Source organism: Otolemur garnettii, unplaced genomic scaffold (assembly GCF_000181295.1).
Source record: "Otolemur garnettii isolate 467f Iridium unplaced genomic scaffold, OtoGar3 scaffold00017, whole genome shotgun sequence".
In the NCBI taxonomy this organism is placed as follows: domain Eukaryota; kingdom Metazoa; phylum Chordata; class Mammalia; order Primates; family Galagidae; genus Otolemur; species Otolemur garnettii.
Genome location: NW_003852412.1, coordinates 19,789,893 through 19,861,981, shown reverse-complemented (window position 1 = coordinate 19,861,981; position 72,089 = coordinate 19,789,893).

The following is a 72,089-nucleotide window of genomic DNA, read 5'->3' as shown; positions in this document are numbered from 1 at the left end:
TTTTGTTAAATCATAGCTGTGCACATTAATGCAGTCATGGGCTGCAATGTGCTGGTTTTATATATAATTTGAAATGTTTTAATAAAACTGGTTAACATAGCCTTCACGGCATTTCTTAGTTATTGTGTTAAGATATTTACATTCCACACCTAGTAAATTTCACATGTACCCTTGTAAATTGTACCGTAGGTGTGGTCCCACCAATTACTCTCCCTCCACCCATCCTCCCCCCACCCCTCCTCTCCCTTTCCCATTCTTGGGCTATAATTGGTTTCATAGTAAGACTGAGTACATTGGATACTTTTTCTTCCATTTTTGAGATACTTTGCTAAGAGGAACATGTTCCAGCTCCATCCATGTAAACATAAAAGAGGTAAAGTCTCCATCTTTCTTTAAGGCTGAATAATATTCCACGGTGTACTTATACCACAATTTATTGATCCATTCTTGGGTTGATGGGTTCTTGGGCTTCTTCCATGACTTAGCAATTATGATTTGGGCTGCAATAAATATTCTGGTACATATATCTTTGTTATAATGTGATTTTGGGTCTTCTGGATATATACCTAGTAGAGGAATTATAAGATCAAATGGTGGGTCTATTTTTAGGTGTCTAAGTGTTCTCCAAACATCTTTCCAAAAGGAACATATTAATTTGCATTCCCACCAGCAATGTAGAAGTGTTCCCTTTCCTCCACATCCATGCCAGCATATCTGGTTTTGGGATTTTGTGATATGGGCTAATCTTACTGGAGTTAGATGATATCTCAAAGCAGTTTTGATTTGCATTTCTCTGATGATTAAGGATGATGAGCATTTTTTCATGTGTCTGTAGGCCGTGTGTCTTCTTCAGAGAAGTTTCTCTTCAAGTCCCTTGCCCACCCTGAGATGGGATCACTTGTTCTTTTCTTGCTAATATACTTGAGTTCTCTGTGGATTCTGGTTATTAAACCTTTGTTGGAGACATAACCTGCAAATATCTTCTCCCATTCTGAGGGCTGTCTGCTTGCTTTACTTATTGTGTTCTTGGCTGTGCAGAAGCTTTTTAGTTTGATCAGGCCCCAGTAGTGTATTTTTGATGTTGCTTCAATTGCCCCGGGGGTCTTCCTCATAAAATATCTGCTCATTTCTCTTTTTATGAACCAATGTTTTAGTTTGGAGAAAAAAAGACAAAATGAGATGGGGCTTTCTTTGCCTTCTATTTTAACTTAAGGAGTGGGATTTATAGTAATATCGATCTTGTCCGTAGTAAAAAAATTAAATATTTTGAAAGTATCCTAAATAAAAGCTTAGGTTAATACACAATTCAACTTCTGAGGTTGAAATTTCAACTTTGAATTTACAGTGTATGGAATGAAACCGACTATAAAATGCATGTACTATATCCGAGAAAAAAGAAAAATGTTATAAAGTTCACACTCAGAGCAAGTAAGTAAAGTTCTGTTGGTTACAAATGTGACAGGAAAGAGGATATACTGCCAGCCAGAATTTAGTTTTCCGACCCCACAGTTCTCCATCTTGCAGACTGAGAAATACATTTTGCCATTTCTGATTTAACCATAGTTGATGGAACTGAGGAACAGCTCCTTTCCCCACAGTGAAAGTAATGATTTGTTTAATGTATTTTTCCTCTGGTTGACCGAGTGGGTTTGAGAAATGAATGGTAATGTGTATAATGCATTCTTTAAAAAATATAGTTCCTGACACCAGAAAGGAACAGGAGAAATGATATTTGCAAATGTTTCAGAAATGCATAAAACAGTCAAGCAATAATTTGTAATGTTTCTTCTTGATTTTATAAAGACAACACATTTCTCAAAATTTTTAATTTGTTGAAAAATTGTTAGGCTTAAATAATGGAAGAAAAGACTCTATGCAGTAAATATGAGAGAGAAGACAAAACCTTTACAATCTTTACAAACCCAAAGAGTGAACTAAACAGAAAACAGTATCACCCGTATGATTTTTTATAGGTAACATTAAATACGAGGGGGTAGCTTATTTTTCCCGTTTAATATTTTTATGAAAATTTATGGTATATTCTAAAAGATCAGGATACATTCATGTTACATTTTAAATGTTCTCATGATATATGTAAAGTTACCCTTGACAGATTTAATATGGTTTATTTTTAAGGAGGTATAATGCATCATATTTGCAAAAAATATAGAAAATATATATGAGGGACAATATTGGCATCTAGATAGAACTAGTGTTACCAATTTAGTCTTTTATATGTTCATATGCATAAAGGATGTGTGTAACAAAATGTAATGTTAGTTATTTTATTTCTTAAAATTTTGGTATTGTCAAATTAAAAATGTATAGATTTATCATGCAAAATGTGATTATTGAAATAGGTATACATTATAGAATGGCTTCACTGGTCAGATTACCATGCTTCACCTCACAGTTGTCATTTCTTGTGTTGAGAAGACTTAAAATATACCCTTAGCAATTTTCAAGAACACAGTGCCTGATAAACAATAGTCACCATGTTGTACAATAGACTTTTTTGATTTGCTCCTATCTAACTGAAATTTTATATCTGTGATCTAACATCTCCCCAACATCACCCGATAACGCCATGTCCCAGCCTCTGGTAACCATCATTCTACTCTCTGCTTTTGTGAATATAACACATAAGATTCCACATGAGTGAGAATCTAAAAAAAGAGTATGTCATTTCTGTCTTTCTGTGTCTGCTTGCTTCCCTTAATATGGTATCTTCTAAGTTCCTTTATCTTGTTTCAAATGATAGGATGTCCTTTTTTTATAAAGGCTAAGTAGCATTTCATTATATGTATATTTGTACCATATTCTATTTCATCTATTCATTTGTTAATGGACAATTAAGTTGTCAGATCCTCACTTATCTTGAGGCTCATGAATAATGCTACAGTGAACGCGTGAGTACAGATATCTCCTTGACATTCTAATTTCACTTCCTTTGGATACATACCTAGTAACAGGCTTACTGGATCATAAGGTAATGCTACTTTCAATTTTTGAGGAATTCCCATACTGATTTTCATAATGACTGCACTAATTTACATTTCCATCAATATTCTCCACATTTTCTCCAGTACTTATTATCCATGCTCTTTTTGATACTAGCCATTCTTTTTTATATTTTTAGGGCAAGCACATAACAAAGTTTATTGAGGAAGACAAGGGTAGGTTTACAGAGCAAGAGTAAGATGCAGGCTTAGAGAGCAAGATGCCCTTGCCGTAGACATTGAGGGGGCCTCTACGGCCAGGGCAAGTCGACAAAGAGGCAAGGGGATGATAATAGACATTCTAACAGATGTGAGGTGGTACCTCATGTGATTTTCATTTTCATTTTTCTAATGGTTGATATTTAGCTTTTTTATATATTATACCTATTGGGCAATTTATGTCTTCTTTTGAGAAATGTTTGTTCAGGTTATTTGCCCATTTTTTAATTGGGGTTTATTTTCTTGGTAATGAGCTCTTTGAGTTTCTTAATTATTTTGGCTATTGAGCCCTTATTTGATACAGGGATTGCAAACACATTCTTCCATTCTGTCGGTTCTCTCTTCATGTTGTTGAATGTTTTCTTTGCTGTTCAGAAGCTGTGTAGTTTGCTATAATTTCATTTGTCTATTTTAGCTGTTGTTGACTGTTTTTAGTATCACAACCAAAAAAAAATCATCACACAGGTCAATGTCATGGAGGTTTGCTCCTCTTTCTTCTAGTAGTTTTACAGTTTCAGGTCTTACAGTCTTCAGTCCATTTAGGATGATTTTTATGTAAGGCACAATGTTATTCTTCTGCCTGTAAAATTTGTTTTCCCAACATCACTTATTGATAGTCTCTCCTTTCCCCTCTCTGTGGTCTTGGCACTTTTTTCAAAGATTTGACTGTGTATGCTTGAGTTTATTCTTGGTTCCCTATTTTGTTACGTTGGTCTCTGTGTTCATTTTCATACCAGTACTATACTGTCTTAATTGCTATAGTTTTGTAATTTAACTTGAAATCAGGAAGTGTAATATTGTTGCCGATGTAGTTCTCATTTAATATCACTTTGCCTCTCTGGGGCAGTTTGTGGCTTCATGAACATTTTAGTATTTTTTCTTATTATTATTGGAAAGAATGTTATTAGAGGGGCTAGGCATGGTGGCTCACAGCTGTAATCCCAGCACTTGGGAAGCTGAAGGGGGTGGATTGCCTGAGCTCACAGGTTAGAAACCAACCTAAGAATGTGTGAGACCTCATCTCCAAAAAATACCCTGGCGTTGTGGTGGGCGCCTGTAGTCCCAGCTACTTGCAAGGCTGAGGCAAGAGGATCACTTAAACCCAAGAGTTTGAGGTTACTGTTAACTAAGATGTCACGACAGTCTACCAAGTGAGACTCTGTCTCAAAAAGAAAAAAAAAAAGGTTTAGATTTAAAGATTAGAATAAAAAGATTTTATTTACATTTGAAACACTCTACGATTTTAATTCTTTCAAACCATCAATGTCTTTTCATTTGTCTGTGTCTTTAACGTCCATCATGAGTTTCTTATATTTCTCAGTGTGCTAGTCTTTTATCTCTTTGGCTTTCCAAGTATAGTATTTTATTGTTTCAGTTGCTGCTGTGAATTGGATTGTTTTCTTAATTTCCTTTTTGGAGATTTTTTTGTTTATGATAGAAACAGTACTGTGTTGATTTTATATGTTGCAATTTTACCAAATTTTATTTCTAATATTTTTTGAGTCCTTATTATTTTCTCTGTATATCATCATTTTGTTTTCAAACAGAGACACTTTTATATCTTCCTTTCTATTTCTGGTTTTTTTTTTTTTTTTGCAGTTTTTGGCAGGGGCCAGGTTTGAACCTGTCACTTCTGGTATATGGGGCTGGCGCCTTACTCCTTTGAGCCACAGGCGCTGCCCCCTTTCTATTTCTTTTTATTCACTAATTGCTTTGATTAGGTTTTCCAATACTGTGTTAAAGGAAATGATGAAAATGGGCATCACTGCCTTGTACCAGTATTAGAGAGAAAGGTTCTGGTTTTCCCCTGTTGATTATAACATCAGCTATGGGCTTTTCATGTGTGGCCTTTATTGTGTTGAGGTAAGATCCTTTTACAATCATTTTGTCATGAATGAGTGCCAAAGCTTGTCAAATACTTTTCTCTGCATCTGTTGAGATGATCGTGGGACTTTAACTTCAGTTGGTTTTACTGTGCTATATATTATGTTAATTGATTTGCATATGTTGAACCATTCATAATCATCAGGACATATCTCACTTGATCATGGTGTGTCATTCTTCAATGTGCTGAATCTTACTTAATAAATTTTGCAGCCATGTTCATTCTGAATATCAGCCTGTAGTGTTCTTTTCTTGTAGTTTCTTTACTTAATTTTGCTATTCAGATATAAATGTTGGCTTAATTAAATGAACTTGGAAGTATTACCTCTTATTCTATTTCATGGAAACATTTAGGAAAGATTGATATTAATTCTTCTTCAAATGTTTGCTGTGAAGCCATTATATCTTAGGATTTTTTTTGATTGGAATAGTTTTGAATACTGATTTGTTATCCTTATTTCTTAGTTTTTCTGTTCAGTCTTTGTTTTTCACCCTGATTCAGTTTTGATGTTTTTTACTTTCATAAAAATGTATCCATTTCTTCGAAGGTATCGAATTTGTTGACATAAAATTGTTCGGAATAGTCTCTTATAATACTTTTTTTATTTCTGAGATTTCTACTGTAACATCTTCTTTCATTTCTGATTCAATTTATTTTAGTCTTGTCTCTCTTTTCCTTAGTGTAGCTAAGTAAGGCTTTGTTGATTATGCTTACCTTGTCAGAAAAGTGACTCTAAGTTTTATTGATGTTTTCTAGTTTTTTCTGTATTTGATCTATTTTTACTCTGATCTTTATTATTTATTTTCTTCTCCTAACTTTGGACTTAGTTGTCTTCTTCTTTCTCTAGTTTCTTAAAGTTACTTCAAAGTTAGATTGTTTAATGGCATCTTTCTTTCCTTTAAATGAAGGCATCTATTGTTTTATAAAACTCTTATTACTGCTTTTTCTTCATCCAATAGATTTTAGTGTGTTGCTTTTATCATTGTTTTGTCTTGAGTTAATTTTCAAATTTCTTTTGACTTATTCTTTTATTTAATGATTAGTCAAGAGTGAGTTGCTAAATTTCCATGTATTTGTGGATTTCCCCATTTTTCTGCTGTTATTGATTTCCAATTTCTTTCTATTATGATAAGAAAAGATACTCAGAGTAAATACTTATTTTCATATATTTGTTAAGGATTTTTTTGTGATCTAACATGTGATATACCCTGGAAGATGTTCGATGTGTGCTTGAGAAGAACATGTACTCTTTTCATATTGGATACAAAGTACTGAGTTTGCCAGTTGGTTCATTAAGTTGTAGCATTTAATTCCATTATTTTCCTTTGGATTTCTTGTTAGGACACTCTATTCATTGTTGAAAATGAGATATTGAATTCTTCTTATTTTATTGCTGGCAATTTCTGCATTCATATATCTCAAATTAATCCTTGAATTTTTGAATGTTCTAATGTTCAGTGTGTACACACTAATAATTGCTGTATCTTTCTTTGAATTGATCTATCATTATATAATGGCCTTCATTGTCTCTAGAAAAAGCTTTAGTCTTAAAGTCTATTTTGTGCAATATAAGTAACTCCACCTCTGCTTTCTTTTGGCTAAAATTTGGATGAAACAAATTTTTTCATCTCTTTATTTGTAGTCTGTGTGTGTCTTTAACTCGAAAGTGAATCTCCTGTTCACAGTGTATCATCGGATCTTGTGTTTTTATTTTATTTTTTATCCACTTAGATATCTCTGCCTTTGTCAGGGAAGTTTAATCCGTTTATCCATTTATACCTGCCCCTGGTGCCAAAAGGCTTTGGGACTGCTGATAGCGCTTCTTTGAACATTTTATCAAATCTCTGTGTAGGTTTGTATTTTTATTTCTCTTGGTAAATACCTAAAGGGCAGATGACTGGGGTATACATAGATGTAGGTTTAAGTTTTCAAGAGACTGTCAAGCTGCTTTTTAAAATGCCTATATCTACTGTCTTCATTTACTAATCGATACTTGGCATGATCGTTCCTTTTTTTTTTTTAATTTTTGGCCATTCTAGGGGATGTGCAGTAAATTTATACTTCCTTACTAACTAATGATACTGAGCTACTTTTCATGTGCTATTAGGTATTTGCATATTTTTTACTTTTGCAAGTATTTTGTCCATTTTAAATATTGGCTAACTATATTCTTAGCTGTGAGTTTTAAGCGTTATCTATTCTGGATGAAAGACCTTTACCAGATAAGTATTGCATTCTCTTCCAGTATGTTGGTGAACTTCTCACTTTCTTAATGCTATCATTTTAGAAGAAAACTTTACCTAAGATCATTCAGAGGGACTGTGGGAGTATGAGGTGGATACATGGGCTAACAATGAATACTAAAACTAAACATTTTTATAATTTTAAAAATAAACCAAATATATTAGCTCAGCAGATATTTTGATATTTTTATAGCTATAATTATAAAATACTGGCAAGGAAATGTTTGAATATCCTAATTGTTAGTATTTATAAGAGAATGGACGTTGATGTTTTCTTCCATAGCTAGTTGCCTGATAATTCTTCAAAAGTTAAGGGAATATACAAAGCATAGATAGAATTTAAAAAGTTCTGAAAGTTATGAATACTTCAATGCCATTCCTCTGAAAATATCTCTAACATGTTGAATGACTGAAGTGAAAAGAATATCCTAAAATGTTTTATTTTTAAAATACTGAAATGCCAATCCCCTGGTTATTGGTCTTACCCTTACCTTTCTTGAATGAATAGAACAAGTTTGAAAGGACGTATAAGTAGATGAATGAATGATGATCATTTAAAGAAATACGCAAAAACCCTTAAATGTGATAGGAATGGAAATAAAATCACTATATAATTGTGTCTTATTTTTCGTATTTTCTGTAGCCATTCAATGGATTTTTCTTTTTAAATATCTTCTCTATTCATGATCTTGTATATGATTAGTTCTGGCATTACTCAGTTGCAATTGCTTTTCAGGAGTTAAAAGAGCTACCAGAAAACTGAAAAAGCAGATGAGGCTGGTCCTACAAGAAGGTGGGAAAGGTACCAAGTGATGCGATTATATTTTGCAAGTCAGAATTTATCTGCAAAACAATATTATAGAAATATTATTATGCTCTCTAAGTGGGCAAACAGCCAGTAATTTGAATTCAGATACATAAAACTCTTTAATAATATTGATTTTTTCTTCAGCCAATGCTGTGAAAAATAAAAGTCACTAACTATATACTAACGTTTAATTATTAGAGTTAGAATAAACCACTGATACTGATAACTCATGTAATTACATCAAGATTGATTCTTTAAAGGAATTTCCTGTAGAACTAGGTGAATAAATAAAGTTGAAAGATATCATAAATTCATAATGTCTCAAAGACTGACAGTCCTTAATATGAACTGGACTTGTGCATTAAATTGCTCCTCTTTCTAATTATTCTCCAAAGAGCTAGTCGCTTTGGCCTCATTCATTTACCTGGAGGGTGAAGCTCTCAAATGAGGGGATTTTTCTTTTCTTTCTATAAGAAGAAATTGTCTATCTTCATTAATAACCATCACAGGAATTGAAATGGTCACAGATGTTTATCTTTTTAACTCATTACTACCATTTATCTAGGTACTGAGACTGTCTCATGTTTGGTGAAACTGTAAATTAATAGTGTTCATTAACTCGTTCCACTATTAAGTAGTTTTTTTGTATTCTGTATTTAAAAAGTATTGAATTCAAAATTATCTACATAACTCATTTTTAGAGGTGGTCATTTATACACAGACTCAAGCAAGTAGATAAAATATAGTCCATTTCATTCTTTTAATTCAGGCCTTTGACAGAAATGCTGAAAATCCAGGTTCTGTTCAGTACCTTTTATAGAACTATTGTTCAGTAATTATTGATGGTCATCTCTTGAAACACCTCTTTAAGTGAAAAAGGTTTCTTTTTTTCAAAGTAAAAAAGTATAAATACAGTATAGACAAGACTGATTTGATATTTAATAAGCAAAGCAGAAATAGATGATGACATATTCTTATTTCTTGCTAAATTCCACTTTGGAAGTATCACCAAGTATAATTTGATAGTCTCTAATGGTTTCTTTAGATGAAAAATGATCCCTGACATGCAGTGAGTTGGTAGTATTGTGTACTTTTTATCATTTAATAGGTTATGGAAAAATATTTTTGTTTCATCTTGGGTCCTAATACCTCTTATTTATATGCAAATAAAAAGCAATCCTTCTTGCTTTGGCTGATATCAGGAACAATATTAAATGGTTAGGCTATAATAGTTTTAAGACATTGAATGCTGACCATGCCTTTTAAAAAGCTTTTCCCAATCCTTTCTTTGTACGCATTTCCAAAGGTAAATTTAAAATTCCAGAAATAATACAATAGGCGTATAAAAACAGGCGTTCCCTTCCTTCTCGTGCCCTTGTGAGACATCACAAAGCTAATGGATTTGGGTTTTGCTCCAGAGCCTGGAAGGAAAGGAATAATTAAATACAGTGCCTGTCATGTGTTTCTTTCCTGGAATATAAAATTGAGTGGAGTCTTGGCAAATAGTCCAAATAGGAGAATTAACCTTTAAATATAGATAATTTTCCCAATGTGTTCTAGTCATATCATACATAAAATACAATGAGGACTAAACTTTGAATCATACCTCCTGGTGAAACATACTTTGAACATACATTTAAATTTTTTAAGAATAATTTTAGTTCTCTTTAATGTAGAGATTAATGTTAATTTTGATTAGGTTATACGTAGTTAAGATTAGTTGTGCTGAATTTCTTATCCATTGTTTCAGTTTTCTCAGTTTCGATATATCATGCTGCTGTACATTGTTTTGGGAGTGAGAGAAGGATTAACGGTGAAGGGTCAAGGAGGAAACTGAACAGGTACTGCCCTTGGCTGGAGCTCATTCCCCTGGATGCCCATCACTGCCCGTTATGACTGTTGTGGATCATAATGTCATTGAATGCCTGTGTATTCATGAAAACCATGGTTATAGAATAAGACATAACTGAAAAACTGAAAAACAAGGTAAATATTTTGATAATAAATGTGTTTCTGTTTAAATCTTGAGAAGACAAATTTTTTGGCATGAATTTTAAAGAAATTTGTTTAAGTCATCTTTTTAAACTTCTTTTGGGTCAGGTTTTCCATTGAAATCTCTTGGAAAGTACCAGTTTTCCAGAATTGATGTTTTATAATCCTGTCTTACAACGTACTATCAGGGGAAAGAGTGAGAACAAAGAAGTATTATAAAAGAAAGCAAGGAAGTCACAATCTCAAGTATCCCCCTTTATTAAGATAACATAGTATTTGTGTCCATAAAAAAGTCTCAAGTTTTTTTCAAAGCATCTAGATATTTAACTTGCTAATACTAATTATTATTATTTTATTAATTTTACTGCACATGCTGGCACAATGTTCAGAATTTAATACTAGGAGCTACTTAATTGTGGATCTGTTTTCAAACTTTTCTGGCAATTTTTTCATATTTTATTATTATGAGTACATGATAGTTGTATATACTTATAGAGTATATACATGGTTTTGATATAGCCATGCAATGTGAATTAATCAAATCAGGATAATTGAGATATGCATCACATTATGCATTTAATATTTCTATATGTTAGGAAGATTTCAATTCCACTGTTTTAGTTACTTCAAAGTGTACCTTAACTGATCATTGATTTCAGTCACTTTGTTGTTCTATCAAACATTGTTCATTCTGTCTAATTAAGTATAATTTTTGCACCCAATAAGCAACCCCACTTTACCCATACCACACAAAACGTTCTAGCCTCTGGTAATGTTTATTCTGTCTTCTGTCTCCATGAGATCAATTCTTTTTAGTACTTAGTTCCTCACATGAGTAAGAACATGTGAGATTTGTCTTATTTCATTTAAGAAAATGTTCTTTGGTTCCACCCATGTTGCTGCAAATGGCAAGATTTCATTATTTTTTATAAGGATATCAGATTCCATTGTGTATATGTACCATACTTTCTTTGTCCATTCATTCATTCGTTGATGAACAGTTAGGCTGATTCTAAATGTTGGCTACTGTGAAGAGTCTGCAGTGAACACGGGAGTGCAGATGTCTTTCTCATACACTGGATTTCCTTCTTTTGGATAAAAACATAACAGTGGGTTTGCTGGGTCATAGACATTTATCAGAAGAAGGCACACAAATGGCCAACAGGTATATTAAAAAAAATGCTAAGTATCAGTACTCATCAGAGAAATGCAAATCAAAACTATAATGAGATATCATCAACCCCTTCTAGTTAAAGTGCTTTTTATCAAAGGACGGTCAATAGCAAATGCTGGTGAGAATGTGGAGAAGAGTGGAACCCATCTTCTCTATTGGTAGAAATTTAAGTTAGTGCAACCACAATGGAGAAGTCCTCCCCAAAAATTACAAGACAAAAAAACTGTTTTTTTTTTTTTTTTTTTGAAGTAGCCCCATCCAGGGTTCAAGGTGTTAGGTAGTAGAAAATTTATCTGTGCTTACTTTGGCTTTGATCTCATTATCTTTACACCATTTAATGGCTGTACCTCTTAAAGACTGATCACTTTCAGAAGTCTGATCTTGTAAAATCTTTACGCCTATTTGCAACAGATGGAGATAAAAGACTGCTGGTGTCAAGTGGACAGATGCCCCTCGTTCCAATCCAATTGACCTTCTCCTCGACTGTCACTTTGCTACTGGAGTTTTTTATGAGCTCTTTGGCTAACAATTCTTTAGGCCACATAAACTGCATCTTTAAGAAGAGCTGGGTCAAAAATATGTCTGTAAGTTTAGTCAAATAACACATTTTCTTAGACAACTGATAATAGAGAATTAATTTGTATACTAAAAACAGTATCAATCTGTCCTCCAACTTGTACATGTCATATTTTTAAGCTCTGTTGACTTTCCGAAAAAAGTTCCAGCAGGACATCGATACAGTCCTCCATAGAGGGAACTAAAAACATTTTGAAAATCAACTTGAGGAAAAGAGTTTTTTACTAAGTAATTTATGGAAAATATAAAGTAAATTTAAATCTCAAAGCTGTATTTTAAAGTTTATTTTCCAGAAAAAAAGGTGAAAATTTATATTTGCACATCCCGTTCCACAAATAAAATTAATTATACTTTTTTGGGTAATGATGTCTGTAATTTATAAGAGACTGAATAAATTGTGGAAATACCTATCAGACATTGTGAATAGTCTAAAGGCAAATTTTCAACTTGTTCACTTAAAAGAGCTATAATAAAACAAAAACAAAAAATCCCTAACTATGCCCAGAAAAGTTATTGGTCGCTATGTAAGACAGAACCTCAAGTATCCTATTAAGCACATGGATATAACTTGCATTATTTAAAGTAAAATAAAAAAAGTTACCTTGAATTATAAATTGTTAAGAGTTAGGTGAAATGTCTTCTCAGCATTAAGAATTATCACTCCTACATTAATTTTAAATAATAATTTTTCTTCTCAAAACATAAGATCTATTATAACCTATACTTTTGGATTTGATTAAACATCTTCTCTGTCGAGGGAAATATTCCTTTTCTTTATGTAGCTGTAACCACAGAGAAGTCTAAAAAAATCAGGGTGATTCCTCACTGGTGTAATAGAAACCTTCCTCACTCACCAGAGTGAAGGCTATGAGGATCATCAGCCTTCCTCTGGGTATACACTGAATAATCACAGAGAAATCACTGGAAGCTGGGTCTGACCATTAAGTTCGTGAACTTTCCACTCTGTGCTCACATTGGCTCTGTGCACCAAGGCCATGAGGTTTCATAACCTCGGTATGTCAGTGCCTCACAGCTGCGCTCATGTCATGGCGTCTTGCTGTGTGAGGTCCATTACTGTTGCATGCAAGAATATCAGAGTTTAGGCTCGGTGTCTGTGGCTCAAGTGGCTAAGGCGCCAGCCACATACACCTAAGGTGGCGGGTTCGAATCCCCAGCCTGGGCCCGCCAAACAACAATAATGGCTGCAACCAAAAAATAGCCGGGCGTTGTGGCGGGCACCTGTGGTCCCAGCTACTTGGGAGGCTGAGGCAGGAAACTTGCTTGAGCCCAGGAGTTGGAGATTGCTGTGAGCAGTGAAGCCCTTGCACTCTACCCAGGGGGACAGCTTGAGGCTCTGTCTCAAAAAAAAAAAAAGGAATATCAGAGTTTCATTTAGAGCAATAAACAAACATTAAATTTCTTGTAAAACTTAGTAAGAGTGCAAGTGAAAGCAGGGATGTGTTAGTCCAAGTCTATGGCAGTGTACAAATGGATTCAATGTTTTCTTGAGTGGAGATAAAGCATCACTGATGAGGAGAGATCAGGGAGGCCAGTAACCAGCAGAACTGGCAAAGTGTTGCAAAATTTGTCAGATTGGGCACCAAAATCATTGGATGAGTGTGAGAAACATAGCAGACCAAGTAAACATTGATAGAGAAACAATTAGGAAAATCTCAACTGAAAATCTTGGCACCAGAAGGATTTGTGCAAAAATGATCCCAGGAGCAATCAACAATGAGCAAAAGCAAAGGTTGGTCAAAATTTGCCAAGACCTTTTACAAGGCAAGACAATGTTTTGGGCCATGTTGTCCCCAGCCCTTACATGAGTGTGTCAGGAGAACCTGAAACAGAGCATCACAGTGCATAACGGGAGACACCCTGTTCTCCAAGACCAAAAAAGTCCTGTCAGTCCAAAGTAAGTAACAAAGCAATGTTGCCGTCCTTTCGATACCAGAGGGGTTATTCATTATGAATTCATACCAACTGGACAAACAGTAAACCAAGTTTACTATTTGGAAGTGCTGAAAAGGCTGCGTGAAAAAGTTAGACAAAAACAACCTGAACTGTTCGCCAAAAACTTGTGGTTCTTGGATGACAATGATGCACCAGCTTTCATGACATGACGTTGTCTCTGAGGGAGTTTTCAGTCAGTAAATAAGTAACAGCTTTGGAACACCTTCCCTACTCACCTGATCCGGCCTCCAGTGACTTTTTTTCCTTCATCCAAAGGTGATGGGAATATTGAAAGGAAGACATTTTGATAATACTCAGGACTTCAACAGCTCTGATGGCCAAGCCACAGAAAGAGTTTTAGAATTGCTGATTGGTGGACCAGGCCCGGCTGTGTTAATTTGGGGGGAGGGAACCCATGTTTTCTTGGGGAAATAAGTCAATTCTTCAATCTTACTAGTGCCAAATCATTATAAACGTACTGTGTGTGGATGAAGTCTTCAGAGACGGCTATGCAGTTGTCACTGCTCTTCATCAGAACCAGGGAAGACAGGTTTCAATTTTTCTTTTCTTGTGGTCCATTCATTGCCTCTTCATGTGATAATTGTAGCATTTAATATACTAGCAACTTTCAAAACAAAATGACTAAATGGTTTACTGATAATAATCTTTAAGTCTTTAACAATTAATTATATGTAATCTAATTGAAAATGTCTTGAAGAAAATACCATGTTAACTGAAAATGAGTCAATGGCGGTCACAGATGAGGAAGATGAAGCCAATAATAATCATAGAGCATTTGTACAGATATAAAATAAATGTGTTATTGTATCACATAATATAATTTATTCATAAAATACATGTGACAGTATATTATGTAACATGTTTTTGTTACACAGTCTTGTCAGTTAAAAAGTCCACATTTACATTACTGCTAATGTTTTGAACTGGCATTTGTCTTTATCAGACACTTATAATTCTGTGCCTTAGTCACTAGAGATCTGGGCTCTTCAAGCCACATTTTTTGCCACCTTTATTTACTATCCCATCTTTATTTACTAATGTTGATAGACACTAACCATTAGTAACTCAAAACCCCTTGGCAGCTGACAGGTGCCAACATTTTATTATTAGAGTGAAACTACCAAGAAATGTGATACAGAGTTGTCCTGAAAAGGTGTAACAAAATGTTTCCTATTTATAATTTTAACAGCAGAAGAGCAGTGGCAGAGCAGTAGCAAAAGAGCTTGTGTAGTGCATTCAAATTGAGACTGAGTTGTTAACAAAAACCAAGTAAGGGGTAGAAATTCATTACATTAAATTTCCTATCTCATTTTTCAGGTTGGGAAACTGACAAATAGCATGCATTATACTCTGGCTACTATTTGAAAGTTTGTGCCCTTCCCAAATTCCTATGCTAATCTCCAACCCAAGGGTTAGAAGGAGGTGGATCATGAGGGTGCAGTCCCCCTGATTGGGATAAACACCCTAGCCCATTGCATCACGTGAAAATACAGCAAAAAGGCCCCGTCTACCTACTGGAACTACCTACCTACAGACCCTCAACAGACTCTGAATATCCCGGCGCCTTAATCTTGAGGTTCCAGAACTGTGAGAAATAAATTTCTGTTGTTTACACGTTTCTGAGTCTATGATATTTTGTTATAGCAACCCTAACAGACTACATCAAATATGGACTAGACTTGGGTTGCGTACTATCATATGGAATGTGCAGAACAAAATGCCTGAGCACAGAAACATTAAATGTGAATACAAAAGTATAATGGATGTATTTGAACTGTTTGAATAATTGAACTAGTGTATCCAATTTTCTCTGTATAATTGGAGATAGCTTTAATGAGACATGACGGATTTCATTGGTAACCTACATTAAGAGCTCTTGGATAGCCATCGTGCTTAGTTACGTGAGCGTCCTTACAGAGAGCTAAAGTTGGCTAAGTAGGACAGTAATCTCTTAGGATATACATTTGGGAAAATTAAAGTCTGGATTTAAAAATATTATTTTAGATTTATATTTTAAACATTTTCCTTGAGAATTGGGTGAAATAATCAAAATATATAATGGCAAATGTTATAATTTTCTTGTGGCAATATTTTAAATATTAAAATGAGTTAAAAATCATTTTATCATAAGGACATTTGCCCTAGACCATTTATTGCAGTTCAGCTTACAGTCACCACAGTGTGAAAGTAGTCTAAATGCCCACCAACCCCAGAAGGGATTAACAAGGGGTGGCATATGGATACCATGGAATACTATTCAACCATTAAAAAAGATGGAGACTTTACATCTTTTGTATTAGCCTGGAAGGAGTGGGAACACATTCTTCTTAGTGAGGTATCACAAGAATGGAGAAGCAAGAATCCAATGTAGTCAATTCTAATATGAAGCCAGTAGACAACTATTACACATCCACATAAGAGAAAAACTCAAATCAATTCAAGGTGCAGGACAGGGGAATGAAGAAGCAGAGAGGGGGGAAGAGGGAGGCGGATGGGACACCTCTAGGGGATGGGACACGATAATAAGAGGGACTTTACCTAATAAATGCAAACATTGTAACCTAATTCTTTGTATCTTCAATAAAAAATTAAATTAAATTAAATTTTTAAAATGAGTTAAGTACAAGTTTTATCAGAGGACCATTTTAATTTCTTAATGTAGAAGAATATAATTGTGCATGGATATCATATCATCTACTTACAGTTTTCGAGTTTACTCCATGATAAATGCCCACTGTTAACCAATAAAATTGTGAATTTGCACGTTACAAACGTTAGGCCGTTTTTGTCTTTGAGCATGCAAATTTTTATAACATTACCCACCATTTCATGATTTAGTCTGTCATCGAGGTATCAGTTCATTTCTCATAACATGAAGGACTGCTATTTTATAACTTTATAGTTAAATTTACACATATATTCATATAAAATCATGGTAATATGATCCCTTGATATAGTCACCATAAAGAGAAGTCTTGAAGCATTTTTTCAAGATGAAAGAACATTCCAGTTTATGTCCAGAAAGTCTAAATATGCCTTATCTCTTCTAGCAAAGGTCACTAGAGAATGCTTCCCATGAGGAGTGATGAATACCCAGGCATCTAATTATGCCGAAAACAAAGCAAAATTGGAATGATTCTACTAGCTGTGATCATTGTTCTCCCTCTTCCCTGATTAAAATTTGACATTTTACAGAATAGCTTATTTTTTAATCGATGCAATTGTTGAAGCAATTCCTTTGAACATGTTATAATTGAATTTCCATCTTTAGTTTTTTGCTTAAAGGTGAAAAAACCCCTTAAATTGTTTTAAAACACAAATTATTAGTTAGAAATTACATCATTTAAAATTTAATATAAATAAGGGTTTGTACATTTAGAAACATTTTTCCTTTTAGTTAGAATGGAATCAATAGAGTTTTCTTGTCATAAGTACTTTTGATTCTTTAAATTATGATGCTACATAACATCATAAGAATAGTCCGTTTTTGAACATAAATTCATTGTTTTTCAATTAAAACAAAATTGACGTTTGGAATTAGAACCTTATTGAATAATGATACAGAAAAATAACTGGCGGCTTCAAGAAAGGAAGACTGAAACAAATTTGATTTTTTGAGTTTCTCAGTTTTTCATATTAAACTAGTTGTACTATTTTAATTTCATAGCATGCAAATGTTTCGATAAAAGTTACTCACCCTCTTTGCAAAGTCATTAACTGATTTTTCGTTGAAAATGAAACAAAAACTCTTGTACGCTTAATTAAACAAATATGTCTCTATAACATCCCTTTTCAGGGAAAGCAGAGTTCTTACTGATGATTAGACTTAATTAAAGAATGACTTTTTCCACTCACGAGTACCTCTTTAAGGATATTTCACATTCTGGAATTTATTTTGTCTTTCAAAGCTTATCACGCCAGGCAAATGCATAGGCAATAAACAATTATTCTTCTATGATTTTAATGAATATTTTCTTAAGTAATATTATTTTCTTGATAAAATGTCAATGGCTTCTAAATCATATGTTATCTAGAAGACCAAGTTGAATGGTCTTGAAGCCCCGCATCAGTGCATATGTGTGTGCTATTGTTGTTACAATACTTTGGATAAGTGAGGCCTGAATATTTTTCAGGACACGTTCCTTTTACTTTATCCACTTGTTCATTTTCTCATCCCTTCCCTCCTTTTTTCCCTTATGTCTTTTACTTTCTATTCCCTCCTTTGTCTTCCCCTTCTCCCCTTCAGTCTCCACAGTTATGAAGCATATCACAGGGCTAGATATAAAACAGAACACAATGATGTCCTTTTTAAAAAGTCTTATATAAGATGTAGATATTTCTGACAACGTTTTTTATATGTGTATGTACAGATACATATAGATGTACACACACACATGCGTACACAGAAAGAGACAGAGAAGGCAGAGAGTGAGGGAGAGAGAGCACATTATCTTTTTTTTTTAATTAAATTATAGCAGTGTACATTAATACTATCATGGGGTACAGTGTACTGTTGCTATATACAATTTGAAATACTCTCATCCAACTGGTTAACATAGCCTCCATGTCTTTATCTTAGTTATTGTGTTACGACATTTATATTCTACATTTAGAGAGATTCACATGTACCCTTATAGGATGAACCATGGGCATGGTCCCACCAATCACCCTCCCTCCACCCGCCCTCCCCTTCCTCTCTTCTCTCTGTACTCAGCCCTACCTTAAAACTAATTTATAACTTTCATAGGAAAGCTACAACCCAATTTTAGCCCAGGAATATGGGGAGAGGGGAGAACACATTATCTTTTATTGGTGTTTTTTCTCCCTACAATTTTTTGTGGTTTTTAATTTTGAAATCGAAAACATTAAAAGTATTTAGACTTTTTTTGAGGCATTATCAAAATCTCAAGTCCCAAGAGCCTCATTTGTTTTATGATTTTTAATGCACTGTGAGTAAAGAGATTCTATAGCCATAGCTTATAATAGGTATTCAAATGAAGACAGAACCAACAGAAGTTGATAGTTGTTGCTGAAAGGTCCACCTTGAAAGGACAGTGCCTGATGAAAACAATGGGCATTCTGCAACTGGGGAAGGGTGAGGATGAATGCTGACTCTTCAGTCCGAGGAATAGGAAGCCTGCTTTCCAGATGTCTGATTAGTGGCAGATTTTCACAGTTTAAGAGAAGTTAACATTGCCAGTTAAGGCAATAAGGTAAAGAATCATTTTGTTGAGTCTATGGGAGACTCCCACAGTGGAATGACATCAGGAAAATGCTGCAGACTGCAGAATATCAAGTAAATTTTCCATTAAAATCAATACATAAAATATTTTTTTCCTACCGTTTGGTAGCTATTTATTTCAATTATTCTGATTCAAATGAATTCTTTTTTTTTTCCTGAGATTTTGTAGGCATAGCGAAAATCTTAATCTTAGAAAAACTGAAATGGGCAATTCTTTACGCAAAGCTTTAACAACAATAGATTGAATCATATGGTGCTGCTCTATCTAGAGCATTTTCCCCTGGATGATGATTGTATTCTGCTGCAGGTATTAACAAATCAATTGCTATGATTTTATATCATATACAGGTAAATGGACTCAGAGAGGCTATTGATTGGTACTTGTATATATTTTTATTCCATTTCTGTTATTTTACTCTCTCTATACACACACACACACACACACATATCCTTGAGATCAATCACTATTCTGCATGGAGATGGTTGAAAATGCACACGAATTTCTTTTATAAGGGATCAGGACTCCAAGGTAATAGTCACTCCACATTCAGCATCTCTGTCAAGCTGTTGATTGGCACAAGGTTGGCTTATGTTTAGCTCTCGATTTAGCAAAGCTATGTTATAATGAGGCTCACATGTTACTTAATACAGCTAATTCTTCCTATGGATAAAGCATTCTTTATGCATATTATGTGTATTCAAAGACACGTTAGTGAGCAACTAGATTAATCACAAAAGATAATTTAAGCAATACATTAAGTAAATACAGAAAAAGAAGAAGTGTCCATCATCATTTGGCTTAATTAGTTTTTTGCAGCTGTTTATAACATTAGGAATATCACTTTGTTAAAATTTGTGATTTTATGCAATGTTGTAGGATATTTAAATCATTTTTAAACTTTACATAGTGCACATTTATGCATATGTAATGATTTCATAAAATGTAGGGCAAACAAGAAATATGGATAATACATAGGCACTTAAAATTGCACATATAATAAGAAAACCAGTCAGGTACAGACTTTCATCACTACCATGCTATTTTAAGAATTTTTCTAGCTGTTCCTCAATTTTAATAACCTTTTCAAGGGACCAGCAGCGTGGTAAGTCCCTGATATGTTTTCTGAAGAGTTTACTCATGCAGACATGTATAATTCAATGGCACTGTTTCTGTGGATCTCCTGGTTGTGGTTCTTTATTTTTTCCTTAGCTGAATGTTCCTTAGCAACAATCCAATGACTAAATACATGATTGTCTCTGATTTAAGTAAACCACAATTTTCTATGCTATCTACTTATTTTAAAATGTTCTACTTTTATCATATAGTAATACACTGTATGAGTTCTCTTATCACTATTTAATATATTTTTGAGCAGGTAATATTTAATATATGATATATAACATGCAAATATGTATATTTTATCATATAACATATGCTGCATTTATCTGTAATAGAAAAATTAATATACTGATAGCCACAGAGTATTTTACATGTTATCAGTATAATTTGAATAATTATTTTGAAAATATTAGTAAATACAACTTAAGATCTCTCAAAAAATATTTGTACCCCTTCTCTGAGCTTAAAGCTTTCATATATATGACAAGGTCCAATCTGTAAACAAGAAAATGCAACAAAAAAAAAATCTATTTTCCCTAAATAATATTAGTGGCAGAAAATCAAATTACAGCAGAAAAATATTTTTGTTAATACAAATTATGGCAGTCTTACATTAACTGAAAAATGGCAAGAGCTGTAATGCCATGGGGCTGTTATTTTAATTTAGAATTAAAAACATTCAATCTTATTCTGTTGGGAGAAACACTATGAAGTAAATTGAAATGGTCTTACCTGGTTAAATATGTCTATGGAATATGTAAAAACAAAACTATGTGCAGTGCAGCTCAGAATAGCACCATTCACGTCAGATGAAACTTCCAGTTTGTATAGACAAGATGAGTCTGTGGCAGGCTAGTTTCTTAAAGGTTATTATACTATACTCCTTTTGAGGCCTTCTCAGTGTCATCCAGTGAAATAGTCATTAAATTGACTAATTTTATGTATACATGTATGCAAATGTCTTACTTGCAAAGGAATCAAATAAAGATTATCAACATAATATATACTGAACCTAAAGGCTGATTAATCAAAAGGTTCCCTACCAAACCATTTGCTGGGTATTCTGTAGACACAACTACTTTAAAAGAAAAATAGATGATTGCAGCAATTTTGCTAGTCTACTGAAATTATCCAAACTGTAGTTCAGTGAAGCAAAATTTATGAGGTAGAAAGTTTTTTTGAAATTTTAAAGGGTCTAATTTTTTTTCTAAATCCTTCTCTAATTAGACAAAGAAATGATTATGCATTTTCTGGGTAGAAAAGAAAGTTTAGCTGCGCTTGTGTTTGTGCTTGTGTGTCTGTGTGCATGCACGTGCGTGCATAAGTGTTTAATTTTACTGTTTGTGTAGCATGTAAGCTTCCTGACAGTTGGGGCTTGCTTCTGAATATGATTATTATATTGATGGCTCTTGGAATAATGCCTACCATATAGATGACAATCAAGACAGTATATTTGGGCAGTGCCCATAGCTCAGTGGGCAAGGCGCCAGCCACATACACCCATGCTGGCAGGTTCAAACCCGGCCCAGGCCAGCTGAACAACAACAGCAACTGCAACAAAAAAATAGCTGGGTGTTGTGGTGGGCATCTGTAGTCCCAGCTACTTGGGAGGCTGAGGCAAGGCAAGAGAATCACTTAAGCCCAAGAGTTTGAGGTTGCTGTGAGCTGTGCCACAGCACTCTACTGAAGGCAACTTAGTGAGACTGCCTCAGAAAAAAAAAAAAAAAGACAATATATTTGGATGAATGAATGGAATTAAGTGCTCCACTGGGTTGTCATCTCATGTTCTGTTGATGAAAATCATCATAACAATGCAACAATTGCATTTTTATTGCTGGTGTCTACTTTTTCTTTCTCTCATGATTTCGTGAAAATTTCTCTAAGAAAATTTATGCATTTCACTGGCATGTATTCAAATGTGTGCCTTTTTAATTCTTTTTTATTGTTATCATTATTATTATTATTTTTTGCAGATTTTGGCCAAGGCTGGGTTTGAACCCGCCACCTCTGGCATATGAGGCCAGCACCCTATTCCTTTGAGCCACAGGTGCCACCCGTCTTTTTAATTCTTAATTGCATATGTCACTGAATGGATCTTTTCAAAGTTTCTTATGTACTAGGAAATTTTCCTTTATTATGCTATTGTTTTATTTCTTCTTCTTTTTTATTAAATCATAGCTGTGTACATTAATGCAATCATGGGGTACAATGTGCTGGTTTTATATACAATTTGAAATGTTTTCATCTAACTGGTTAACATAGCCTTCACGGTATTTTTTAGTTATTGCGTTAAGACATTTATATTCTACGCCTAGTAAATTTCACATGTACCCTTGTAAGATGCAACATAGGTGTGGTCCCACCAATTACCCTCCCTCCAGCCATCCTCCCCCCTCCCCTCCCTCCCTCTCCCCTTTCCCTTTCTGGGCTACAGTTGGGTCATAGCTTTCATAAGAAAGCTATACATTGGTTTCATACTAAGACTGAGTACATTGGATACTTTTTCTTCCATTCTTGGGATAGTTTGCTAAGAAGAATATGTTCCAGCTCCATCCACATGCTGCTGTTTTAAAATAATTTTTGTGTTTTATTTATATTTTCTACTTTTAAACTTTCTGTTGGATAGATATTAAGCTTTTGGATGTATCTGTCCACGTGTTGTAGCATTTGTTGTAACATTGTGCTTTTAATACTTGTTAACATCACTTTAAGACTTTAACCACAGAATCAGAGCTTTAAAGCATGCACATTAGAATGACATTTAAGTATTTCAGATAGCTGAATAAATGTGTAAACTACCTGAAGCAATAAAAAGATTAGCTACAATTTTAGTGAAGGTTGCAAATGTCTGTTAGTACAGATGTATTAATTAAGGTAATAAGGTACCTAATGTACCTTATTCAAGTCTAATATATAAGTTAAATAACTTGCATTTTAAGTTACAGATTTTTGGCTATAATCACTTAAAATGCCTTTCATTGTGCCTTATTAATATTTGAGGCTAGAGTTCTGCACACCACTATTCTATCACTACAAATTCCCAACCTTAAGAAAAAGGAAATTCCCATAGTTTGCATAGAAATTCATTTGAGATGATATAATTGAACTCTAGAATACTTAATATTAGTTAAAAATGATGAAATGAATATTGCTATTCTTTCTCTGCATTTTTAAATTTAAAAAATGCTTTATACTTTGCATTTGCATGCCTGTAGTGTTTATGAGATTTGACTCAGTGCATTAAAAAAATAAGAATTATTTTAATTTTAAATATGTGGTTTAATAATTGATTAAATTTACAATTTTGAATAAAATGTTACTATTATTTTTAAAAACTTCTAAGAATCACAGAATTTAAGTGTACTCATAAGAAATGATTTTTTACAAGGTTTTATATTCCTATTGAGTATTCTTTATCCTAATACTTCAGACCAGAGTATATTGGAATTCATTTTTTTTCAGATTTTGTAAATTTGCATGTACACAATGAGATAGCTTGGTGTGGGGACTCACAATTCATTTATGCTTCATATGCACCTTGTATACATAGGCTTCAGGTTATTTTATACAATATTTTTAATAATTTTGTATCTCAAAGTTTATGTATACTGAACTATCAAAAGCAAAGTTGTCATTATCTAAGTCACCGATGTAGATAGATCTGCTAGTTTGGCAAAATCGTCATTTTTGATTCTGAAGACATATACTACTGATAAAAAAAATCATTTCTTATACTTATTCACACTTCAGTACTCAACAGGAAAAAAATACAATATACCATTAATGTGAATTATTAATAAAATAATGCGTTCAGAGTAATTATCACAGTAGCACCACCAGAAAGCCTATATTAGCTGTTCAATAACAGCAGCCTCAAACAATGGCAGGCTGCCGGTCCCACCTGCAATGCTGTTTGATTAAAAGGTTACCACACGTTGTATTTTATTTTTTTGGTAAGAAGAAATAACAGAAGCAGTTAAGGGACCAAGGATGAAGAGGCATTCTGCTGGATGTCCTTGGAAATATTTACACTGGAATCATCTAGGTCTACAGCAATGGCTTTTGTCTTAGATGTCTCTCTTTATCTTATAAACTGGCAAGATTACTTGTTCTTTTATGAAGATACATTACCTTAGTCCCTCACTGAGCCCATCACACATTGTCACCATTTTGTCTATAGGTACTTTTTCTGCAGTGTTAACAGTAACATCTTCATTGTCATTATTATCACAATCATCTAGAGTCAGAACCATTTTCCCTATTCCGTCATCTGTCAATGAATGAACAACTGGGGTCTCTTTACCCATGTTAAAATCTTATTCAATGTCCACTTCTTCCAGCTTCCTAATAGACTCTAAAGATACATATATATGTGTGTATATATATATATACACATTTGCATATGCAAGAAGATCAGACATCATTTTTTCCACCCTTAATATACTGAATCCTTTGTGTTCAATATGTTACCATCACGTTCATCATCATCACCAACCAAAGTTGTGCCAGGCACATACCACTGGGTCTTTGGTCGTTGTGTTCCAAGCATCAGTAACAGCATGTATGACATCCACACCTCTGTTCACTGGTGCTACTTTGCTGTCTAGGAAAATTTTTTGCACTTACTCTTCATTGATCTAAGGATACCCTGGTCACATAGCTGAATTAATGAAATTACAGTTGCAGAAAAATGCATGAAATACACATTACTTTTACGAGAGTTTCAGCTGAAGGATGAATAGAAGAATTGTTAAGCAATGACAAAATACATAGTCATCATCCACTCCAGCTTCCCATGGAGAGCACCACCTACTAGCACACACTGCTTGTGAAGCCAATCAGAAAGGATATGTCTGGTAATCCATACATTTTTTTAGCATAATAATGGACTTATAAGAAATTCACTTATTGAAAACAGCAAAGTCTCAAGATTTTGCCTATCACAGTAAATTTATACGTGTGCATGCCTGCTGCGTTAGCACATTCCAACACAATTATTCTGCCCTTAATTCCCACAGTGGCTGTATCATGTACTCCAGTGTCTTTTCTGGAACAGTAACGTTTAAACAGTAATGTTTTATTAACTTTACAGACTTGTTCTGGGGTCATGTTTTCATCGGTGGTTATCTTAGCAAACTTGTCAAAGAATTTCTCCACTGATTGATGATCAGCAGATGATTTACCCTCACAATTCTTTAAAAATGTAGGCAGTGGTTTTTTTTTTATCATTTTTCTTTCAAAATATTAGAAGGTACAATTGTTCTTGTTGCAGGAATGAACTGTATGATGCTGAAGTCAGGGCTTTTAATGGACCCATCACCACAATAGTGTACATTGTACTTTGTTGGAACTAAAATGATCCTGTTCAACAAAAACCAGCTTTCCTCCCTGACCTTCCTGCAAACCTTCCCCTTTCTTGGTTTCCAAAGAACTTTACACCATTGTATTACTATGTGTACCCATAACGTAGCTCTCACTTATTAACAATAATATATGGTGTTTGGTTTTTCATTCCTGAGATATTTCCCTTAGGTTAATGATCTTCAGTTCCATCCAAGGTACTGCAAATGATATTATTTCATTCCTTTTTATGGTTGAGCAGTACTCCATGATATATCCATATGGCATGTTGATGGGCCCTTAGATGTATTCCAAATCATGTTAATTGTGAATGGTGCTGTGATAAACATTTGGATTCAGGAGTGTTTTTGATATAATGACTTATTTTCCTTTCAGTCAATCCCAGTAGTGGGATTCCTGGATTGAATGACAAGAATCTCCATCCTGTCTTCCTTAGAGCTTGTTTTAGTTTATACTCCCTTCAACAGTGTGTAAATGTTCTTTTTTCACCACATACACACCAACATCTATTGTTCTTTTTATTTTTTAGTAAGAGTCACTATGATAGGGATAAGGTAGTATCTCATTAAAGTTTTAATTGGCATTTCCCTGGTGGTTATTAATGCTGAGCGTTTTTTCATATGTTAATTGGTCATTCCTATATTCTTTTTTGAAAATAAATCTGTTCATTTATCTTTCCCAATTTTTGATGAAGTATTTGTATTTTTGAATTTTTCTGGCTGATTTATTTGAATTCTTTGTACATTCTAGATGTTAATCCTTTGTCAAATGCATAGTTTCTAAATATTTTTTCCCATTCAGTAGTTTGTCTGTTTGTTCATTATTTCACTTACTATGTAGAAATTTCATAAGTTAATAGTCTCATTTATTTCTGTTGTTTCTGTATTTCCTTTCTAGATCTTAGTCATAGACTTTGTTTACACTGAAGTCTAAAAAAGTTTTTGCTATGTTTTTTCCCAGATTTTCAGGGGTGGGGGGCTTCAGGCTGCATATTGAGGTCTTAGATCCATCTGAGTTAATTTTTGTATATGGCAATAGATAGAGATACTATTTTAATCTTATATATGTGGAAATTCAATTTTCCCAGCACCATTCATTGAATCAGTTATCTTCTTTGCCAGTACTTTTTTTTCTGCTCTGTTGAAAATTAATCTTTTTATATCTGGGTTCTCTGTTCTGTTCCTTAGTTCTGTTTTTCTACCTTTATACCAGTACTATGTTGTTTTGTTTACTGTAGCCTTATAGTATAATTTGAACTCAAGTAATGTCATGTCTCTTACATTTGTTTTTTGGTTAAGATTATTAATTAGGATATTTTCTAGTTCCATGTGAAGTTTAGGATGGTTTTTACTAGATTTGTAAAAAAATGACATTGGTATTTTGATGGGAATTGCACTGAATCTGTAAATAATTTTGGGAGATATGGACATTTCAATAATGTTGATCATTCCAATTCATAAGTATGGGGTGTTCTTCATTTGTTTATATTATCTATGATATCTTTTATCAGGTTTTTGTACTCTCTTTAAAGATTTCTTTTCCCTTCTTGGTTAAGTACATTACTAAGTATTTTATTTTCTTTGCATCCATTTTAAATAGTATTGCATTCTTGACTGGAGTCTCAACTTGACTCTTATGTGTATAGAAAAATGGTACTGATTTGTGTACATTGATTTTGTAACCTGAAACTTTGATGACTTTATTTATCAAATCTAGGAGTCTTTTGCTGGAATATGCCACGTTTTTTAGATATGAGATGATATGATCTGCAAATTTGAATAATTTGACCTCCATTTTTCTGACCTGAGTGCCCTTTATTTCTTTCTTATATCCGACTTTTCTGGCTGGGACTTCTAGGATTATACTGATTAGAAATGATGATGGTAGACACTTTAATCTCGTTCCATTTCTAAGAAGGAGTAGTACTTTCTACTTTCCCCCATTCAGTATTATGTTTGCTGTGAGCTTGTCATAAACAGCTTTTATAATTTTGAGGTATATTCTTTTTATGTCTTCCTTGTTGAGGGATTTTATTGTGATGGGATGCTGGATTTTATTGAATGTGTCCTGTATCTATTGAGATGATTGTATGGTCTTTGTTTTTTACTTCTATTCATGGGTTGAATCATATTTATTGATGTGCACGTGTTGAGCCACACTTATGTCTCTGGGATGAAACTTACTTGATCATGGTGGATTATCTTTGTGATATGTTACTGAATTGGTTGGTTAGTATTTGTTGAGGATTTGTATACATAGATATAACAGAATTGTTTATCTATGTTCATAAGGGCTACTGGTCAACAGTTGTTTTGGTGTTGCTGTTGTTTCCCTTCCTGTCATTGGTATCAGGTGATACTGCCATCATAGAATGAAACAGGGATAGTTCCCCATTTCTCAATGTTATGCAATAATTTTAGTAGAATGAGTGCTAGTTTTTTGAAGGTACACTAGAATTCAATTATGAATCTGTCTGGGCTGGAACGTTTATCTTTTTTTATTTTTTTTATTGTTTTTATTGTTTTTTTATTGTTTTAATTTTGCTACTCTTTATTGATTTATTCAGGATGTCTGATTTATACTGGCTCAGGCTTGGAAGGGTTTTTGGTTTCTAAGACTATCCATTTCTTGTTGGTTTTCTAGTTTGCGTGCATAGAGGTGTTCACAATAGTCACAGATGATGCCCTGTATTTCAGTCATAATGTCCTAGAAGGTGGGTGAAATCTGGAGCTCCCAGGTCATTTTTTCTTGTGCTGTACCACAGCCATGGTAATTGGAGGAGTGAGCTGGGTGAGGCAGACTCAGATGAACCCACATCCAGGCTTCACAAAAGTGAGCACAAGAGCTGTCTAAGTAGTGATGGAAGGTCAAATCCCAGGTCACGGGGAAAGCCACCTAGAAGGGGCTGAAGGGGCCTCACAAGCCAAATAGTCTACTCATGGGGGAGGGGCTATACTGGATTTCCAGTCTGGCAGGCAGAAGTGGGTTTCTGTCTTCTGCCTCTTCCTTTGCCCCATAGATCTACTTCTGATATCTGGGTTAAGCAGCACCTCAAACTAGCTAAGCTCATCAGCAATAGTACCATAAGCTGGAAGCCTCACTGCCCAGGAATCTGCCCTGTACTGAACGCACTTGGACTCACACCATACTCTCCTTTTAGAGAACTATAATGATTCTACATACACTCACTCACCTTTCAACATTAGTTCACAGATTGCCCTTGACCAATACAATGGCGTCCCTGGGGTTATAGGATCCCAATCCCTGTGGAAGCCTGAGTGTGGTGGGCACATCAACAGGGGGTAACAGCTACTCCTGAGGGCTTTGACTCAATCATCCCATGGAGCCCTGTGCTGACTCATGTGGGAACTGCCATAGCTGCATCAGCAGCTGTGGGTGGGGAGGAAGAAGTGAAGAAGACTCTGAATGGAGGACAGCTGGCACTCAGGCCTTCTTTGTCCCAAGACACTGCTTTGCTGTACTCTCTTCTCTCCTGAAGGCTGTCCTTTCTGAATGTCTAAGTTCTAGGATCACACAATTTCTCTAGCACTCACTAACCTCTAGAGTTTTCGTGGTCTTAGCAATAGTTGAGAAATGTTTGTGCAGGAACCATTGACAAGAAAATTGAAGCACTAAAGCTCCCTGGGGAGGATAAAGGCACACAATTGTGGTGGAAAGCCATTTTGGATTAGGTCTGTGGTGAAGAGCAGTGACATTGGGGTTCTCAAGAAGCTCCCTGACAGCACCAGCTTTGGGGCTTATGAAGATAGAGAAAATTGTTCCACAGTTTGGGAGCCTCATATCTTTCAAAGATATGAGAGAAGGAAAGAGGGATACTTCCATCTACCCTTTCCAGAGGACACCAAGTTCCTCAGAGGGTGATCTCTCCTGAAATCCTCCTTCTTTACATTCTCCTTCCCAATTTCTTCCTATGGAAACTTGAGTAGGTTTTGCTTTTCCTCATAATTATACCTTGGCTAATTTTTTTTTCCTCTAAAACCTTCCCTTTTGAGATGATCTGGTGACTGACATCTCTATTCATCCATCTTGCCTCTCTCTGTGGTATTATGTATTTTTTTTAATTTCTGAAAATAGCATGATGATTCACCATTCCTTTCATTTTTTTAAGTTCATCATGATAGATCTTTGTTTAATAATGACCATTAAGTGGCATATGTTCACTATAATCCTAAAGTATGCATTTTCCCATACACAATCAAGTTCTTCATTTTTAGCTTTATATAGTGTTTTTACTATTTTGTGTTAACTTCTATTCATCACTTTCATCATAGAACTTCAACAGTTTATCCTCCGTTTTTCCAGGTCATATATGGTGGTCATTCTAGCATCATACACTTCTGTAAGATGTTTAACATTTACACTCATGTCCAGTTTCTCAACTTTTCTTATCACTATTATCCAATGGAGTATCAACAGCTGCTTTTAACATTTTCAACAATATTCTTGCACCATAGAGTATAAAATACTCAAAAAACAAAACAAAGCAAAATGTAGAATATACATAGTTCTTGACCTCATGTGGGGCTACGGGGGACTCTGACATTGGTGTGTGCAGCCTAAACATATGTCATTTTCTTACTCTTTGTGAGCATGCTTGTGTGAGGGTATGTGGGCACATATGGATATGATATATTACAGATGAGATGACCTGGGAGGGTCTTTTTACCCTTGTGTTATGAGCTGGTATTTTGACTGTGACTTATCACATAAGGCCAAATGTTGAATTTTAACAGTGGTAGTATCATGGATTAGAGATAGTCAGCCTGTATAAATCAGGAAAATGAAGTGATTAAAGAAGAAATATACAGCTTAAAATTGAAAAGAGAAATTTGATTAATAAATTTATAAAATAATCAAATATATTAGCTATTTATATAGAGTAAATTTTATATCTATTTTATAGCTAATATATTAGCTATTTTTATAGAGTAAATTTTATAAGTTTAATCTTGAAATAATCAGGGTTTTGAATTGGCAATCGTAATAATTATTATTTTAAAAACGAGCTACTTCTGTATATTCTTTCCTATGCCCAAAGCCACCTTTGAGAACAACAGAAAAGGCAACCTCATAATAGTAACATTTACCTTTTTGTCTTTTGAGCCTGCATTTCTGTGAGAATCACTTGTCTTGGTGTTTGAACTTCCATTTTTTTTTTTTATTTAGTGATATCTATTTAGCGAGTCAGCTCTGTAGTTGTTTATTGTACAAATTGTTATTAATCACATTTATAACTATGCATGTAGACTGTTCTTCTTTTGCTAAAAAATGCCCTTGAATACTTTAGATGATATAAATTTTAACTAAACTTTTCTTCTAGTTCTATTAATTCTATTTCTATATTTGCTCCTTGATTGCAAAAATGCTAGATGGTTCATACTTGTACCCCAGGGCTCAGAATGATGACTTCCCAGCACAGAGCAGTAGTCAATAAATGTTTGTTACATAAATTGATATTTGTGTATTCCAAATTTATTCTGTACTAGATTGTCTGCATTTTTTGGTAAATATTGTTTGTCTATACATGTTTATATATAAATGCCTGAATCCATTAACACTGTTACTCCAGGATGTTTCCTCAGTTCTTTCCTTGTCAAAGAATACAGATTCTGGCTTGGCGCCTGTGGCTCAAGTGGCTAAGGCGCCAGCCACATACACCTAAGGTGGCAGGTTCAAATCCAGCCCAGGCCCTCCAAACAACAATGATGGCTGCAACTGAAAAAACAATAGCCAGGCATTGTGGTGGGTGCCTATGGTCCCAGCAACTTGGGAGGCAGAGGCAGGAGACTCACTTGAACCCAGGAGTTGAAGGTTGCTGTGAGCAGGAGACTCACTTGAGCCCGGGAGTTGGAGGTTGCTATGAGCTATGATGCCATGGCACTCTACCTAAGGGGACAGCTTGAGGCTCTGTCTCAAAAAAAAAAATTACAGATTCTAAGAATTAAATCTCTCTTTGCAGTAAGTGGGAGTGAAGTCAGTAAATGTGCTGTGTGTTAGTTTTATTTTAGTTAGACAGGAAACTGCTCCCCTTGTCCAGTGTGGTGACCTAAACTTTTTTCCAGTGTTGCTTCACTCCCTTGTTCCCCTAATTTCCATACTGAGGAATACTTCCTATGGTTATCAACCATATTTAGGCAAATATTCTTAGTTATTATGATATTTAAAAATATAAAAGTAGGGAGGTGCCTGTGGCTCAAAGGAGTAGGGTACTGGCTCCATATATAAAAGCAAATTAATATAAACTATGTTGGATTTTAGAATTACACATTAGAGATGCCATGTTAGGCTAGAGGAAAAATGACAGTTTTTAAGATTAAATTCGAAACTATGCTTTTATTTAAAAAATTTACCCATTCAAGGGAAAAACTTGAAAAAGTTCATGTGAAATAGCTCTAGGCTGTGCTCCTATTAACATCTCTTGCCTAACTAACAAAATGATAATAACATAATATTTAGTTTAAGAGAACTGTATCTAGAATGTGGTATACACATTGGTATAACATGTTTTTAATATAATGCTGAAAAGCAAAATCACAGAATCCATCTGTGGGATGGATGGGAATGGGATGAGCAGGGTGACCAGAAGTCTGTTCTGGAAATTCCTTTATTTATTGCCAGTTATGGTTGTTATTGTCAATATTTGACATAATGAAAGAAACAGATATTCTGTATTAGCCTAGTGGGCAATAATGTGATCAAAAATAAAATAAGAGTTCCTCCATTTTCTCTCCATACAGTAAACAATTTTTAACAGGAATAAATTCTCTGAAAATACAATTGGTATGTCAGTGATTGTCCCCACTGGATAGTTAGTAAATTTTCAAGGTTTCTGTATCTTAATTTATATCATTGTCATCATCATTATTATTACCACTTATAAGTTCATTTCAAAAATATTTCCTGAAAGTGAATTCTTGAATTTGAAATTTAATTTATTATCATTTCATAATATCTCAGTGAATCCAGGTTTTGAATGTGTCAAATAGCTGAAGATAGATATGACCTGTTCCTGTCAATCAAAATAGCTCAGGTGCACATGTGCCTAAAGCCAGTAGCTGCATGTTTATTAGTTTACCATCTAGGATTTATACTTCCCCATTCTGTCTCTGTAATCTGTCCTTTCCTCTCAATACCTGTATTACTTCACATCTCTTTTTCTTGGTTCTCTGTTCTCCTTCACACTCACGACAAATAAACCCATCTAATCGTAACTTTGCTTTATCCCAACTACTTGTCCAGCTATCTATCTACATCTAGCCCGTTGCCTATCCGTCACTCACTTTCCACTCAATATGTCCTAATTCTTCACCCTCATTATTCACATAATTCAATCAATTTGTTTACAAAACCAATTATTTGACAGGACAATTTTCACATCTTGATGAAATGAGTATGATTTATTTGTTCAGATATTAGTGAGAATCGATGCATTCCACAATTCCCCTTAAAATATTCCATTCATGAATTCATACGGATTTATTCAGAACACTCTACTATTAATCCACAGATCAATATATTGAAGACATAGCTCGGTCTGAGACAGAAATTCATTCTGTTGGTAGGGATGGAACAGAAAATGTTGTAAATGTGAATAAGATGAACTCAGATGATGCTCATTGCCATTAGGGAGATAAATTCGTGAGATTATATGTGAGAGTAACCCCACAGGCTACTCTGGATCCGTATGAGAGAGGTCTCCTTTGCAGAGAGGAGGTGTGCGCTAAGAGGAAAATTCCATGAAGGGGTCAGAAATGGGAAGATCCAACAGCAAAACTTTCCAGGAGAAGGGACTTTTAAATTTTCTTTTTATTATTGTGGCAAAAAACAGTATAAAATTTATCATCTTAGCCATTCATAACTATTCAATTCTGGAGTATTAAGTATATGTATATATATCCATATATATATATTGGTACAACAGATATCTAGAACATTTTCTTCTTGCAAAACTAAAAACCTATCCCTATTATACAACTCCCCTTTGTCCCCTACTCCCAATCTCTGATAGGCCAACATTCTACTTTCTTTATCAATGCACTTGACTACTTTAGATTTATTGTAAAGTAGACTCATACCACACTGTGCTTTTTTTTGATGGGATTATTTTGCTTAGAATAACAGTATAAAGGCTTACTCATGTTGTATCATGTGACAAAATATCTTTGTAAAAGGGTATAGCATTTTACTATACACACACATATACACACACACTACATTTTCTTTATCCACCAATGAGTATTTGGGTTACATCTATCTCTTGGCTTTCATGAGTGGTGGTGCTGGGAACATGGATGTATTTATTTATTTATTTATTTATTTTGAGACAGAGTCTCACTCTGTCACCCTGGGTAGAGTGCTGTGGCATCACATCTCACAGCAACCTCTGATTCCTGAGCTTAGGTGATTCTCTTGCTTCAGTCTCCGAAGTAGCTGGGACTACAGGCACCTGCCACAATGCCCGGCTATTTATTTTTTGGCCAGGGCTAGGTTTGAACCCACCACCTCCAGCATATGCAGCCAGTGTCCTACCCTTTTGAGCCACAGGCACCACCCCTGGCTATTTTTTCATTGCGGTTGTCATTGTTGTTTTGGCAGGCCTGGGCTGGATGTGAACCTGCCAGTTCCAGTGTATGTGGCCTGCATCTTAGCCACTAGAGCTACAGGCGCCAAGCCAACATGGATGTTTAAATACCTCTCGGAGACCCTGTTTTCATTTCCTTTTTAAATATACTCAGATATGATATCATTGGATCAAATGATGGTTCTATTTTTTATCTGAATAAATGTCATACTGTTTTCCATATCAATTGCACCATTTACAACATGATCAATAGTACGCAAGGATTCCAACTTCTCCAAATCCATGTCAATACTTTTTACTTCATTTTTTTTTGTGTGTGTGTGTGTTTTTTGTTTTTTATTGTGTGTGTGTGTGTGTTTAATAGCAGCCAGTCTAAAGACTATGAGGTGACACCTCACTGTGGTTTTAGATTGCATGTATTATGTATTTTATACGTAGGGATTGTGTCATCTTTGGAGAAGTGTCTGTTCAGTTTTTTGGCCATTTTTTATCAAGGTTTTGAAGTTTTTTTATTGAGATGTTGGTGTTATTTACTCTGCATATTAACTTCGCTTTCCAAATACCTTCTCTCATGTTGTGTTGACTTTTCACAATATAAATTCTGTCCTTTGATCTAGTCCCATTTGCCTATTTTTGCTTTTAATGCCTTCACAAAAAGAAATTATAGCCAAATCTAATGTCACAAATCTTTTCTCATAGTTTTTCTTCTAAGAATTATATAGTTTGGGATCTAAGGAATATTTTTAAGAGCAGAAAAAAAAGGACCTCTGTTGTAGGGGCAGAGTGTATGAGAAGAGAGTATGCTGATAAGTTGTCAAGGTCTTTAATTCAATGTAAAATGATTTGAGAGCTGAAAGGCAGTGATTGATGTGATCTCATTTACAGTTTTAAGAGATCACCTGGGTTTTAGGTACTTTATTTAGGGAGATCAAAATTTAGTAATGGAAACTGTTGCTGTTTTTCAGGTAAAATAATTTGGAAATGTAGAAGAAAATAATTGGACTGATTCAGGATTTATTTTAGAGGTAGTTTAAACATGATTTGCTGGTGGACATGAGGACTGACTGAGAGTGAGGAGTAAGTGTGATCCCCATTGATTTCTGTAACTTTTGGTATATGTGTGCCATTTTATAAGGCAAAAGCCTTGGAAATAAATGGGATTGAGAGTTAAGAATCAAGAATAGGGCAATGAAATCAGCTTTGGTATTGACCTGTATTAAATACTCAAGCATAAAATTATAAAATTAACCACACACATAAATAATATCTACCATAAAAGTAATCAAAAAAGATTAAAAACCATTAACTAAAAGCAAGATCATCTTTACATAATCATATTTAATTTATTCCTTATATTCTGTAAAATGTATTGTAACAAAGGAATACATGTAGAATAAAATATATTGAACTGATATAAAACAAATTAAAAGGATTTGTATTTTATAAATTTACTATAACTGTACCTACATAGCTAATCAACAATAATAGTTAATCAATATCCCAATAAAATTTGCTAAAACAAGCAAAGGACAACTCTATAATTTACATAGACTTTAGAATTTAATATATAATAAAATTTGATATAATTTTTAAGTTGTCCATTTCTGAAATTAAAATAAACACTCAAAATGATTCCAGCGAATTTGTGTTGAACTATTCCCTGCAATTCCTCTCTACAGTTACTCAAAATAAATCTTATATAGTGTTAGTGAACTTTGGAAGAATGAAGCTAGTGAATACTAAGGTAAACATTTTAAATAAATAAAACTATTCTGAATGATTTTTCCCCTGCATATGTCAAAATTCTGTATTACTTGAGTAAATTTTATTATAACTTAATAACTAAGATAATTTATTTATTTTTATAAGAAAGTTTTTACATAATAAACCTCAGCTACTTACCTGAATACTTAAGAAAATTCTACATCTAAAATTCACAATTTATTTTGACAGATGAAATTCTTACCTGTGGATGAGTTTACTAGAATACAACAAAAGAACTTTGCAAATAATCTATCTTAAATTTTATAATTTCATAATTTAGCTAAATGGTACATTCACTGCCTCTAGGGACAACATGCCACTGGTCACGGTGAGTCCTTTGTTAGAAAATATGGTTGGAAAAAAAAAATCAATTACAATGACGGCAAGACTAAACTCAGAGATTTTATATGTATCAGTGGTATCAACTTCCTACATCAAAAATTATCTTCAATGTGTATTTTTTGTTTTGTCATTTTATGCAGTTTAGCAAAGTACATGCATGGAATAGATGTTTAAAAATACTAATTTTTCTCAGATGCTTTCCCTTGGGCACGTGTTGGGTGCTGCTTATTTGTAAGGCTTAAGTCCAATACGGTGAGAGGGAGTGAGGAGGGAGTGAAGCAAGAAAGGAGAGGCAGCAATCCAGGGGGAGTTCTTTTCTCTTTGTTATTAAATTTCTATGAGCATGATCCTCTTTTTCATGACTCTTAAAGTTTTTAAAAAAGACAAAGACCATAAACCTGAATATATAAGGTGTTAGTATATTTAATTGTCTGGATACTTGTATTCCTCTGCAAAAGATGAGCCTAGTGAATATCAAACCACAGAGAGAAAAGATGTTTGAGGGAAAGGGGTGTAGGATTTATACTCAGCACCCCTGAATTCTGATCAGTCACTTCATTTAATCAATTTAAGCCTCAGAAAACTCCTTAGTTTCTATCTCACATGATTATGGGAGCTCACATGAGCATTTGTAATGGCTTTGAAAAATAATAGGTATCATCCAAATATACCAATTACAATGTTTCACTGAGAAGGAACAGTAATTACTATTTTCAAAGGCTTATAATCTACCAACCCTTTTATGTGCATTATTTCATTTAATCTCCTGAAGTGGCTTGCCAGATAATAAGCTACCTAAAAATAGTCCCATAAAAATCAACTACATTTGTGCATGCACTAGAGATTCTGTCACCGAAGGTAAAATTTTTCACCAGTAGTCCTGAGTTAATGTACTTCAATATCTAAAATTTCTGTTTTACCCTCAGTGCCACACATTATCTTTATCTAGTCACTAAAGCTCTGTTTCTCATTTATATTAAATACTTTTTTGCTAAACTAAATTAAATATTTTTCTCGTGTCCCGATACTTTTCACCATTATTTTTAGAATCATTTATTTCATCAGCTCAGGGGCTAAAATGCTTTTGCCAGACAAGTCTAAGTTCAAGCCCAGCTAACTGAATATTTCCAAGAAGTGGATACTAGAACCTTTGAAACAATTATTATTTTGCTTTTTCTTAATGCATACACTTGAAATTATTTTTCTTCAATTGACAAGGTTACTTCCCCTTGCAGCCCTTTCACTCGTGCAGTCCATAATAAATTTATTTCTACTGGTGTGACAAAGTCAAGAAAATAAGAGGGCAGCTTGTCTAGGAAGTTCTGACTGGTGATAGTAGCAAACAAACAAAATAGATTTCTGTTTCATATTTTGTCTTCTTCAGCACCGGCCTTACCTTCAAGTGATGTGTGTGCATGACTGTGTGTGTGTGTGTGTGTGTACACACTTGGTATTCTATTTTTCTGGTTTGAGTATGCTGTATTACCCTTTATTTTTTAAATCTTAAGATCTATTGACATAAGTCTTCCGGTTAGTTTTACTTGTTTTTGTAACATGTTACTTACTGAATAAAGAAAACTATTTTCAACTGAGAGGCAGAAATCTTTAACTTAAGGTTTTTTCTAAGTTTAGCAACACATTCTTAAAAATAACTTTTAGAAAGGTAATTCTCACACTGCTCATGAGGAAAACTTTCAAAATAAAATAGGAATTGCTTTTATATTTAAAGATAAAACATATACATAAATATTGAACTTGAAATGATGATTTGATTAAGTATAGGCGGGCCCTGGGTAATAAACAGGAGAGGTTCTATAGGCTTGTTTTTAAGTTGAATTTGTATGTAAGTTGGAACAGGTGCGTTGACTTATTATCTGTAACAGCCTCCAGGTGAAAGTGTGAGTTGTAAGTCACATATTTGTAACTCAGGGACTCCTTGTATTCTACGGAAGACTCATTCTTTACGTGCATTCTCTTACAGTATTTCTGGAAGGCATCTCTGCATCAGCATTCCTTTTAAAGAGCATTAAGAATGAAGTGACAAAACATGTAGATAATAAAGTTTGAAAAGGACCAACCCTCTGGAGAAAGAGATATCTACTGGAGAATGGAACTGTACTCCAAGCAGGAGTCAAACATCCAAGTTCCAATGATTTGTTCCATTTGGGGCATATATTGAGCTCAAAGGGAAAAAGGAATCCAGGATTCAGAATAAAGTTCTCAGGACCAACCATAATTTTTTTCAATATAAGCAACATTCAAGTTCACATAAAGCCCAAGTATGATTGCTCAATTCAAAGTTCTGGAAAACAAAGTGGCAGTCGACTTTGGAAGGGGTTTGTAGAAAGAAAAAGGCTCTCGTCTAAGGGGCTACAGTTGTAGACTTTACCAGACACTCCTGGGTGCCGAGAAGGCATGTTCATCTAAGACATGAAGTGGCTAATCAGCCTCAGTTATTCCTTATTGGCAAAGAATATCCCTGTATTATTTTAGAAAGATAGGATACTAGATAGTGTCCACAAACCCAAAGAGATCAGTGACTATTTAGATGTTTCTATCTCCTGAAGTAGATAGACTATAATCAAAGCAAAATCAGTGAAAGGAAATCCAGTCCAGTGAAATCAAAGAAAAAAATATCAAAGACTAAAAATCATGGACTAAAATCAAAGAAAGGGTCAGCCACTATTTTGAGTCAACATATAATAATTTTTTATAATTCACATTTGGCAAAACTGGGAATGAACTTGACAACCCACCTTCTTTGGCACATAAAGACTTGTCAATAAACCTGAAGATTTTCAAGCAATTAGATGATTTTTCAGAGTATTAGAACAGAGACAAAAACAAAATAAACTGAGATTTCTTTTTTTTAACCCAGAGACTATACTGCCACTCAACACTAAACCTTCCCATTGAACTTAGGAAATAAAAGGTAGCATTTTGAAAAACTTTTCAAAATATAAATTAAAAAAGAAAGGATACTATAATTTTCTCTAAAAATACCTACAGTATAATTGGAGAGATTGTATAACAGAAGGCAAAAATAATATTCTACAAATGTTGTCTAAAACTCTATCTTATACATAGTGAACTAAGCGTCAACACCATTCCAAAACATTTTGAGTAGGGAGATTTCTTTTTTAAATTTTTTTCATGGATTAATATGAGGGTACGTATGATTAGGTTAGATTCCTTGCATTGGTAGCTAATGTCCAAGTACTGATCCTCACGGGGAAGTGTGCCGTTTACCCATATGTTCTACCCATTAGGTGGAACTTACCAAATCCCTTCTCCCTCCCTCTTCTTGAATTTAAATTTTTCCTTCATGTGAGGACATTGTTGTTATTCTGCAAGTTTAAAATTAGTACTGTGTACATGTAAAGCTTGTTTCCCCATTCTTGCAATATTTTACTTAGGAGCATGTACTCCAAATTTATCCAAGTTGTAACAGAAGATACAATATCTCCATCTTTTTGTGGCTGAATAGGATTCCATGGTATACATATATCACAATTTATTAATCTTTTCATGTGTAAAAGGGCACTTGAGTTGTTTCCACAACTTTGCAATTGTAAACTGGGCTGCTATAAACATTCAAGTGCAAATGTCCTTATAATAAAATGCTTTTTGTTTAGGGGGAGAAGTAGATACCTAGTGATGGAATTGCAGGATCAAATGTTAGGTGTACTTTTACTTCATCAAGAACTCTCCACACTTGTTTCGATACAGGCTGTACTAGTTTGCAGTCCCGCAAACAGTGCAGGAGTGTTCCCTTCTCTTTGTAACCACACGAGCATCTGTTGCTTTGGGACCTTGTGATGTGGGCCATTCTCACTGGGGTTAAGTTATAGCTCAAAGTGATTTTGTATTACTAGTTGAAAGAATATATGCATATTTATTTTTGATAGAAATTACAAATTGCCCTTCAAGGAACTTGAACTTGTTTCTAAACCTTCTCACCACATATGGAAATGCATGATTTTTAAATATGACTGCCATATTACTTTTATTCTCTAGGACCATGGAGAAACTTGACATTATCCATCAGTGATTCCAAGACACAAGGTTAGAATTGCATTGCAGGAAGAGACAGGCTCATAAAAAGAACTCTTTGAGTAAATGCAAGTTGAAATGAGGCCAAAGTTATTGAGAACTAGAAATAAGCAAGAGAAATAAGTGGGAACTTTTGTGAAGTAACAATTCCTGAGAACTTAAAACATGCAAAATGTCCTGATATTTGTCTTTTTAGGAATCCATTATGACACAATTATTTTATTTTAGAGAACTCAAGCTATTTAAGTGAATTTGCAAACATATATATGCATTATTCTAGGTGAAGTATTGCAAGAATGGAAAAATACCACCATGTGCACTCAGTACTAAATTAGATGTGATTGATTAATACTGAACTTCACATATGCAAATAAAACCCATCAAAAAAAAATAACACATGGGATGGGGAAAGAAGGGATAGGTAAATTCACGCCTAATGTTGTGCAGTGCACACTATGTGGGTAAGAGGGCACCTTATAACTTTGACTCGATCCATACAATGTTGATGATGTAAACAAAAATTTTTTCTACTCTATAATATTCTGAAATAAAGAAAAAAATGCTTATAAATTTATCACCCAAATTTCTTCCTCCCTACAATCTTTAAATCCCTTAAATGTGAGAGCTCTACTTCTTTTGTTTTCTACTTGTTTTTGGAGAAAAAAACAAAAAATGAGAGTTCATTGTATTATGACAAGACTTTGAAAATATCTTTTGTTAGCCTCATTTGTTTTGTGCGTCCTCAATTCAAGTGAAAAAGTATGTATTTCCCTTTGAAAGAACTTCCCTAAAGTTCAGAAAGTTGAATATACATGTGCATAATTTGTATTTAATGATTCAGAGTATTTCTAAAACTCTGCATAAGACATGACTGGGAAGCCCTACAGGTTAAAATTTTAAATATTTATTAGCATAAAATATGAATAATGGCAATAATAGATTACCAAACACTATTATAATGACTCAGCATTAAGTATATAAAATTGAAATCTAATGGTTTTTGAAAATATATTTTACCATAATACAGACAATGGTTTAATTGTTGTTAAATTACTGCTCACCATTTGAATTATTTAATTAAATCACTAAAATGTTATTAAACATATAATAAGTTAAGTTTGCATACAAGTATTGCTAAAATTCTAAAACTTGTAATGATAGCTAGCTTCTGAAATGGTGAATTTTGTAGAATGCTCTCAGAAAAGATACTAAAAGGTGATTCTAAATCATTGAATCCTAAATAACCCTATTTTTATAAATCATTCTCTACATCTCTTACGCCCTGAGAAGAGTTTGTCATTGTATTAATAGCCTAATACCTGAGAATGATGTACAAGATTATTTTGGAAATTTCCCTTTTCCAGCTGCCTGATGAGCTGTTAAGATCGTTTTTCTGCAATTGATGTTATATTCAGTACTTGAAGAAGTCGTTGAAATGTTAGTTTCTAGTTATATATTACTATGGTAGTGCTTTCATTTTATCTGCACTTTTATGGGATATATTAAATGTCTGTGGTAGTTCTAGTTCAGTAACTGAAAAATGATCAAGTTTCTCAGAATATACTTTATGATTTTCAAAATCCTACTAATGATAATTCTTGCTTGTCCTTTGATATAGCTGAAATAGTTATGAGGAATAACTGTTACAAGAACAGATATTTATAATGAATTCCTTTCAAAAGCCTCATTTTTCTTTCACTTATGTCTGATAATAGAAATAAAATGTGGAATTAAAGGTTTAGAGTTTGAAAGTCTAAGAACTTAGATCCATCATATTGAAATGACCATTAATAATATCCATAATTACATAATATAAATACCCAAGAAAGATAAAGAATATAACTTTGAGGCATAACCCCATAAAAGTTGATAACTGTACAGCAAAGGTCACTACACTGAGGGAGAAAGTCATCAGAATGGAGTACGTGATGTCTTAAAAAATTCAGAAGTAATTATTCAGTGAATGATCTCCAAAGTGTCACTGTTTTAGGAGGAGTGGAAATGATTCTTATGAGTACTTAGCCTTTAAAACAAATATTCTTTTAAATTCTACATAATTATTAAAATCATTTCTTATTGTGCATTTGCAAACAAAATTCCAAATTCCAATTTTCTTCAAATAATTAAGCTCTTATAGTTTCATGTAGGAAATTCATTTTCCTTCCACTATTGAAAAGTGCTTAATTAAGTGATTTCAAGGCATATTATTATAGTGAAAATAACTTCATAATTAAACCAAAATAAATGATAGTTAGCAAAATCAACAACATATTATTTGGCTGGGCTAACCCAGTTTAGATTTTCAAGTTAATTGAATCCATTGGGTAGGTTGATCAGTTTCTACTGAAATAAAAATTCATAGTATTTACATACATGAAGTGTGAGTCAAAGCTCTAGATTAAGATGGACAAATAAATTTATAAAACATAAATGTAAAATTATTTACAAAATATTAACGTTGGTATTATCTTTTTCAGTAAGTTGTTGCCTAGGATGGGGAGTTTTGGAATTTTATATTTGTCTTTAGTTAATGACTGATATAAAATCCACTCACATAATATTGACTGTAAAAAATAAAATGAGAGCAGTCTTGACCTAGATTATCTTCGAGCTTTGACTTATGTTTTTCAAGAGCAATTCTCAAGAATGTTATTTACAATAAATATTACTTGCTAGCAGAACTCATCTTCGGCTTCATGTCTGTGAAGTTATTTATTATGTCCATTTTCCAAAAGTAACTAATCATCAGAAGTCCTGATTGGATATACCAATTACTAGGGCCTACCAAGCAATCATGTTCTCAAGGGGTGTGCCTAGGAATCTATACTTTTTAAAAAATGTCAATAGAGGATTCTGTTCAAGTTTATTAAACATGGCATTAAAAAAACTAACTCCTCTAGTTTTTTAAAATGTACATATAGTTTAAGATGTGATTTCATCAACTTTTCCCTCTAGAATTGTTTCAATTCTGGAATTTATAAAATTATGTGGGATACTGACTTTTTAAAATAAATTCTAACAAGTTTATATAAAAGCAAATATATTCTTCTTTTTTTTTTTTTCAATTTCTGGCCTGGGCTGGGTTTGAACCTGCCACCTCTGCCATATGGGTCTGGCGCCCTACTCCTCTGAGCCACAGGCACCACACAACAAATATATTATTCTAACATCTGTTAAGGTACTCTACTGTTCCTTGCTCCACAGTTGACTTCCCCCACTCACTAATCTGGAAGTGATTCATTATATTTATGTATCATATACACCAGTATAATTTAATTCCAAGTTTTCCATATGTTACTTACTCTCTTCAGTTATTTCAGTATGTGTACATATACGTGTGTCTGCATCAGTACACACATGCATATATGTGTGTAGTATCTCTTACTCTTTGCCTCCTCCATGAATTTCTTAGATTGCTGTCTATCGTTAGATCATTCCCTATCATTTTCAGTCTCTCTGTGTCTCTTTCTCCCTTCTGGCTAACTCTCATTTCTTCAGTTTTAGTTTATTTCACATTTACTGTCTCCATCCCTCATCACCATTCATCAACAGATATTTACTAAACAGCTTCTGTGTGTCAGGCACCTGCTAGGTTTAGGATTCAAAGATGAGTGGGACTCCATAATTTTGTCAGAAATGAGCTTGCAATTTAAATAAACTTAATGGCTTTAACTCTCTATGCATTTTTTGGTTCCTATCTGTTACAAAGTTTGCAGAATTGCAACCTTGGCTAAGCAGAAGCTTTCTAAGGAAAGCACTTATTGCTGGGAATAGATGGCTAAGAATGCCTGGGAGCTAGAACATGGTCTTTGGAGTTGTTCTGCGTGCAGCTCTGTGCAGCTTAAGACCTTGAGCAGTCAAAATGTCAGTGTTCCTGTAACTCCGATGCTGATTAACAGTACAATTGAGTTCATATCACACCAAAAATACCCACAACTACTGGGAAGCACTAATGAAACACCCTGTTACATCCTGAAGGCTTTTTTCTTAATATTTTCCATTTTTTGTGCAAAATTTTTAAGTGAGGTTGGCAAGTTCTCACCCAAAGGGGAACAATCCACGGGTAAATGCCACACTGCCTGGATGAAGGAAATAACTACAACTCGCCCTTTACCTTTTACAGTGCAAACAATGTATCAGTCAGAGCCAGATCTCTCATTGGCTGTTGCAACAGGGATCAGACCTGAATGAATAGAAGAGCGCATTTTACCGATGTTACTTTTTTGCATTATTATTGCTCAATTAAAAAAAGAAAAATTTTAAGTGAATAATACTTTCAACTACACATATCCATTGTTATTGCTCTTTTTGGCAGCCTGGCTTTTTTTTTCTTCTCCTTTTCTTTAGTGACATTCATGTTTTCTTATCTTATTTTTAATTGTCTTACTTGCTATTGGTAGATAAATCAAAAATATAACATAAGACTCAATAAGATTTTGAAAAGGAACATGGCAATTAAAGTACTTGGCTTTGACTCAAAGACATTTCATCACTTACCTTGAGATTGTCAAAGTATTCTCAATGCAGTCAACTTTCAGAGATTCACATGGCGCTGAGGGAGGCTTCACTACAAGCCTGACTTTTAAGGCACAGCACACTCATTTTCTTAGTCTTTAACCATAATCGCTCTTTAGCAAATTTATAAACATATATTGTAAACTCATAGCCCAAAGGAAAAATGTTCTTGGGGAATTAAAAATGTTCTACAAAGAAGAATAAAGGAAAATGCGATGTATACATTATTTCAGATATTGTTCCATATTATTCAGCCACCCTCACTTTTTCTGGTCTTCATGATGAGAATCACTGGGAAACTTAGCAAAGGTTCTTTTTCTGGTGGTTCAGCCAAGCAGAAGAGTCTCAATTGTATTGTTAATCAGAATGAGTGGAAACAACCAGTTATAAAGAAATTATCCATTTGAGGCAAATGAACTCTTTGAGAATATAATGGTGCCATCTGGTAAATTAGCCCTTCTCCAACTAGCAATACTCCTCTAAAAGGTATATTTCTTTCAAACATTTTATTTCCAGAGACTATTTATTGACCCCTCTGATAACATATTAGGGACAAAGCAATATCAGATGCTACTACATGCTTATATTAGTGGGACCCAAAGAGTCTATTTCCTTCCATGGATGTAACTTCATTGTGTAAAAGCATCAGCCTCAAGCACATGCTCAGGAAATGGCCACAACTTTTTGTTGGCCACTTCACGAGCAAATTGACTTTTGCTGAAGATGTATCCTCAAGATTTACAAATTAATAGTCATTTTCATGCTGATGTCCTGGGCATGATAATAATAGTGAGTTTATGTTCCAATAATTAGTTTTCTCAAAACACGTAAAAATAATAATAATAAATATATATATATATATATATATATATCCCGTCTGAGATTACACAGCACAAATGTTTTGAAACCCTGGACAGTACTAAAATCAAAAGCAGTGACTGCAACTGAATCTGAAGCTGGAACCGTAACTGAGTTCTGCATCTGGGGGCAGCCAGTGGGGACTTCGAGTTCACCTCCTGCAAGGTAAATGGGGGGAGGAGAGCAATGTGATCGGCACTGAAAATTCTGAATCAGACTGATTAAATTAAATGGCTATTGTGCTCCTTCGTATTAAAAGAGAAAAGAAAAAACAAGCCATTAAACAATAAGGGATGCTGCCAGTCTTTGCTGACGTCACCCAATTCTAAGACCTTGGAAGGTAGGAGGACACAGACACGTCCTCTGGACAGGAAGTGAACCTGCTCTCAGCAGGCTCTGCATCCAGGTCATCCACATGCTCACGTGGCCTCCTCCTTGTAATAAGCCATTGCAAGACCTATTTTGTTTGGTGCCAAGAGTCAGGCAGAAGTCAGAAAAAAAAAAGCCTACTTAAGGAGAAAAGACCAGAGAAGGAGAAAAGGAAGGAAAAAACAATGGTAAAAACTGTCCTGCTTCACTGAGTCCTGAGCTTACCTTCTAAAATGTATCCTTAAATCTACTCTTAAGAAACATAACCATCAAAATCACTAACCAGAATATGAATTTTCCTCAGATGACAGTAATAGTGAATTATCTGAAAAAAAAGTTCAACTGATAAATGAGATATAACTCCAAATACAAAATAAGAGATTTTTGAAACCAAACAAATGTAAAATCAAGTAATTCCCTTAAGAGGACATAATTATAATTTTCTATGAAAATAAAATGAATAAAGTAACTTCCTGAACTCAATAGGAGAATTTGGCAAACTGGAAGCAAACACTGACACATGATTCAGAAACTACTGTGGAGAGAAAGAAAAGATTTTTTAAAAATTAAGGAGCAATTAGGAGACATGGGGAATCCATTCAGAAGTTCCACCACTGCCAAGCATTATGGCTCACACCTGTAATCCTCGCACTCTGGGAGGCCCAGATGAGTGGATTACTTCAGTTCAGGAGTTAGAGACCAGCTGAGCAAGAGCTGAGACTTGGTCCCTACATTAGAAAAACTAGCCAGGAGTAGTTGCCTTTAGTCCCAGCTATTGGGGAGTCTAAAGCAAGAGGATTGCTCAAGCTGGATAGTTGAGGTTGCTGTGAGCTATGATGCCACTGGACTCTACCCAGGGAAACAGGACAAAACTCTGTCTTAAAAAAAAAGAAAACAAAATTATGTTGTTCTACCATATATCTAAAAGCACTTTCAGAATGAGAGAAGGAAGTAGATTGTAAAAACATGATATCTGAGGATAGACTTGATATGACTTACCTAATTAAAGAATAAGTGTCTTCAAACTGAAGGTGTACTTGGAGTTTTTATCAGGATACATTTTAAGCATAGAAACATTGGAGTGAAACTGATGACTATCCTAAAAATAAACAGTCTTAACTCTCAGAGAGAAAATAGTTAATACCAACATTCATTGTATCAACACAAGACAATGATAAGATTCAATATAGATTTTTGTATTCAGAAAATCTTTTTTTTCTCTCTCTCTTTTTTAATTAAATGATAGCTCTGTACATTAATGCAATCACAGGGTACAGTGTGGTGTTCTCATACACAATTTGAAACATTTTCATCAAACCGGTTAACATAGACTCCATGTCAGTTTTCTTAGGTATTGTGTTAAGACGTTTATACTCTACTTTTAGATTCACTTGTACCCTTGTAAGACAAACCATAGAGGTGATCCTTCCAATCACCCTCCCTCCACCCATCCACCCCTCTCCTTCCCCTCCCCCCACCTCTCTGTATATTTCTAGGCTATAATTAGGTTATAGCTGTCATATGAAAGCTATAAATTAGTTTCATAATAGGGCTGTGTACATTGGATATTTTTTCTTCCATTCCTGTGATACTTTGCTAAGAAGAACATTTTCCCAGAAAATCTTACATCCAAGTAGAGGAGGAAATATAAACATTTTGAAGCACACAAGCATAAAGACCTTACCACATGGAGATCTACATTGAACGGAACCACTACAACCAGAACACAGCTACTGAAATGTGCATTTAAATAACAAGAACAATATAAAAAGCAGTAGAATAGTGTAAGAACAATCAGAGGCACAGGGTTTGGGAAAAATAATTTAATAATCATTTGTAGGAAAAAGTGCTGATGTGTCTCTGTTTGCATTTTAATGAAAGGATTATACAAAAAACTGAACAAAAGTATACTATCGGAACATAGTAAAAATTAGCAAGAACTCTTATACCGAGGAATATACAAATAACACTTACAAACTTGCACAGAAATATTTAGAAAAATGCTACAGATAATATTAAATTTAATAGTTTTAAAATATTACTCTACTTAGGAGTAAATAGTAGAGATACTATCCACCACTCCAACCAATCAGAGGAAATAATAGGGACTATATAAAGCTCAATATGGCAAAAGACAGAGAATAGTGACCAAAACTAACAAACAATGAAAAATGATGGTAAATTCAAAGTCAGATAATAGAAATAATGAAAAAGTCAGTATGATAATATCTCCACGTTTTGTGATTCCTTTACTATGAGAAGAGCTCAGTTACAAACACACCTCTTTCTTCCTTTTACTAAGTCATCCTCATTTTCTTTCACTTATTCACAAATAATTGTGTATGCTTGACTCAATTTTTCTCATAATTTTCTGAGGCTATCCCAGCTATTAAGACTAGGCCACCTCTGGGCGACACTGTGATGCCCAGGTGAGTTGTACATAATTCTAGGGCTCAATGTGCAGACATTCAGGTTGGTTCTCTCAACTACACTGTGTCTTCAGTATTAGGTTTATCAGTTGGAAAGTTTGTATTTTGCATCATTTTTTTTCTCACTTCTTCTGTGCCACTGAAGGGAAAAGGAAAAACATTCATCAAGATTCTTCAGACTCCGTCAATAAGCACAAATCAAATTCACCAATTATTGGAAAGATTGTGATATTAGATTTTTTTAAAGTCTAGTTATGTGCTGCATAAAAATAAAACTTAAGGAGAACCCCCAAAAGATATTAAAAATGAAAAGAATAAAATAGGCTTAGGCATACCCTGTAAATGTTAGTATTTTTTGAGTTTGACCTGTACTTGCTGTCATGGACTATGCCTCTTTCTGGCCCTTGGTCACTGAATATTTACTGTGTGTTACGCACTGTTTTGTTCACTTTTTATACACCGATATTAACCAAGCTAAAGAAGTAAAATTTACAAATAAGTTTATAAATTAAAAATATAATTTTAAATTGTTTGTAGATATATATAAAAATTCTAATATAAATGTAAAAGCTAAGCATTCCATTCAAGAAATTTGTAAAATAATAATAAATAAATCTTGTTTAAAAGAAAGAAAATCATTAAGAGTAGAAAGTTATAAAATAAGCAAAATCAAAGTTGAGTTTTTCAAAAAGCTACATAAAGTAGACAAATATTTACCAAGACTCATATTTAAAAAAGGTATAAGACACTAATTTCAAAATTAAAAATAAAAATGCAAACTAACCAAAGGATATTCGATTTTTTTAAGTATAACACACTGATTAATTCTAGATGAATTTTCTTTTTTCTTCAGAAGAAAATATAGAATATTTTTTTTTAAAAAAAAGTATAGCAAAGTATTTCTTCAAAGTAATCCCATACACACATTCCAAAAAGAAAATATTGGTCAAATTAACTAAATTTATACTTTACAATTCTGCATAACAAGACAAAATCATAATAAAAATATTGTATATTTGCAACACTCAAAACAGACTACACAGTGTCTAGAATAAGCTGAACGATACTAATAATCAAAAAGACAGTGATAACACAAGAAAATAATGGGGAAGGGATAGAAATAGGCAACTCACACATCAAGAAACCATTTTATTATATAGATAGCATTTCATACCTATCATAAAGATAAAAATTGATATATCCATATAAATAGTTTGGAAAATACAGAAAATAGGAAACACCATTTTAACAAATCAGGAGAGCAATTTGGCAATACTGTATTTAAGAGGTTCACATCTTATGAATCAGAAATTCTCATTCTAAGGATCACTTTTAGATATGTGTCAAAGATTCTCTTTACTATATAAAATAACATACATACCTGTGATTATTTTTAATAGCAATAAATTAGAATGTGGAATTGTTCTTCCCACAATGGAATTCTGTATAGTAGATAGGTAAAATGAATGAATTATCAACATGGGGGTAACTAAAAAATGTAATATTCTACCCCCAAATGTGGAAGGCTATGGTCATATGGAAGTCTGGCGGACTACTTTATTGTTTGCAGTTATTCCTTTCTCTGAAAGAAGATCATATAGCCCCAAACACTGATTTTGGATTTGCTGTATGAGATGCTTTAACCAACGAGTATGAGCAGATGCTTGGTATGACAGGTCCGAGCAGATGTTCTAAGGAGTCTAGCAAGTGTCTACCAACTTCTTGCTCTTCTTTTCCTGACTCCAGATATAAACCCTGGTAAGGACTGTCCTTTCATTCTGTGTTCCGGATGGAAAAGCCCTGGGGCTCAGAGCTTTCGCTGACCTGCCACTAACTGTGCCTAAAATAACAGAGAAATAAATTTCTTTCTTTGTAAGCCCCTGAGATTTGAGATTCTTTTCCTCTTCCTCCTCCTCTTCTTGCTTTTCTTCCTCTTGTTGGTAGCACAACGAGATACAGCAAAATAGAGAATTAATTTATATGAATTAAAATATTTGGAAAATAATTCATATTTTAGGCATATAAACATATAGCACTTCTGTTTATAAATTGGCAATTGTGAATACTGGTGAATGGAGAGATTCTTTCAATTGTGGAGGAGCACCAAGCATGTCACAAGATCTCAAGTGTATAATGCAAAAATAAACAAATAATGCACATACATTTAAAGATTCAATAAAATAGTGAAATAGACATGATTGCTGTGTATTCCCTATTTTTGTCTTGTATTCTTAAAATATTTTACTATATACATATATATATATTTTTTTTTTTTTTGATGGCGAGAATTATATGTCTGTCATTGAAGTTTCAGGCTCAGAAAGTAGATAAAAGAGTATTTGGGAATATACAGTAACCAGAGCATCAGCTCCAGAATTAGAACTGGATTCATCTACAGGGGCCGCCATTTATTTATGCTCCCTATGATTCTTAGTTTCTTCATGTAAACAGTAGGACAGAGATTTGAGTTGGAGTTGTTCTAATGTCTAAAATGAACATTTCTCTTCAATGCCTGAATATATAATAGTTTTAAGTGCTAAAGATATATTAATTTTTACTTCTATCTGAAATATTGTATTCTACTATTAGGTCAATTCTACTTTGGGGAAGAGATGTAGCTTAGAAGATATTTCAGTTTAATATTAAGTCAAGCAGCCATAGAGAGGATTTATGAGAATTATTTCAGCTTTGCAATAAAAGTCTGACTCACTGTTTTAAAAAAATATTATCTTGCTAATATAATTTCTTATTTTTTTAGGAGAGGTTGGAAAGCTTTTTCTGTAAAGGGTCAGATAGTAAATATTTTCAGCTATATAGGCCAACTGGCCTCTGTTGCAGTAACTCAGCTCTGCTGTCGCAATGCAGAAGGATCTTGAATGAATGGGCATGGTTCTGTTCAAGAATGATGGACCCTGAAATTTAAATTTTATGTAATTTTCATTTGTTACAAAATATATTTTTTTCTTTTTTTTTTTCTCTTCTACTGACACAAGAAACATTCATAGACCTCAGGTCATATAAAAATAGGTATTGAGCTGCATTTGACACACAGGTGGTGGTTGGCGACTCCCTATTATTTGCATTGGCACTAAGGTTTGAGGTTTGAGGGCTGATGTAACTATGTATGTAATATGTTACAATTTTAATTATTTGGTTCTTGGGAAGAGCTTTCTGTATGTACATTTGTGCACATACAGAGATGATGTCCTAGAGATTCTGTGCTTTAGTTTGCATTATTTCTTTTGCAGATGTCTGGACGCTACTTTGATGCTCTATGTTATGTTAGGTAATCTTTATAACGATAATGCCCCTCATAAAAGTCACATTTGAGACTACTTACTTTTAAATGTCAAAGTCTATTTTGAAATCTCATTGAATAATTTAATTGTTTTTGGATTGTCTGCTTTTAACCTGCAGAGCTTCAGTGTTTCCCTTCCTGGAACACTTGAGTTTTCTTCCCTGATAATTATCCGCCTTTGTTTCATTGTTCTGATACAGATTTTACTAAAGTGGAAAATTTTAAACAAAGTTTCCTAATATTCTGCCCAGTATGTAATGATTTTTCTTCAGCTAACGATTTCTGAGTCTTTATTCCTTTTTTTTTTTTTAACCCAAGAGTCTTTGCTAAGCTTTGCCTTAGAAGTTAGTGCTGGAGGAGAGGATATTTCATCATATTTTTATATGTAGGTAACAATTTTATTTCATTTCTAATATGAGAAATTTTTATGTGGAAAATATAATGTTATAATGTAAAAATTAAGCAGCAGAAGTTTACTTTGAAAATTTTGCATTCTTCTAAATCATTAATAATTTTTTTTCGTCTATTTGTTGTTGATTTTATATGTTGGTTGCATTTTTTCATGGAAATTAATGTTCTCTAAAAATACTTTGTAACTTTATAGTCCTATTTTTCAGTTTGTCATTTTTCTTATAAAGAACCTCTGCATTTCTACAGTCAATAAAAGTCCATCTTTTTCTCATTAATTCTACTTTGCTTTTAGAATGCAGATTTAGCACTCTTACAGTGTTAGGTACAAAGACTCATTAGCAAACCATGAGCCTCAAATGAAACTACATATAAATTTAAGAGATATCTAACAGGTACTAGCAATTTATTAGTTTTTCTTTGTATTTATTTTTAGTAATAGTAACTATGTAAAATGCTTTGTTAACTTTCTGAAAGTTCAAGGAAAGTCAAATAAAACCTTAATGTTTACATCAATCGTTTTTAATCCACCATCTCTTTCCTTCTTTAATTTCCTAAATGTTTCAATAAATTTCCAATAGGTAAACTTTAAGAAGATACACTAACTAAATGTAGGATGCGTCTAGGATATTATAGATTTTTTGGTATTTACAATATAATCAAAGAAATGACTGGCAAAGTGTGGCCCATAGACACCTAGGATTCCTAGAGACCTTTTTAAGGAATCTGTGATATCAAAACTATTTTCATACCTGGCTCACACCTGTAACTATTGTCATAGTGGCTCACACCTTTCTGTAATCCTAACACTTTTGGAGGCTGAGGCGGGTGGCTCGGTTGAGCTCAGTAGTTCAAGATCAGCCTGAGCAAAAGCAAGGCTCGTCTCTATTAGAAATAGAAAAACTATCTGGCCTGGTGGCAGGCACCTGTAGTCCTAGCTACTTAGGAGACTGAGTCAAGAGGATTGCTGGAACCCAGGAGTTTGAGGTTGCTGTGAGTTACTCTACCCAGGGGAACAGGGTGAGACTTTGTCACAGAAAAAATTATTTTCATAATGATACCGTACTAAGAAATGTGCCCTTTTTTCTTTGTTGGCATTTACACAGATACTGAACATACCATGGGTGATAAAACTGTTGTCCTTTTAGTATGGAGCACTGCAGTGGCAGCATACTCTACTAGTAGTTTTTGTACTACTCACTTTCATATAAGCAAAACCTAAAACAAAATGCGAGTTTTAACAATGATTCTCAAGGAATCAATAAAAATACTAATTTATTATGTCTTGACCCTTGGGTCTATGGCCTTTTATTATTCTTTATGTCAAAATGGGATGTATACATAATGTCCTATGAAGTGCTTCATTGCTTAAGTTTGCACTTACGGCGGCTGCAGCAGTGTGCTGAAGACAGCATGCGCTAGGCCCATGAGCAGACGGTACAGATCTCTTCCTTTACATTTGGAGACATGACCTGGGTGACTGGAAACCAACCATGGTGGGAGAATTTACACCACAGCAATTGGCAAATGCTGTAAATTATATTCATTATTAAAGTTGTCATGAAAAAGACTGACCACACCTACGATTACCTGGATAGAGTAATTGAAATTCTGACACTTTCCTGGCAGTATTATAGAATAGTACATCTACTTTAAAATACTGTTTGGCAGTTTATAATAAAAGTAAATATATATTTATTTTTAAATAAATAGCAATAGCATTCATAGATTTTCCTTCAAGAGGAATGCATGAAAACTTCCATAGAAAGTCTTGTTCAAGAATGTTTAAATCAGCTTTGTCTATGATCACCAAAACTATAAACACTATATTTGTATATAGTTAAGAGAGTATACTTTGGTCTATTTATATACTTTTTAATACTACTAAGTAACAAAATAATGTATACTTTTGATATACTCAAAAAATAAAGTTTCAAAAGTAACAGTGACTAGATAGCAGGATTTCATTTACACAGAGGTCAGAACAGGCAAAACTAATCTCCAGTGATAGAAACAGAGCAGCTGATGCCTGTGAATGAGAGGGCGGCCACCTTCAGTCAGGGTCCTACTTCTGCCTGCTCCTTTTTTCCACAATTACATAGAATTTTATTTAAAGGGAGGATTTCACAACTAATAAAATTTTGAAAGCCATTATAATATGCTATCAAAATATCATGAGTAGATATATATAACAAAAATAGAGTTCCAGGTTGAGACCAGAATAGTAAAGCTTCTGTCTTAAAGCCAGAAATTAGTTTCCTTAATCTCCAAGGAAATTGGGATGCACAACATGCCAGGTAACTGAGCTACTGTTGAACATTAAGAATGCAATGTACAATTAAAAAAAAAATGATAACTGATTGTGTTTATTGGGCATAGGTAAGAATAGCTTAAAGATACAGGATGATAGTTTGAAAGAACATTTAAAAAATACACATAGCTAATTATACCATCTTTTATTTCCCCATCATTGCCAGTAACCACTTACTTGAGCAGGGCACCTGATTAGAATAGTAAAAGCACTGCTCCTGAGTAGACTGAATGCCAGCAGAATGTGTTTAATCTGATATTTTCACAGATATTTATGCATAAGAACCAATCCTAGACATGCCATTTTAGAAATACTGTAATGTGATTTATTCTATCTTATGTGTTAAAATTCAACATACATTTCACAACTGCATTGTATACCTAGCTAAACTTGACAGAAATTGTTACCAGCGTTCTTTTTTGTAAGGTTATTTTGCCCCGAATTTAGATGTTAATTTTTTCTTCAATTCCTTTGCTTTGTGCTTTAATGAAAGCCATGCATCACTGCGTTAAGTGAAGTAAGGCACTGGGTAAAATAGAACATTGCTATTAACCTCTGACATTAGCGTGTAGGGAGGTAGAAACAAGTTTAATAACTCAGAGATAAAATACTCGTAGCGTAATTACCTACGCCTGCTTTACTGGCACATTAACATAGGGTAATAAATTTGAGTCTATTTTCAAGAAGAAATGAAATCATCATCAATAATCAATTGTATCCATGTTATGGTTTGTGAAGTGATTGGTTTTTTAATATGGGGTCATAATCTGATGTTTAATGTTTGTAAAATGTTGCAGTGTTTCATTTCATCGCTGTATGAAGTACATTTGTGTTTCATATTTCTAAAAATGTTCTGCCCAGTGCAGCATCCACTTTAGAATATACAAAATTAAATTAAGTATCTAGCTTTTAAAAATGTCTTTAGTTTTCCCTTTGTCCCCCATAGTTCAATTGACTGTCTATATCTCCTTTGGTTATTGTTTCTTTGTAAAGAATTTAAGGATATGAAGTACATATTAATTCAAATAAGGTAAAATAACACTCACTACCATTGATGTTTAACTTTATTTATGTCAGCTAAACTTGAGTTCTGTAAGGAATACTGGAACCCTCCAGGAAAAATATTTGAGGACTCCAAAATATATTTTTTCTATCTCACATTTTGAATGTGCTATATTTCTAAAAGAATTATAGGAAATCAGAGGGGTTAGTCCTAAATAAAATCAGGCATTGGACCTAATGACACTTATAATGCAAATTTATATTCACACACAAATCTCTACTTGGGCCCTACTATATAAACAGTTGGAACTATGTCCCTAAAGCTATAAGAACTAAAAATATATATTTTTGAGCCATAGCATGGAGATGCTATGAACTGGCATGGATCCAAAAAAAAAAAAAAAAAAGCCTCATCAAAACATTCTTATTCTCTCAAAGCCCTATATTTTAGCATTTTAAAATTATTACATACTATTTACAGACACATTAAACAAAACTCATACAGCAATGAATCACATCTGAGTAGTTATTCCATCAGTTGAAGTTGCCAACAACTTGTTACGCTCTGCCTCATTCACAGGGCCTGTCAATGTGTTTAAGGAACAATTTAACACAGGTGTAATTCATTACAGAAAATGTGTTTTTCTTGATGGGAATAATAATAGACCTTAACAAAATATATAACACGTTTAGAAAATGTATTATATGTTTCTTCAAGAAAGATGATGAGGTTTAATATAATGTGAGAGAGCTTCCCCCATGGCCAGAAATTAATTTACAAACCCATTCTAGAAATCTCATAAAAAATAAGCATATCTAAGGCCAAAGAAACTGTAGTGAAACCAAATCCATCATAGAAACGTTGCTGACCTCCGTGCCCATTAGCTTTGCTTACCCATGAGGGTAACTGACTCTCACAAAGCCTGTTAGATTTAAGTGCAAGGTAGATTGAAAAATTGGTTTTAGCTGTTTTATATTATTATAGCCCAAAGGTGAAAGCAGGTTTCAAAACTGTGCTTGTCGTTTTGAAGTATGGATGCCACAGGAAAGAGAGAGTACACGAAAAGAAAAGAAAACAAATTTCGTTAGGTCAGGAATTCCACTGATAAATCACAAAAGGGGCAAAAGTCACACTGTAAAATCGTGGAAGAGTCATGAAAAGCAAACCTCTTCCAAGTTCATGCTAGAAAAGCTAAAATGCATTTCATGGGGAACTTGGCAGTGATTTGAAAAAATCCCCAAATGGCAAAGGTGTTAGGTAATTTCAGTGGTGTTATTTAAACCCTGTGCTTAGAAAATGTTATCAAAGATGAAAATTAATAAGGCAAATGACCTTTTCTTGTTCCTAGTTTTTAATACTTTTTATAATCCTGTTAAACAGAAAGCTGTGTAGGTGGTCCTGCCATGAATTAGAAAAACAGATGAGATTATGTGAAATAAACCTTTCTAAATCAACAAGTGACATCAAAGTTAATTAAAAGCCTGGGAATAGAATAGCCTATCAAAAACTCCAGTAAATTTTAATGAGCTGATGATAGATTTGTTAGTGGTAGAATTTGCTCAATTAATTTAAAGAGGGAAAATGAGAACAAAGATAATGTCCTATTTCAAACGTACTTAGAGGGTTTATTTATCAAACATATGGCTTCAGAAATAACTTTTCATAAATTTAGTGGAACTTTTGAGTTTAAAGGAGCATAACCTATGCAAACTTTATTATTATTATTTTTTCACCATCAGGGTTGTGAATTTTAATGATATATATTCATGGGATTATGTAATCAAAGCTTCCAAGCATTTACTCCAAGCAATGCTGTAGTCTGGACTTAATGATGTACAGTACTTGTAGCTTTCTTTTAATATTTATTACCTTTAGTATTATAATAAAGGATTCCATAGTTATGGTTAAAGGTTAGCAGTTTGTTTAGGAGCACCTTATGTCCCAGTTCATATGCAATCCCAAAGAGTGACGCAATATAATCTTTCCTTGAATGCTGACAATAATGATCATCTAAGAATTTCAGACTTGTTTTATACATGAAATGACTTCATGTCATCATAATATGATAAAGCTACTAGATCAGCATATTCCTATAGATAAATCTCCTTTAATAAAACAACATTTCTATATTTCATCTTTTTGGAATTTATCACTAGAAAGTAGTTTCCCTAGATGTACACATTTAAAAGTACAGTTAATTTTTGAACCATATATGGTTTAGAAAAACCAACTTCCCACACCGTTGAAAAACCATGTATAATATTTGGCTCCCCCCCAATTTAACCATCAATATCCTACTGTTGACTGGAAGCCTCACTAATAACATAAATAACAGTAAATTAGCACCTATTTCATGTTACATGTAATAATATATATACTGTTTTCTTATAATAAAGTTAGTGAAAGAAAATAAAATGTGAAGACATCATAAGGAAGAGAAAGTATATTTATTAAGTGGAAGCAGATCATGCTAAAGGTCTTTCTCCTCCTCTCCCCATCTTCATACTGAGTAGGCTCAGGAGGAAGAAGAAGGCACATTGGTCTTGCTTTCTCAGGGCACCAGAGGTGAAAGAGGTGGAAGGGGAGGCAGGAGAGGCAGGGACACTGGGGTAACTTTTATTTTACAAAAATCCAAGTTTTAGGGTAATAAGTTTTCACATAAAAAAAATTATGATCACTTCAAATATCTAAACTATATTATGTTCACATTGCACGATGATGAGATATAGAACATAAGTCTGTCAGGCTATACTGCACAAATAGTGTATATCTGCAAAATTTAGAATATGTAATGTTCTTTTTCCCACTATTCAGTGTAGTACAAGTCTAATTAAAATTTGGATTGAGCATTGTGTCCATGGGTAAGTGTGGCTCTATGAGAATCTTAGAAAAATAAGAATTCAGATGTTTAAGATCACCTTATTGGTGCTAACTTTCCCCCCTCATTGGAGAAAGTTCAGGTTCTAGCCATGCACTCAATGAGACAGTGACATCTCCACCCTTCAATCTTCTGACCTCTTGACTTGTTTCCATACAGTATGCTAACATGTCTGAAAGTGACTTCAACAGCCATACCACCCACCAGGTCCTCCTACAGTTTCTCTGTCTCAATTAATGCCCACTTCATTTTATCATTTGTTTGGGTGAAAAATTTAGGATGATTCTGGACAATAGATTTATTAGTGGTAGAATTCGACATCAGTCTCTTAGCAAATTATATTAGTTCTACTTTCAGTACATACTCAGGATTTGGCCATTTTCCTCCACTCTCCTCCTAACACTCTGGTCCATCTTCTCTAACACAGATAATTATGTGTGATAGCTTCCTTACTAGTTTTTCTGATTATGTCCCAGTCCCAAAACAGCTCTCTCTACCCAAAACAGTCATTGTCATACTCAACATAAATACCACAGTGACTTTGTCAAAACAAACATTTGACTCTTCAAAAAACTCTGTAAGGGTTTTCTATCTTATTAAGGGAGAACGAGAAACAAATCCCCTTGTTATCTTAGATGAGTTAGCCACAGTTGGTTTTCCATCTCTGTGTCCATGTCTTCCCACCCACTTCCTCATCTCCCTTACTTCATCCCCCTTAGCTCTTTCCTTAATTATTTTAGACACAATTTTTGCCACTTGCTTCTCATTCTTTTTCTGGAATGTTCTTTCCTCAGGTATCCCTCACTTGCTTCAGATACCATATCTGTAATTTAGCTCCTTTCTCTTCTGTATCTTACTTCCCTGCCATATTTATTATCATAAAACTTAACAATATAATTTAACCATATAATATTTAACATTATCGTTATAAGGAATAGTAATATGTAAACTAGTAGAATTATAATGATAACATTATAATTATACATGATTAGCTATGGTAGATTGTGACAGACTGGGGAGCAAGATGATGACGACCCATGTGGAAGTACTGAGTTTCCTTCCTTTAAAGATGTATGAAGAGCTAAGACATCTACAGTACAAATAAGGTTCAGTATGACCTGTTTCAGGAAGGGGCATGGCTAGTAAACATCTCCTGGCTAAGTAGACTTATACAAGGTTCATGTGAATTACAGAATGAAGGAATTGATAAAGAAAGCCACAGATGTTAAATAATGGTTTTCAGTAGTTTTGGTAATTGCTGATACTGGCTACCCACCTCAAAACAGGACTTTGAAAATGCTAATAACTCTTCCTCTAATTCCACTACTAGTTGTGAAAGGGTTCACCCAGATACACCTCTAGGGTCATAAGTGGTGCATGAGATACTCTGCCAGTCCAGTGATTTAGCATGTGTTATAGTATTGTACCACACAGTGCAGATATAATATAGAGTTTATGTATAGGGGGCACTTAGAAGCAGAGTTCTTGCTATCTCTCAAACGTTTGTCATTCCACAACACGGGCTGCTTGATCAAATTTCCAGCAGAAAGGGGACTCCACGAGCCAGCAGGCTGGACATAAAACCATAGGAAGAAAAAGCCACTCCACACTACATATCTTCTGGGGCCATTAAGAGCCACTGAGGGCTCATTAATTATATGAGATCTGACAATTAGGCTTGCTGAACTTTTCACCATGTGCTTATGTTGGCAGCACTGTACAAACAGCTCGGTAAGGTTGCATAATGTTGGCATATCAAAGTCTCCCAGCTGTGTTTGTGTGGATGAGTAGTTGTGTCTTGCTGAATGGCATTCATTATTATTTCTGTGTGTTTTTGTGTGCTGTCACCAGGATGTTGGAGCTCAAATTAGAGCAACAAACAAACATTAAATTTATTGTTAAACATAGCAAGTGGAAGTGAAATCAGGGATATGTTACTCTAAGTTAATGAGGATAGTGCCAGGAAGACAATGAAAGTGTACAAATGGATTAAACATTTTTTTTGAGGGGAGAGAAAACATCACTGATGAGGAGAGATCAAGGTGGCCAGTAAGGAGCAGAATTGATGAAAACATTGTACAAAATTCATTGAATTGTTTCTCAAAATCATGGGCTGACTGTGAGAAACATAGCAGACCAAGTAAACATGGATAAAGAAACAGTGAGGAAAATCTTAACTAAAAATCTTGACATGAGAAAAGTGTGGCTCTTGCATCATAACAATGCACCAGGTCACGTGGCACTCCCTGTGAGGGAGGGGTTTTTTGCCAGTAAACAAATAACTGTTTTGGAACACCTTCTTGCACACCTGATCTGGTCACTAATAACTTTTTCTTTATGTGAAGATTAAATCTTTGTTAGCAACATGATTTAGGAACACGTACTTCAAATTGTATTTTATTTATACATAATATTTATCCATATTAATAGTGTACATGTGATATTTTTTTACATGCATAGAATGTTTAATCAAGTCAAGATATTTAGAGCATCCACCACCTCAGGTATTTATCATTTATGTGTATTTTTAAATACACAGTATAGTGCTGTTAACTATATTCATCTCATTCTTTGTATCCGTTAAAGAGTTATTCTTCAGATGCCTCCCCACTCTTCACCAATACAACACTTTTTAGCCTCTGGTATCTATTCTACTCTCTACATCCATGATATCAATTTTTTTATTGATAGGTCTCACTTATGGATGAGTATATGTGATACTAATTTTACTGTGCCTGGCTTATTTTGCTTAACATAATAATCACCAGTTCCATCCATATTGCTTCAGATGACATGATTTCATACTTTTTTATATTTATGGTCAAATATATTCCATTGTGTATATACACTACATTTTCTTTATAATTCATTTGTTGATGGTCACTGAGATTGATTCCATATCTTTACTATTGGAGATAGCACTGCAATAAACATAGGGACCAGGTCTCCCTGTGATATACTGATTTCCTTCCCTTTAGATAAATACCCACTGGTAGGATTGCTGGATCGCATGGTAGCTCTATTTTTAGTTTTGAGAAATCTCTATACAGTTTTCTATATAAGCTGCTTAATTTACATTTCCATCAATAGTGTATAACAGTTCTTTTTTCTCTGTATTCTCACCAGCATCTCTTATTTTTTGTCTTACTAGTAATAGCCTTTCTAACTGGGATGTGGTGATATCTCACTAGGACTTACTTATTTACTTATTTATTTATCATTTTTAATTACTATGGGCACATAATGGCTGAGTGTATTTATGAGGTAAATGTGATGTTTTGATGTAGGCATACAACATGTACAAATTAATCAAAGTAATTAGGGTTTCAATCATGTCAAGGAATTTATCATTTCTTTGCCTTAAGAACATTCCCATTCCACTTTTTTATTTTAAAGTATATAATAACTTATTGTTGACACAGTTTGTTGTGCTAGCATGTGTTGTTCATTCTACCTAGCTAACTATATTTTTTTCCTGTTAATCATCCCCACTGTATCCCAACCTTGCTACCACCTTTCCAAACCTCTGCTAACCATCATTCTACTACCTGTATCTATGAGGTCAAATGTTTTAATTATTTGCTCCCATGTACAAGTGTGAACATGTGAAATTTGTTTTGTTGTTCTTGGCTTATTTTAGTTAACATGGTCTCCATTTCCATCAATGTTGTAAATGACAGGCTGAATAGCATTGCAGTGTATACATGCACCACATTTTCTTTATCTATTCATCCATTTGTAGGCACTTAGATTGATTTCATATCTTGGCTATTTGTGAATGGTGCTGCAATAAACATGGGAGTGCAGGAATGTTTTTGATTTACTTTTTTTCAGGTATATACCTAGAAGTGGAATTGCTAGATTTGAATTTCCTTGATGATTATTAATATTGAGCATTTTTCTAAACTTTATTGTTCTTCCTGTCTCTAATTAATAGTTTTCAATCCCAATAGAATCTGAATCTTCTTTTTATAACAATTATTTGCTTTACTATCTTAAATAAATGTATTATGTTCTAACTAGTCTATAAGGAGAGATAAGAGGGGAAGTTTTGGTAATACAGCACATATTTAGGTAATAAAACTAAATTGCCAGCAGATTGACAACCGGCATAGTCACCAATTATTTTCAGCCTAGAAACTCTCTCCACTTATAATCTGGAGAACTCAATAGGGCCCAGTTCTTTTGTGTCCCACATGTCAGGCCTTAATGACTGCCTGATGTTCAATGTCTTAAAGAATTTCATACATTTTGCTAAGTTTTACAGTTCATCAGGCTGAAAGGAAAATAAGGTTCATATTAATCTTTTTTGGTGAGGAGTATAAAGTCAAAAATAACATTTAGACCTGCAATCCCAGCACTATAGGAGGCTAAGGCAGGAGGATTGCTTGAGCTCAGAAGTTTGAGAACACTCTGAATAAGAGCAAGACCAGACCTCATCTCTATTAAAAATAGAGAACTAGCCAGGCATCATGGTAGGAACCTATAGTCCCAGCTACTCAGGGGGCTGAGGCAGGAGGATCACTTCAGGCCAGGGTTTGAGGTGTTGTGAGCTATAATGATGATGGCACTCTACCTAGAGCAAAAGAGTTAAACTTTGCCTCAAAAAAAAAATAATAATAATAAGATTTAAAGTAGTATTAAATTATGATCTGAGTTAGTATCTGCTCATTCATATTTTACAAGTTAAATAAAATAAAATTACTAAAATTTCTAATTTCAAGGATTCTCAGATAATATAAATTGTCCAGTTTATCTGGATGCTATTGAATTTTGGATATGCTTTGAAAATAAAGCCACCAAATTACTTTAGATATTGGTATACATGGGTTACTATTGTTTAATACAGTTTTATTATGTTTTAAAAATCAGATGAAAGAATTGAGAAGCAAGGTTTTCATTTTAGTTATGTTTTTGTTTATAAGATTTAACAAACTTTAGTAGGCTTTTGAAAAGTAGAAAATATACTATATATAAAATTTATTGTTTCACCTGTTTCTTATACACACATATTGTATGTTACATATATATTTTAAAAATTGAAAAGAATAAATAACATAGAAAATCAAACTTCAGAACAAGGAATATACTATAAACATAAAAATTCAAATGGTGAATAGTTTTTTTCATTCAATAGTGTTTAAAAGATTGATTTAAATAGTGAAGAGATATGCAATATTTGGAAACATATATAAAATTTTATATTATATTTTCTTACATTAATTGTTAACCATAAACCATAAAATTGATGCTGCAATGTCAACTATTTTTCTAAAGATACAGAAAAAAACATAAAATAAAAATTATAATGAAATGTTAGAAGTATTTTGTCTACTTGCTTTAGAATTCATGGGAAAGAAATTCTATCTCCATAGTTACAGCATAAATAAGTGTCATCATTCATTCTCCTTCTTCTTTATCTTATTATTCCAACTGTCACTTTGTATATATTCCTTTTTTGTGAGCAATACAAACGACAATATTTTTGCCTCCAATCACAGAAACACATCTTCAATTCATTTTTCTAATTTTTTCATTTACCTCTTTACTACTTTTTCTATCATATGTGTATTAAACCCCAAATTTCCCTATATTTACACCTTAAGAATCCATTAATATTTGTACCTCTCTGAACAAGCAAAATAGTCATTGAACTTTTTAGATGTTATCACATTTCTATAGCTTTAATTACTTAGTTCCTATTTGTAGTTCTAAACTTCTGATTCATTTGAAAATTCAGTTAGTGATATAGCAACTTTTGTTGTGCAAATCAAACAGAATAAATTGGTAGATAGCAACAGGAGGGGAAAGTTAAGCTAAGATAATAGCACTATTTGGATATCAGCAGGAGCACAGGCAGAAAAAAAAATGTTCTTAATAGATACATAAACATGCCTGAATAGAGCACCAGAAAAGTGGTACAATTTTATGAGTATAAGGTTATTTTTAACCTGAGCAGACATGAATAAGCTGCAATTAGTGTAGCTCTACCCAGCAGTTTCTTATTAAAAATCTAATACTAAAAACTGATTACAAATGAAAAACATTCTATAATGTGCAGATAATTCATGTATTAAATATCTCCATCCTTTTTGTTTACTGGGACCATAAACTGAAAGGTAAAGAAAATTATGATGCTACGTACTACTATGGGCCACAAGGGCCATAAAGGGAGGAGATCGGGACATGTAATTTATTATACTATAATTATGATTATCTTTATTTATCATAGATTTTCTATATGCCAATAATATCATTTTAAAAGTTATTGTGTTCATATAATTTTCAATAATTAAATATGCATGCATTATGTAAATATCTTTTTTATAGGTGCTATTTTAAGCATTCTCTCATATATGTTAAGAAAATAAAATACCACAACCTTATGTAACAATACACATTAAAGAAATACCAATATATAAGAAAGTAAATACTTCAGCTTGACACTTAACTGACTGATTATTAACACATTTTTCTTTGCATATATATGGCAAAGTGTTAGATAATTCAAATCAGTCTTGGAATGTATAGCTCTTTTCCCAATCACATTGTTAAGGGTCCTAAGAACTTAAAATCTTTTTAATTCCTGATATCCTGATAAATTATGTATATTTAGAATAATTTTATTCTCTGAAATATGTTTTGAGAAAAGGAAGTGTATATTGTATTATAACATACACATATTCTTAGAATATTCAAACATCTTTTTAAGAATCATGGTACACAAAGCCTCACTCTACTTCCACCCCAAGTTCATGAATATCATCAATTATTTTAAAATTAACTTTCCCTTCATATTCATATTATAATGTTTTATATGCAGTATGCTGTGAATTTATGAAACCTGGAATCCAGATTACTCTGGCTGTTTGGATATTTGTGTTCACAGAATGCATATCTGAACTACTTATGTACTATTAGAAGGACTAGTTGAATATATCAGTTATTTTATCTATTTGACCTTATAAAATCAAATAAAACATAATTTTCTGCAAGGAAAAGGACATTCATTTTTTAAGCTAAACACATTTTATCAAGAATGTATATTTTTTGTGTTTGTAATCTTTTAAAAAATAACAGCAAGATAGTCTGGAGTTTTCTGTGTAAAAGGCTTTGGAATAGTGCCTATGTAAAATGCTTTGTCTCTCTTTTTTCAACAGAAGACCTCCTAACGCTCAGTTAAGAATTTTCAAATGTCTCTGTATTTCACGAATATAATTTTTTACAAGGGAATCTTTTAAGAATGAGATATAATGACTGAAGCATTGGTGGAAGATCAAACACATTTAACTATTCAGTCTGTCATCCTGCCCAAGATAGCTGGTTACTTGTACACACAGCCAGTATAAATTATGAGATCCAAGTTTCTAACAGATATATAAGTAATTCAGAACATACTATTCCAGTGTACAGATGTTCAATAGTGATATCAACATTGCATCTAAGAAAATAAATGATGTATTCAAAGGTTGGTTTGGAAAATGGTTACAAGTTTTCATTATCAGCTAGGAGGGAAAATGCTACAATAAATAATTGTTTGATTTTATGGTAGTGATATAAACAGACCAATATGTTCAGGTGGTATATAGTTTATTTAACTAATTTAGAGACTGAGACATTGAAATGGTGTCAGTGTGTTAAATTAAATTGCCAGGGGAGGAGAGGCAAGATAGCTGACTGGAGCCAGCTTTCCAGGGAAGCTCCCATCCAGAGGGAAAGATTATGACCAGAAAATACAATGCTGAAGACTGGGACCCAAACTGAAAGAGAAAAGTGATAACTGTACATCACCTCTTCTAAGGTAAGCTGTGATGCCAAAAAAGAAAATTTCAGGTACAAAACTCATCCCAAAGGAAAAATATCCACCCCCTCCCCTAAGAGTGTTTTTTTTTTTTTTTTCTTTTAGGCTCTCTGTAGGTTTTCTACAGTAGGTGACCAGTGACCTGAGGACCTCTTGTCTCATCCTGGGGTGGGGGGGGGAAGTTGCAGAAAGGGAGGACTACTTATCCAAAGGCACCTGCTATGACCCTGAGCACTCTCTTGCCAGGCATGAAAGTTGAACTAACTTTCTGCTATTTTGAACTTCAAATCCACCCACCCCCTCACCTGATGGTCCAGAAGCCTAACCCTACAGAGACCGGAATGCCTGTGGTTCATTGCCAGGTCTAGGCACTGTAAGGGCGATGGTAGAAAACACGTAACAGTGTAACAGTGAGCCCAGCAGTAGAACAGACAAAGGAGGGAGGCTGTTGAGCTTGGCTCTGTGAAAGTTGCAAACCACTTGTGGGAGGAGACTTATGAGCCGCATGCCCCACCCTGCCAAAATGGAGTGCACCACGCCCCACCTCCCACCTTGCCAGAGAAGTTTGTTGCACACCCCACCCAACCAGAGCCACTTGCCACTAGCTATGCCAAGCCAGAGCCACTGGGTGCCCACTGTACCAGAACTGCATGCCACATGCCCCACTCTGCTGCTGGAACCATGTGCTCCTGGAGCAGCCACTACAGCCACCTCCCTGGCCATGGGAGCCACCTGGGAACTGCACAGGGACACATCCCATAAGGATTGAGCAACAATAAAGCTATCCCACCAGGGTCTAATTTTGGAGAGACACCTCCCCAACTCTGAGGAAGCCAGACCTAGACCAATAGGGATACCAGAGCTGCAGAATGGCTGGGGCAAAGGTGCAGTGGCTGAGGTAGAAAATAATTTGCTGAATTATTTTCCTCTGGATGGGACTGAGCTCAGGTGGAACACTCTCCAGTTGCCATTGAGTACCTGAGGCAGACAGGCCTCACCTCCCCCAGCCAGCAGGTGGCAGAGGGTGGTGGCCAGGCCAAGGGGGCATTGACTTTCCTTTGACTCTGGCAGACACAAAGCCCTGGCACATCTGCTTTGGAGATGGGCAGAATGACTGGGCATGAAAGAGGTGCAAGGTGGGGGAAGAAATATCATTCCCCTCGTCCAACTCTGCGACTAGGTGGGCCTTTCTGAATCCACATATCACTGGAGTGAGCCACATTTGAGCAGCCAGTAGTCCTCTGCTATCTGGAGACATTTTGAACACTCCCACTTGAGAGTCAGCACTGACTAGGTCAATTGGTTTGTAACTCCTAACCTGAGCCAATCACCCAAGGACTCTCTCAGGTGGTACCCTGGTTGTGTGGCAATGAGAAAGGCTAATATTACTCTCTCAGGTGTTGTCTGTGGGAGTGGGGTGGGGTGTCTTTGTTACTTGTATTTATCCGCAGCTGAGATTTCAACCCAGAGTCACTGATCCACTAGGATCGAAAAAGAAGCTGAATGCAAGACAGAGCTACCTACCCCCCACCACACCAAGTAGGTCCCCAGAGTCTCAGACTGTAGTACTATAAGGATCCTTTGAAAAGCTCTAGGGGAAAAATCTACAGCCACCAGTCCCAGATCCTTGGCAAAGGGCTGGTTAACCACAACTACAGGAGCCCCCAATCCAATTTCACCTTACATGCCCATCTAGCCAAATGGTGAAAAATAATCATGGGTGTAATCAGCAGAAAACCTCTGGCAATATGAATAATCAGAGTAGCTCAAATCCCCCAGGAAATGACAAAACAGACACATGAGATGATCCCATTCATAAACAAGTGGCTGAGATGTCAGAAATTGAATTCAGAATTTGATTGGCAAATAAGATCAACAGAATGGAGGTAAAGATGAAATTAGAATTTCAAGGAGTAAAGCTGTCTCAAGAATTCAAAAACAAAATCACCAAAGATTTTGAAATTTGAGGAAATAACTTCCAGCCCTCAAAGATCTGAAAAATACAGTATAATTCCTCAGTAACAGAATGGAGCAGGCAGAAGAAAGGATCTCTGACATTGAAGACAAAGCTTTTGAATGCTCCCAAATGCTCGAAGAGGAAGAGAAGTGGAGAGCAAAAATGGATCATACTCTCAGAGAGTTCTGGGATAATTCAAAGAAAACTAATATTCACCTTATAGGAATTCCTAAAGGCACAACGTTACTTCAAAAGGCAGAGATGCTCTAATGCAAGAAATAATTGACAAGAACTTCCCAAACATGGAAAGAGATTCTGAATTCAGATAGCAGACAGTTTCAGAACCCCAGCACAACTGAACCCAAATAAAACATCTCCCAGACACAATATAATTAACTTCATCAAAGCTAATATGAAGGAGAAAATTCTGCAAGTAGCCAGATATAAGAAAACCAAACCCTACAGGAAAGAATATTAGAATGACTGCAGTTCTCTCTGCTGAAACCTTTCAAGCCAGAAGAGGGTGGTCATCAACCTTAAAACTTCTAAAACAAAATAACTTTCAAGCCAGGATCCTGTATCCAGCTAAAAAGAGTTTCATTTATGATGGAGAAATTAAATACTTAATGACATTAACATGTTGAAGAAATTTGCCATAAACCAGTTCTCCAACATATTCTTAGACCTAGTCTCCATAATGACCAGCACAATCCTCTACCAAAGTAAACACTCAGAAACTTTTGATCAAACTCCAGCTTCCACAGTCATGAAAGGATCAAAAATGTCCACTGGACTTTTGAACAAATTCAACACCCAAAATATTTCCAGGGTTATCAGTACTCTCAATTTATGTGAATGGCTTAAATTGTCCTCTAATGAGGCACAGGTTAGCTGATTGGACATAAAAACTCAGGCCAGATATCTTCTGCATACAAGAATCTCATCTTACCATAAAGGAAAAATATAGACGCAGGGTGAAGAGATGGTCATCTATAATTCAGGCAAATGGAAATCAGAAAAAAGCAAGTGTTGCAATTTTATCTGCAGATATAGTAGACTTTAAATGAACAAAAGTAAGGAAAGATAAAGATGGTCATTTCATATTTGTTAAGACAAACACTCAACATGATGATATTTTAATTATTAACCTTTGTGCACCCAACCAGAATGTACCTCAAATTATAAGAGAGACCATAAGAGACATGAGCAACTTGATTTCCTCCAGCACCATAATAGTTAGAGATTTTAACACCCCTTTGGCAGTGTTGGATAGATCCTCCGATAAGAAACTAAGCAAAGAAATTATAGACTTAAATTTAACCACTCAACAATTGAATTTAACACATCTACAGAGCATTTAATCCTAACAAAACTGAATAACATTCTTCTCATCAGCCCAAGGAAAATTCTCCAAAATTGATCACATCTTAGGTCACAAATCTAACCTCAGCAAATTTAAAAGAATAGAAATGATTACTTGTATTCTCTTGGACCATCATGGAATAAAAGTTGAACTCAGTAACAACAGGAATCTGCATACTCACACAAAGACATGGAAACTAAATAACCTCATGATGAATGATAGCTGGGTCATAGATGAGATTAAGAAGGAAATTACCAAATTTTTGGAACAAAACAACAATGAAGACAGAGATTACCAGAACCTCTGGCATACCACAAAGGCATTCCTAAAAGGGAAATTTAGGGCATTGTAAGCCTTCCTCAAAAGAATGGCAAGAGAGGAAGTCAACAGCTTAATAAGACATCTCAAGCAACTGGAAAAGAAAGAATATTCCAACCCCAAACCCAGCAGAAGAAAAGAAATAACCAAAATTAGAGAAGAAGTAAATGAAATTGAAAACAAAAAAAATTATACAACAGAACAATCAATCAAAAAGTTGATTTTTTGAAAAGGTCAATAAGATAGAAAAACCTTTGGCTAACCTAACCAGACTAAAATCCCTAATTTTATCCATCAGAAATGATAAAAGCCAAATAATGACAGATTCCTCAGAAATTTAAAACTCTTCAATGAATATTACAAAAATCTCTATTTTCAGAAGTATGAAAATCTAAGGGAAATAGACCAATACTTGGAAACACGCCGCCTTCCTAGACTTAGCCAGTAAGAAGTGAAAATGTTGATCAAGCCTATATCAAGTACTGAAATAGCATTAACTATAAGAAATCTCCCCAAAAAGAAAAGCCTGGGACCAGATGGCTTCACATCAGAATTCTACCAAACTTTTAAAGAAGAACTAGTACCTATATTACTTAACCTTTTCCAAAACATAGAAAAAGAAGCAATACTCCCCAACATATTCTCTGAAGCAAATATCACCCTGGTCCCCAAACCTGGAAAGACCCAGTCCATGGCAGATAAACATGACTGCCATGCCTATCAATTCTCTCAATTAATTTGAATGGCTTAAATTGTCCTCCAATGAGGTACATGTTGGCTGACTGGATTCAAAAAGTCAGGCCAGATATATGTTGCATGCAAGACACTGATTTTACCTTAAAGGATAAAAAAAGACTCAGGTTGAAGGGATAGACCTCTGTCATACAGGCAAATGGAAATCAGAAAAAAGTCAGGGTTGTAATTTTATTTGCAGATACAATAGACTTTAAACTAACAAAGATAAGGAAAAATAAGGATGGACACTACATTTTTGTCAAGGGAAACATTCAACATGAAGACATATTGATAATTAATATTTATATGCCCTACCAGAATGCTCCTCAATTTATAAAGCAAATCTTAACAGATATGAACATTTGATATTTTCCTGCACTAAAATAGTTGGAGATTTTAACACCCCTTTGTCAGTTCCGGATAGGTCCTTGAAGAAGAAACTTAACAAAGAAATAATGAACTTAAACTTGACCCTAGAACTAATGGACTTAACAGACATGTACAGAACATTTCATCCTAATAAAACTGAATACACATTCTTCTCATTAGCCAAAGGATCATCCTCCAAAATTGATCATTGCCTTAGAGCACAAGTCTAACTTCAGCAAATTTAAAAGAATAGAAATTATTCCTTGTATCTTCTCAGACCATCATGGAATAAAAGTTGAACTCAGTAACAACAGGAATCAGCATACTCACATGAAGACATGAAAACTAACCTTATGCTGAATGATGGCTGGGTCAAAGATGAGATTAAAAAGGAAATCATCAAATTTTTGGAACAAAATGATGATGAAGACACAAATTATCCAAACCTGTGGGACACTGCAAAGGCAATACTAACAGGGAAATTTATAGCATTGGAAGCCTTCATCAGGAAAACAGAAAGATAAGAAGTCAATAACTTACTGAGTCATCTCATGCAACTGGAAGATGAAAAGCATTCCAACCCCAAACCCAGCAGAAGAAAAGACATAACCAAAATTAGAGCAGAATTAAATAAAATTGATAATAAAAGAATCAATGAAACAAAAAGTTGGTTTTCTGAAAAGAATAACAAAATTGATTAACCTTTAGCTAGCCTAACCAGAGACAGAAAAGTAAAATCTCTAATGTCATCAATCAGAAATGATAAAGAAGAAATAACAACAGATACCTCAGAAATTAAAAAATCTTCAGTGATTATTACAAAAGAAAATCTGTAGAAAATGGAATAATATCTGGAAGCACACCACTTTCCTAAACTCAGCCAGAAAGAATTAGAAATTCAGAATAGACCTGTATCAAGCACTGAAATAGCATCAACTATACAAAATCTTCCCCCAACCCCCCAAAATTCTGGGACCAGATGGCTTCACTTCCGAATTCTATCAAAACTTTAAAGAGGAACTAGTACCTATATTACATAACCCTTATTCAAACCATAGAAAAAGAAGGAATAATTCCCAACACATTCTATGAAACAAATATCACCTTGATCTCCAAACCAGGA